This window comes from Psammomys obesus, unplaced genomic scaffold (assembly GCF_907164565.1).
Source record: "Psammomys obesus unplaced genomic scaffold, mPsaObe1.curated_primary_1811, whole genome shotgun sequence".
Taxonomy (NCBI): domain Eukaryota; kingdom Metazoa; phylum Chordata; class Mammalia; order Rodentia; family Muridae; genus Psammomys; species Psammomys obesus.
This window is the reverse complement of record NW_026590628.1, coordinates 1-68,686: the sequence shown is the minus strand read 5'-3', so window position 1 is coordinate 68,686 and position 68,686 is coordinate 1. Positions and strand designations below refer to the sequence as shown.

At 41.7% G+C, this 68,686-nt stretch overlaps 1 protein-coding gene and 4 pseudogenes across 1 annotated transcript; 2 read left to right on the top strand and 3 right to left on the bottom strand.

Moving 5' to 3' along the window:
• Window positions 1–3,007: 3,007 nt before the first annotated feature.
• Window positions 3,008–3,919, bottom strand: LOC129677399 (putative vomeronasal receptor-like protein 4). Its single transcript, XM_055608045.1, has one exon. It carries the CDS (start codon window positions 3,917–3,919, stop codon window positions 3,008–3,010), a length of 912 nt encoding a protein of 303 aa, XP_055464020.1.
• Window positions 3,920–16,893: 12,974 nt separating this feature from the next.
• On the top strand, window positions 16,894–17,633 carry LOC129677391 (putative vomeronasal receptor-like protein 4; annotated as a pseudogene).
• A 5,992-nt stretch (window positions 17,634–23,625) lies between these two features.
• Window positions 23,626–31,924, top strand: LOC129677400 (mRNA turnover protein 4 homolog; annotated as a pseudogene).
• Window positions 31,925–31,940: 16 nt separating this feature from the next.
• LOC129677390 (vomeronasal type-1 receptor 51-like) lies at window positions 31,941–35,638 on the bottom strand (annotated as a pseudogene).
• Window positions 35,639–39,309: 3,671 nt separating this feature from the next.
• On the bottom strand, window positions 39,310–40,262 carry LOC129677382 (putative vomeronasal receptor-like protein 4; annotated as a pseudogene).
• Between the last annotated feature and the right edge of the window lie 28,424 nt (window positions 40,263–68,686).

The window sequence follows — 68,686 nt, the reverse complement described above, 5'->3', positions numbered from 1 at the left end:
TGTCTCAGAGACAGTTGTCTTGCTAGGCGCTTTAAGAAATTATAGTCTGGACAGATGACAATAGTGGAGAATTCCCCCTTTGAATAGACTAGGGAAAGAGGATAAAGGGAAGAGGGAGGGAGGGTGGTACTGGGGGAGTTGGGGGAGGGGGCTGCAATTAGAATATATAATGAATAAATTGTGAAGAAAATAATTATAGTCCATACTAAATCTGTGACCTTTCACAAACTGTAAACAACAATGAGAGTAGGATAATAAATACCCATAATGCATTGCCATACCAGATCTGACCATATGACAGCCTTCTGGATACATTGGAGAGATTTGTAGCTCATAAGGTTAAAGAGAAGTAAAGAGGCAAGGACTTGTCATGTAGTCTGTGATTGAAATGTCCTCCAAGGGATAGTTCTGGAACTGATGGTGACAGGCTGGACCACAGGGAAGTGAAAGAAGAGGTGGAAAATTCCAGAGACATGTTTTCTAGGTAAACCTGCTTTCACAAACAAGGCTAGGAATATATGAAAGAGCAGCAGCAACAACAACAAAAAAACTGTACTCATACCTCTGACCCACTGAGGGCACAGAAGTAAAAAGCAGATTTGTGCTTCTCTTGAACAGGAAGCTGATGGGCACAGGTGCCAGGCTGCACTCAGGTGGAGTAATTCTGCGGATCCAGTGCCCACATCGTAATGTGGGTATACTGCACTGTGCCCCGGGGATTCACTGAGATCTAGGGAGCCTTCACTTTACATCAAATGATAACAAAGGAGCAGGTGGATATGCTAATCTGGGTTATCTGAGATTTCAGATTCCTATACAAACTCTATCTAAAGAAGGCTAATTATCCACCACTTTGATTTTTAATAACACAAGAGAAATTACAAAGATTAAAATGTCTTTGGATAGAAGTGTCAGGTGAGGTACTGAAGTCTCATTCTCACCACATTGTCCACTCCGTAAGAAAGACTGTGCGCATGCTGTGTGAAAACAAACGAGGTCATTTGAGAGACAGCCCTCCTCCCCAGCCATGCATCTACCTCAGAACACTCTGGACAGGTGGCTGTTTTAGTCAGGGTTCTCTACAGGAACAGAATCAAGAGGATGAAAAATAGTCATATGTATTTATAATATAATATATGGTATATATACCCAAATAATGCTAGAATGTATTCAGTCAGCTTTAAATTAGTAACAAGAGGTAAATCACACAGGAGATGATGAGACCCAGTATTTTACTTGGTCCTTCTGGGTAGGTACCTCAACAGTCAGACTAGTTTCTCCACAGCTGTCACACCGTGGGAGCCATGACTGCTAATTACTCTACAGATCAGGTGCCTCAGTAGTCTCATTGTGGCTCCAGAAGCCTGGAAGTTTCCTAGAGAGCCACTGCTTGTGCTCTCAGCAAAGGAATCAGCCACAGCCACATCAACAGAGCAAACTAACCTAGAGATGTAAGGGAAGGCCAAGGAGCACAAGGCAGAATGACCTTCCCTCTGACACACACTTTTAACCTGGATTCTTACCTGCAGGGGCCACCCACAATTGGGGTGGGTCTCCTGACATCAGTCAAGATAGAACAATTCTTCAGGTGAGCCTCCCTACTCAGGCCATTGATATAGGATCTAACTATAATAATGGCCTTTAATGTATATTATAAAACATTAATATCTGACTTTATTTTAGGAGGATTTCAAAGATCCATAGCCTGGCTTATCTCTTGCAATCCTCTGGAGAGTCTCAGCTCTTGGCCCAGGGAAGGAACACAGGCAGCTTGGGTCCCTTCCATGCACAGTACTTAGCTGCAGAGAGAGCAGTTCAACCCCACTCCTTGCAAGAATCGTTTGGGATTTTCTGTTTATCTTGGGGAGGAACTGCAGGGAGCTGATGGACAGCTTTGATGAACATCCCCTCATGCTCCTGTGTCCCTTTAGGAGAGGCACTCCACAGCTCAGAGCAGCCAGGAGACCACTTCAATGCATAGTGTCTTGAGAACGACCAGTCAATGCAATTCCTGGACATTCTGGGTCCTCCTGCTTCGGGATGGTGGGGTTCTAGGCTCCAATGTCCTGCTGTTTGGCAAAGATGTGTCATCTTGGCTTATCAAGCATATCTCCATACACAGCCTAAGGGAAGATGGATTCTGGGATTCAGATTACAGAGTGACCTAGCAAATACCATGATATTCAGTACCAGCCATAGTAAGTGACTGGGACCCAGTGTAAACCATCTGTCAGCGATGTATTTATATTTAAGTGTGTCAGTGAGGTCTGGCGAGGGGCGTGGTCTCCAGACCTGACCTGACATCCTTTGAGAGAGTCTGTTTTCCAGTGTCCTATCGTGTCACTTTAGGGTCTGACCTGATTAGAATTGTCCCGCTGCATCAACACTAGCTTTCTTAGCAGTCTGGAGCCTAGCCAGCTCATATACTTGTTGACCCGAACTGCCTTGCTGGGGTGAGCTCACTTGTCTCACTGTCCTCTTCCCTCATCTGGACAAGCTCAGCTCAGATAATGGTCACTTCCTCACTTCTTCCTCCCCTCTTTTGCTCTCATTACTCTGGCTTTTGGAGAGAAGATAAAATACTAGTTGCTGACAGTAGTGTTACCTGAGGATTTTCCCGAGTAACAACGAGAAGAGAAAGGTCACATAACAGGAATGGCTGGATAGGAAAGTGGTAAGAATCTGCTGCCCACATTTCAAGAAACACTAAACTTAAGGCTGTGTGATGCCAGACTTCTTAAGAAAATGAAATATATTTTCGTAAAGTTTAATTTAATGATGTGATATATATTACGGCAAATGGCAGTTTGGTGAGGAATACCTGTAATTCCGGCATTTGATGTCCCAAGGCACTTCAAGATCAGCCTGTGCTACATACTGACCGCCAGGTCAGCCTATGTCACAAAGCAAACATTAGGACCCCACTTCTAAAAGTCATCATAACAAAAAAGTTTACAATGTACTTCTCTTTAGCTTGTATAGATATGGAATATAATATCAACACTTCTCAGTGAGCACGCAAGACATTAGGAACACGGATATCTCTGCTGATCAGAACATAGGGGCTGAAACTAGCATAACCAAGTTCTAACAATGTTTTAATACTTAGTACAAGAGAATCATGTGTCACCGTGAAACCTGTGTAGAAGGAGAGAATAAAATCTGTCCAATAGAAGAAAAGGAAGCAGGTCATAAGAATCAGAACACTCCAGGTAGCTCTGATTTCTGGAGGAGAGTTCTTTCTGGAGGAGAGTTGTCTGGAACTGTAGAGGTAGAGGACATGTTTGTGATGCTTATACAGATGGAAAGCCATGAACCCACTGCTCCAGCCCATTAGAGTCTGAAAGATGACATCACGAAGAGTCATGAGAGAGAGGAAAAGCCACTTAACTATGTTCCTGGAGGGCAGCATATAGCAATGTCCAGTGAATGTTTCAGCTTCAGACCTGTTCAAGCCATTGCCTGATTTGATGTAGCAGAGCAAGTTAGAGCTTATGAGAATATTAACAGTCCAAAAGAGGAGGAGACAGGGAAAAACTTGCCATGCTGTCTCCGGTTTGAGTTTTGTCCAAATGGTGGTCCTGGGACTGATGGTGACAGCCTGGATCACACTGAGGAGACAGGTGGTGCAGATGGAGAGGCCTCGAGACATCCTTGTCAGATAAACCACAGCTTTACAGCCAACATCTCCTAGGAAGTTTATAAAATAAAACACTGTGGCTATATCTCTGATCACTATGCTACAAATAATCATTATATTACAAAATGCCAAGTGGATGAGAATAAGGTCTATGGGCTTTTTTTCAGTCCCCAAAACATAAGTATACACATGTCTCACTAATACCAAGACATTTCCTACTATTCCAGGTCCAAAAAGAGAAAAGAAGACTATTGCGTGGGTAATGTTATTCAACTTCATCTTCTGACTTGATACACAGCACTAGAAAAACATCTTCTGAGAAATAAATGTAGTATTTTCTCTCCTTATTCATATAAGAATAGCCTCAACTATATAAACAGATATGGTTCTTTACTTTATGATGCCTGATCACTGTGTCTGATGTCCTTTTTAATTTTTGTTTTGTTTTTTGTTTTCTTCTTGTCCTTTCCTTCTTATAGAAATTATGAAACTTACCATCAGTGCTTAAACTTGATAGTTTCCTGCCTTTCATGACAGTACTTCATCCCTCAAGATCATATGACCATACTCTTCCCAGACAGAAGCTAAATGCATGGCATCACTCTGTCAGTTTTCAGGCCAACGCAGTCCTAAATATTAGCCTAACAGGCTCCTCAATTTTTCCTCATCTCCCCCAGTATGACATCATGCTACTGGGATGTGATTGTGCTTAATCCTGATCCTCTTCATTGCCCCATATGCAATCATCACCCAAATGGTTCTTAAAATAATAAAAAAACTTGCAGCTTCTCACAAAGGTGTACTTGGTCAAGTGGACAAGTTTCTCAATGGAGATGATATGGTATTCTCCTCTTCTCAAGCCCTTTGACCATAAATTATGTAGAGGTTAGAGACTTAGTCAGGGTATGAACTGCTAGAACACTGTTCTCTATATGGGACTAAGTCTGGTAAAAATTGTGTTCCCAAACTTTATGGGTAGAATCTCTATTTGTTTCACCTCTCACAAAACAAATAACAACCTTGATTTTCATCTGTCCTCCACAATTTGACACCTCATCCATATCAAAATCAGGTTTAAATTATTTTGAACATTTTACAAAAAAAAAAAACCTAAACAAACAAACAAAAGGTTAAAAGTTGTGCTTACCTTTCCACATGTATCTATGCTGTATACAATGTTGATTTTGCCCAACTACTGTGCCTTATGGCACCTGCTAAGAGTTTTATCACTTAAGTTTCTGACCTCAGGATGCTATGTTGCCTGTTTATCTTCTCCCTTCCTTCACTGGGCAGTGAGAAGGCCTCAGAGACCCTCATTTTTCTATACTTTGTATTAACATAGTACCTGCTCAAAAGGTTATAGGTAGCCTATGGTGTTTCAGTATCCAAGTAGCCTCCATGGTGATGGGGACAGGGGCTGTCTCTGACATGAAGTGATTGGCCTTCTCCCTGATCACCTCCCCCTGAGAGGGGAGCAGCCTTGCCAGGCCAGGGAAGAAGAGGAAGAAGACAGTGCAGCCACTCTTGATGAGACCTGATGGACCAGGATCAGAGAGAAGGGGAGGTAGACCTCCCTTATCAGTGCACTGGGATAGGGATTCATTTTGAGAAGAGAGAAAGTGCAATTGAGGGAGGGGAGGGAGGTGCAGGCGGGGATCCAAAGTGAATAAACTGTAAATAATAATAATAATAATAATAATAATAATAATAATAATAAAGATTATAGAGTGCTCAATGAAACTGTTGGTTTTAAAACTGCACTTTAATTCCAGAGACGAAGTGATAAAGCAATTTGAAGAGACATTTGATTGGGCTTTTTCTTGAAGATTGAAAAAGCTCAGTATCCTGGAGAAGTCAATTTACTTTGGATGGCTCATTTGATAAGAATTTAGCATGTCCTCACTTGTGCAATGATGTGAGCGTCTACCATTCAACCAATTTAGTGATGGACATGGGCTGTCCTTCAAGAAACTTACCAGCAATTCTTTATTTTCTCTTGAAATTTATCTATATTGATCTGCTTATAATTTGTTAGCTTTTCAGATGTACCTATGTCACCTCTGAGATGTCAATAGCAAAATTTATCGTGATAAAATTGTCTTTGATTTCCAACAGTATAATAACTTAGTTGAAAAACTACAATCACACACACACACACAGCCATGTGTGTATGTTATTGGGAAGAGTTACTTATACACATATTTAATAAGGGTCCTCAATCTCCTCCAGTATGTAAGAAATAAAAAAGAGCAATGTGTGTGAAACTAATCAAGTCAGGGTTTCATTTCAGAAATGGGTCATGGAACAAATGGACAGAATGCAAGGTCCAGCTCCAAGAGAAGGAGAAATCAGTAAACTAGAGAAGATACATTGTAAATTGACCAGCTCAAGCTTTGTAACCAGCTGTCCTGTCTGTCAAAACCTGCTGTTCTCAACTGCTATATGCTGGGCTTTGAAAATTTCACTTGGTCCCTTCAAGACTCACTAATGTATGGATAGTGCTTTGAAGCATTCAAGTGTATTGTGAAGATTCAGTGGAGGAAAGGCTTAGGATAATGCCTGCCCCGTGTTAAACATGCCCCAATAGCAATTGTTCTGTGATTTTGTCTCATGTCAGTTTCCCCATAATTATCTGTATTTGCACCCTGTGATATGAGTCTGAAGAGGGAAACTTCAGGAACTCTATACCATAACAAAGAAGGGCAATGTCCCACATTTTAAGAAGGATAAAGACATGAGATCCTGTTGAGCAGAACCTTTCACTCCTGTGAGGACAAACACACAACCTGGAGAAACTGCACAGAAGAAAAACTTCCCACACTCAAGCTGAAATTTCAGCCCATGTCTGCTGTATCTGCCTGGGCTGAATGAGCATCTCTGGCCCAGAGCATCACACACAGCTGCACTTGGCTCCTTCATGGACATAGAAAAAATTCTGGATGGCTGGTGTAAAAGAAGAGACTTCTTTCTCCCTGCATCTTGTCACCTTCCTCTTTCACAGTGGCAGAGGAACCCAGACCCTTCTCTTCAACTACCTCTCCTAACCCTTCCTACCTCACAGTATCCCTGTCAAGGTGAAAGGCAGCTTCAGTCCACTGTGACATGAAGGACACTCACCTGCGGAGTCCGTGCAGGGCTCAGAGTGGGCGTCCTCAAGCACAGCAGACACTCTTTATAATCCCGAGCCCTGTGTCCACACCAGCTGTCACTGCTGATAGGATGTCACCATGGGAGTTTGGCTTCTCCAGGGGAAAAGGGCTCCTTCTGCACATCTCCATCCTGGACACCAGCTCTGCCTTCTCCCTGGGGCCCTTTCATTTGTTGAGCCAGAAACTTTTTTGGTCCTAATTACAATGCCTGAGTTTCCAGGATCCTGGGAATTTTCCCTTCTTTTACCCCCAAGCCAGGAAATGAATTGGGAGAAACTTCTGAGAAACTGAAAAGTTTGTTTTCTGAACATTTCGAAGTTCAATAACACTATGTAGGGCTGGAGAGATGCCTCAGTGGTTCAGAGTAATTGCTGCTCCTGCTGAGATCCATGTTCGATTTCTGGCACCCACATGGTAGATTACAAAGACCTGTCACTCTAGTTCCAGGTCATCCAATGCCATTATGACCTCCACGGGCATCAAACACAGATGAAACACATATGAAAGATAATGCATATAACATAAAATGAATCAATCTAATAAATAAAAAGCTCAGTAATCCTAGAACAAAAGATGTTCAAGGGACAGAGTCAGTATCTGGTCTTACACTGTGGTGTTCAGGGCAGAGCAAGAGGAGGACATTTTTAGAGGTTTTGTCTGTTTCTTGTGCTGACTTTATGCAGAGGAACCAACTTGCCTCGTGTCTGAGTTCTTCGTTCCTCCTGTTGTTTGAATATAGCTCTTTTTGATGTTCACTGTCAAACAATGCTTCTGTCTCTTAAAGGTGAGAGTTCAGATGTTGACAAGATGAAGTGGAAAAGAATTATATATGGTTAACTCTAAGGACCGCACATCAGTTCTGGGTCTCTATCACCAGTGAGAAATGAAGTCTTTAGTTCTCATTTGCAACTACATAGCACAGGAGACCCAGAGAGAACCCACTGGGCTCAGCATCCACACAGCCAGCCTTGCAGAGCCCCTTAGCTCACACTTCCCTACCCCCACTGCTCCTGTCCCTTCTCAGAGCTCTATCCACTTCCTGGTGTGAAGGAATGCACTGGAATGGTTGTATCTGAGAACTAGTAACCAGTAGACACTTTTTCCCTTCTCCAAGAACTTCTGAGCTTCTGTCAGCCAAGGTGGATGAGTGACTGGGGAGGAAAAGAAGCGGGCTCCCGTCTTGCCCAGAGACAACCTGTGATGTCTTAGCCCTCGGTCTGTCTTTCATGGTCCTAACAAAGAGGCTCTGGTCTCTCTCCTTCATCAGCACGTGTATTACTGAAGACTTTCCCTCAGCCCTCTACTGCCTGGTGCTGCTGTACAGACACATTTTTTTTATTTTTCTTCAAACGTAGAAGTAACTGTGACTTAGGGGCACTCTGAGAAATCAGGTGTGTGTGTGTGTGTGTGTGTGTGTGTGTGTATAAGACACAATCACATTGTACAGTGTGTGCAGAACTCAAGTGTAGCTTCCCCCTTTTGTGTGTAGGATATGAATTTTTCTAACCAGCGGCTTCTTAAGTCCTCAGTCTTGATGGCAAAGAGTTCTTGACCTTTGTTTGTTTGTTTGTTTGCCTCTTGTGTTTGGTTCTATCCTGGGTCTCTTGGCTCTCTAGCTTCTGGTTCCTAGCCATCCAGGCAGTGTCAAGCATGGGCTGGCTCCCTCACAAGGCTCGGAGGTTCAAGTTGGACCAATCATTGGTTGGCCACTTGCACAAGTTTTGTGCTACCATCTTTGTATAAGGTGGTCCGTTGAGGCTACGTATACCCTATAACTAGGAGTCTTCTTTAGGGTCACCCTTGTCATTTCCACTGCACTAGGGTTCCCCACATTCCCCAGTTCCATTCACCTGTCTTAGTGCTTTCTCTACACCCTTGCCTGATCTTTCCTGTTTTACATCTCCACTTGCTCCCAGTCCAACTGTGCGCCTAGTCTTTTTCTAACTTGTAATGCCCTGTTGGGTTGACCTCCCTAGGAGGCCTGCTCTTTTCTGAAGACAAACAGAGGGGGAGGAGATCTGGATATAGGGGGAATGTGAGGGTGGACTTGGAGGTGTGGAGGGAGGAAAGTGCTTTCAGCATGGAATGGTCACTCATTTTTATATTGTGACTCATTGCGGTGTTTACTCAATCTTTAATTCAATCCCTGATAGTTTTCTTTTGCTTGATCTGTTGTTTTTTTTCCAAGAGCCTTTTGTTTGATTTATTGAGTTGTTTTTTTTTTTCCATTTCTAGATTTTCTGTTTGTTTCTTTTTTCTTCAGTATCTCAATTTTTTTTGCTGAAGGTCTAATCTGCACTGCTGACTTTCTGGTCTGCATCCTGAATTTCCCTCTTCCTTTCTTTTTTTCAATTTATTTTTATTCATTTATTTTTATTTATTATAATTTATTCACTTTGTATCCCAGCTGTAGCCCTCTCCCTTGTCCCCTCCTAACCCCAATCTCCCTCTTCTCCTCCCATACCTCTCCCCTAGTCCATTGATAGGGAGGTCCACCTCTCCTTCCATCTGACCCTAGACTATCAGGTCTCATAGGACTGAATGCATTGTCTTCCTCTGTGGACTGGTAAGGCTGTACCCCCATCAGGAAGAGTTGATCAAAGAGCCAGCCATTGAGTTCATGCCAGAGACAGCCCCTGTTCCCCTTACTAGGAAATTCCACTTGGAGACTGAGCTGCCATGGGCTACACTTGTACAAGGGTTCTAGGTCATCTGCATGTATGGTCCTTGGTTGGAGCATCAGTCTCAGAAAAGACTCCTGGGCCCAGATTCTTTGGTTCTGTGCTCTCCTTGTGGAACTCCTGTCCCCTCCAGGCCTTTACCTCTCTCTTTCATTCTGTTTTCTGAATCCTCTTGAGATAACCAATCATTTGAAAACATTTTTTTTTGTTCTGTATTTCCAGCATTTTATTATTTTCATACATTGTATAGCATGTATGAAGATATTGTTATTCTCAGGGTAGATTCAAAAAACAATCGTCTTTTAAATCCAATCCATATGAGATGAAGCAATACAACTAAAAAAAAAAAAAAAAAAAAAAAAAAAAAGCAGAAGCTGACCTATTGGAGCCCAGAAATTCAACAAAATCAGGTAAATTAACTTTTCTAAAATATATTGATGCTGCCAGAATCATAAAACAGGACAAAGCAGAAGCTGAAGAAAGTGAGTTTTCTAGGAATCCTTGACAAAGTCTCTAGATGTAGCACTCACTGAAGTGGCCTCCTGCAAAGGCCACCACAAAGCTCTGTGATGAGAGCAGATCCTGAACACAGGGACAAAGATGTTCAAAGCCCTAAGGCTCACCTACCAGAATCCAGCTCCTGTGGGTTCAAAGACCCTGAGGACAGAGATGTGGCCTCAGCAAAATGAAGGAGATGACCATCAAATTCCTGTTAAGAAGATGGTCCCTAATAGCTCAAGTCTCTCTGTATTTATTTCGGTTACAATCGCAAAGCATACATTTTCCGTTTTGTTTCCTCAGATATGTTCCAAAAAAACTAGACAAAGATTATCTGAGTGTTTTTTTTTCATAAGTTTCTTTCTCATATGCTTTATTTTACAATCTTGTTTTTTACAAGTAATATGTCTTAGAAAAAGAAGTGTTTCCCGAAGTGAAAAAACTTGCCTCAAGTTTACTTGTTGTGTACCTGGGTTCCGTGTGCTGTAAGGAAGGTGTGATAACAGGAAGGAGATAACATTTGTTCAAAGAAGTTGTTCAAACTGGGTCACACCTAAAACCCATGTCTGTTTGTTGTTTATTTAATTTGTGCTTTAGTCCAAGCTAATTTTCTTTGGCACTTGTAACTTGTTAGCTTGCTCCTACCTGCCCAGCAACAAAAACCATATAAGGGAATATGGAGTGCTTTGATGGGTGCACATCCTCTCCATAGACAAGAGCTGCCTGGCCATAATAAAGTTTTCAGCATCACCATCAGCAGGGTCTGGGTATTTTTCTTCTCAGTGTTGACTGACGATCTTATCTAAAGTCTTATAACACAAGACTTTCCAGCACAGAAAATTATCTTCTAGACACAATTTTCACCATTACAATATAGATTTTAGAGCCGATGGATAACAACAAAAATTTATTTGGGGGTGGGTGGTGTTGACACACTCCTTTAATCCCAGCCCTCAGGAAGCAGAGGTATTGGAGCTCTGTAAGTCTGAGGCCACCTGGGTCCTGTTCACAGGTCTCTCTCTCTCTCTGTCTCTGTCTCTCTTTCTCTCTCTCCTGAGTTCAATTTTGAGCAACCACATGGTGGCTCACAACCATCTATAATGAGTTCTGGTGCCCTCTTCTGGCCTGCAGGTATAAGCAGGTATACATGCAGGCAGAACACTGTATACATAATAAATACATAAATCTTAAAAAAGAGAGAGAGAGACAAAATCTAAAAAAGCAAACAAACAAAAAAGATTTGTTTTGAAAGGCAAGTAGATGCATTAGCATGGGGTTTATGTCTACAATATCACCATCATCACCCATGTCATTGAAAATAAAATGAAAAAGAATAAAAGCAAAGGATGCAATCAGGTGCCTGCTAGAACAATCATGTCTGCTTTCATCATTCCGAAACTTCTCGTTGAATACACAGACAGTCCATAGAGATGGTGTCAGCTTCGCTCATCTGTGTTTCTCAACATGCACTTCCCTAGTTCTCACCATGAAGTCAAAAGATGGTTTGGAGGGACCTCATCCACAGAATAATCTTCCTTTCTCTTATTGGACTTGGAATTTTTGGAAACTTCCTTATATTTGCAAGACATGTGCACACATTTATCATGGGTTCTGAGAAAAAAACCTATAGACCTTATTTTCACTCATCTGGCCCTTTCAAATGCAATCATTGTTTGTACCTCAGGGGTCAGGTATGTAGCCACAGAACTTCATTTCAAAAACCTTCTAGGTGATGTGGGTTGTAAAACCATGGTTTATCTGGCAAGAGTGGCCCAGGGCCTTTCCATCTGCACCACCTGTCTCCTTAGCATATTTCAATATGCCACCATCAGTCCCAGGACCTCCTTGTGGAGAAAGCACACACCACAGGCTGCATGGAAAGGTCTTCCCTGAACTCCACAGAAAGCCTCCGTCTTTGAGTTTCCTAGGGTCCCCCACATATTTCCTGACCTCTCAGGGATTCTGATCTCAACCAGCAATCTTTTCTCTGTGCAGAGGCTTCAATTTTTTCTCCTTTGCCCTGCTTCAGATTCTTTAACAGACCCATGAGTGTTCTCTGATCTACAGTGGTTTGTGAACACAGCTCTTTATTGTAGGCATGTTATTGTACTATGTAAAGATTCAAATGCTGATTTCTGTGCTCCCCATATCTGGTTGCAATTTTTGTTCTGAAAAAATCTCATGTCTAGACTTTTCTCCACAACTGTTCTCCGATATGTCAATAAAGAGGCTTGACAGCTGATGACTGAATAGGAAGAGAAAAGGCCAGACTTCCTGATAGCCAGGGGAGGAGGAGAGAAGAAGTGGGGATTCAGCCATGAGGAGAGGTCCAGGAGAGAGCTGCTGGAGCAGAGAAAGCCTTAAAAGTAAATATCTCAGGATTTCAGTTGGGAGGAAGCAAGATTATCTTAGAGGGTTAAAATAGATAAATACTGCTCAGTTCTTGTGCCATAAAGCTTGTCAAATAAATATAATAGTCCAGTCTCGATTATTTGGGTGCTTACAGGGTTAAGAGAGAAACTGCAACACAATTTGCAAACAACCACATGAACACCTCATGTACTGCTCCACCCCATCAGCCTGCAGAGGCGTTCACTTATTTCTTTTACACTCTTCAGTGTTGACTTCCAAAAATTAAATATGTGCTTACATAACCACAAGACAGTTGAAAAAGTCAGGAAATTAAGTGCTGATTTCCATACTGTTATTCACTAAGCAGAAAATACTCAGAACTCAGCAGTTGTCCCAGTGGTGGTCTTATGGGGAACATCGCCAATGCTGTTATTTCTCTGTGCTTCTGGGCATGTCCTGAGTTTCTGACAGGACAAGAGGCTCCAGGCTCACCTTGCTCCTCACCTTGCTCATTTAATCTACAGTAGGCCTTCTGGACTGTCAAGCAGTACCCTCCTCCTTCAAAACAATACTGAGGCATGTTTTGGATTCTTTGTCATTTCCCATAAGACATAATATAGCAAAAATCCAGAAGAGAAACTCAGCATCAAGTAAGGGGCACATCATTTTGTGAAGCACAGTTTATCCTAAATTCATTTGGAAATTTGGCTCTCTGTGTAAATTCACTGTCTCCACCAATAAATCAGTCAATAACTTTCTCAAATCAACAGAAAGTTGTTGTAGGACAGGATTAGTCTTTTACATGAGTTCCATTGAGCTTGGGGGTCCAGCTGCTGTTTAATGGACAAAAAAGGAAACAATCTCTTTGAGAGACCTTGAACCACCAATGTGCCTACAAGCAAGGAGAACTTCTCTCTCCTAACTGACTGAGACTTGCTCAGAATGTGGATCTCCAGAGATGGACGGTTTTGTCACCCTTAGTGGATAAAACAGGTCAAGGGAAAGAGCGAGACATTGTTTTTCTGTGACTACACTGCGGGTCTCCTTCTGATTCACAGCTTTGGAATTTAGTGACAGTGAAGAGAGGACTGGAGACAGACAACTGGATTCACAGAACCTCCCTGCTGTGCACACCCTAACTGCACATCCTTCTGTTAACTAATTAAACTCAAGACTGTGGCTCCAAGGATCATTTCTACAGTTTGTTACCTAAGTCATTAAATTCTAATTAAGTCTGAAACAGCTTCCAGAAGAAACTTATGTAGTAATTGTGGAGGGAAAGAGAGTTGTACCTTAAGGATTAAGATTCAACAGAGGACTTTTTTTTCTCCCTCACACACTGAGAACTGTTAAAACTGAAGCCCAGTGACAGATTATTGAAGACAAGAATTCTCCAAACCCAAAAGGTTTAAATACAACCCTGAAGGCTCACCTGGCCAGGGACTAAACCAGAGCTTCTCTTCACCGCAGCTACTGCCCTGAGCACACCTGACCACTCTTCCATGTTCCTCCGTGGGGCTGTGAAACTTCCCTCAGAAGCACCTTTGCTGGTGTTTGCTTGTGAGACTTAGGGCTTGCTGAGCCTGATCTCCAAAGGTATGTTCCACAGGCTGGAGAGATGGCTAAGCACCAGGCTTCCATGCTCAGGAGCCAGTGCCTTTAGGGAGCTCAGGAGGGTCTTTGCATGTGTTTTCTCTTTCCTTTTGGGGGAGAATAAGAATGATGAAAGAACTTTTATGGTTTCTAAGGGAAAACAAACCCCAAACCTCTCTTCTTCAAGCCTCTGCTTTCACGCGTGCCATGACTGACATCATTATCACTTTTCACAAAATCTTTATTGCATATTTTTCTCTTACATGTGGACAAACTTTGTCTTTACCCATTATGTTTTTAATTCCTCAAATCTCTCTGCCTGTCAGGTGTTCTGCCTGTCTGTCTCTCTTCCTCCTTGCCAAGCTGGACTAATGTCAAGCTGTGAGCCAGAATAAGCCCTTTCTCCCTCCACCTGCTTCATCTCAGTGGCCTAGTGCAAAAATGAGAAATAATTAAAAATGGACTCCAGTTTGACATATGTCCTACAGGTGAGAACTGAGAATGGAGAGGTTAGCTGTGAAAGTGTAAAATCCTATATATGCCTAAAAGTGTAAAAACCGTTTACCCAAAGGTAGAACCCCGAAAGCTGAAGGCTGGGGAACAGCTCTCCTGTAAATGTTGGGAAGCCAGCAAGTGCCCAAAGATAGTCTTAGAAAAGTAAGACCTAATGTCCTTCAGCACAGCACGCAACAGCCATTCATGGTAATAGGACACACTGGGTGAAGAGCTTGAAGAAGGAGCCCAGAGCCTTCTAAGAAGGTAAAATGGTGAGGACAGTGGTCCCTCTAGTTGTCCAGCCTCACCAAGACCAAGTAGCAGTAACTACTCTTATTTGATCAGTAAACAAGGTACATGTGTTAACATATCACACTGCATTCCACAAATGTGTCATCATTGCACGTTAATGGAAACTTTGGAAGCATTATCACTACTGATAACAAATACAAAAAGATAAGACAGAAAATCAAGTCAGCCTGATAGAAATCGAGCAGCCCTATTTTATTAACAGGCTGAGAGAACAGACATGGGTAAATGTAGCCGTCACAAGAAGGAATATGGCTACCTGGAGCTGCAATCCCATAACAACTGGTGTGAACATTTGACTTGGCCTTGGAGCCGCAAATCAGCTGTAGGCATTACTAGGGATTCTTAACTCACAAACTGCGTTCACCCCATAGCGTCACACATCAGTATGTCTTTTCTCTACACGATCAATAGCAGCTTAACCAGATCTAGTCCAGGTTCCCTCAGAGGGAAAGCAGCCCTCTCCTGAACCCTTCTGGGCAGCACCCCAAGGTTGCTCTTGGGCACAGTCTGATGGCATCCAGTCGATGAACTGCTTTTCCAGACCACAGGCTCTGCTCCCTCAGCATTATCAGTTGCACCAATGAAGGGCTGTGCTGCTGGATTTGGTGAGAAGGTATAAAATAAATCTTGGGAAATTTGTCCACAGTGAAAGTAACAGAAAACAAACAAACAAACAAACAAACAAACAAACAAACAAACCTTAGTTTTAAAAGACACCTGGAGTATAAAGATAAATGAATCATATATATAGTAACTAGAGACAGGACACAAAATGGGTCCTTGCTATATTTATTGTAAAATCAAAATCACATAGCAACAAAACAAAAGGCATCACAGAAGAAGAAAGGTTTCTTGTAAAAGAAACTTTTATTCTCCTAATTCAGCTGTATTCTCAGAGACTTACTGCCTCTGTCTGCTAACTTCCACCTTGTCTGGGAAGCTTCTATCTTCCATTCAAAGTAACCAAGGCCTAGAATATTTTCTGCCTCTGAAATTTACTGCTTAATAAGCTCACCCTTTCTTGTTCTGACTGGACTCTGAGTTGGCTAGTTCAACTTAGCTGTTCTGACTCAAACTCTTCTCCAAGCTGACATATTCAATCTCGCTTTTCTCCCAGCCCCTGAATTACTATGCTTGACAACTAATTAATTCTAGCGATCTTTTTTAATCTTCTGGCTCCTCTTTTTCTGGCTTCTTCCATTTTCACCTGTGTTCTTTCTCTGCAACCTGTCTCTCTATTGCTGTCCCAGTAAAACGGCCTCTCCTCTCTGACACTTCTTTCAGATATCCTTTCCTTCTGCAATGTTTGTGGGTTTCTTTTTCAATGAGGTTGGGTGTTCTGACCACATTGAGTGCCATGTGGAAAAAGTTTTTATTCGTCTAATTCAATTGTTATCTTGGAGGGTTAATAAGAGGCAAATAAAAGTTCCTCTTACACTCTTGTTCTGAAAGATGCTGATGTTGATGCAATAAGATAGGATAGTACCTTTTAGTATTGAATTTGTTTTCTTTTGGGAGTATTCGGGGTAGGTTCAGACAAGGTCTTGTTAAATGACCGTGGCTGACTTGAAACTCACTATGGATCCCAGGCTGTAGTGAATTTACAGTATTCCTCCTGCCTCACCCTTCTTTCAGTGCTGGTATGACAAATGTGAAGCACCATTCTTAATACAATTTATTAAAATAATTGTCTGCATACTAGGAATTCAAGTGGGGGAGAGGCGAAGGAAGGTGCAGGTTTGAGGACCTGACTGATAGGAATGTTAACAGAATCAAAAAGAAAATGCAAGGAAATATTTGAGTTAGTACACTTTTCAAATTATTTCAATACATACTGGCATATATACATACATACATACATATATGAATATGTAATTTAATTTTACTCATATTGTAGTCAAGGGATTTAATCTCTTTGGTAATTTTAAATATATTTTTGAATTTTCTTCCACAGTTATTACTTAAGGTACAAGATGTCCCATAAAGACAAGAAGAAAATGAGAATTCTTTAGATTAAAAAAGAATCTGTTCCATTCCACGTGTCAAAGTTGTCTTTTGTGTACCAGAAACACACTATGATGTGAAATGTTTTTTTTACAAGTACATATCAATTCTTTTACTTTATCCAAACTCTGCTTGCAAGATCCCAAATTTTCTGCCCAAGAAGATAGAAATGGTTTTGAATATTAGCAACATAACAATATTCCTTCTTCTAACTGGACTTGGCACTGTGGCAAATATTTCTATTTTTGTGAGGTATATATGCAATTTTGTTGGCTCTGGGAAGAAAGCTATACATCTTACCCTCATCCACTTGGCTTTGACAAATTCTATACTGCTTTTATCCAAGGGAATACCCATGACAATGGCAGCTTTAAGTCTGAGGCACTTCCTTGGTGATCTAGGCTGTCACATTACTGTTTATCTAGACAGGGTTTCCCGGGGCCTCTCCATCTGCACCAGCAGTCTCCTCACAGTGGTCCAGACAATCATCATGAGCCCCAGAGCCTCCTGTTGGGGGAGGCTCAGACTGAGGTCTACAGGACATGTGCTTCTCTCACTGCTCTTCTTTTGGATTCTCAATTCCATGATCAGCATGAACCTTCTCCTTTCCTTCAGAGACGAAGGTAGAAACACATTACCACCACATAAGAATAGTGAGTATTGTTATTTCAAAAAAGAAAATCAGAAAATAAACAATGTTTTTCTCACCCTTATGATCCTGAGAGATGCAGTGTTTCAGGGTGCCATGGGAGGGGCCAGTGGCTACATGGTATTTCGTCTCCACAAGCACCACCAGCATGTCCTCTACCTTCAGAACTCCAAGCTTCTTTACAGAACTCCCCCTGAGCTGAGAGCTGCTCAAAGTGTCCTCCTTCTCATGCTCTGTTTTGTTTTCTTCTATTGGACTGATTGTTTTGTTTCTTTATATTTATCTTCCTCTTTAAAGAATGACTCCTTAACAATTCACTTTCAAGAATTTCTGACTCTTGGTTATGCAGTTCTCATTCCATTTTTGTTGATTCACAGGGATGGACACCTGACTGAATGTTGTCATGTTTAATAATATTTGAAAAGCCATGTTGCTTTGATCTCTTCAGAAAAGGAGGTTTGAAATGGCTGTTAGTATTTTAGATGCCCTGTATCTATTTTTTAATCAAGTAAGAAAATCTTAAGCAGGTAAAGATAGGTTCTCACACAGCACAGCTGGTGACGAGCTGCCTACATCTGACACATGCTGGGAAGTGAGAGGCCCAGGTCTCTTCTCATTTTCTATCACATCATCCTTGAACATTTGATGTGAACTGGGTCCATAGTTGGTGGATTTTCTCCACTGAGCATCAGGAAGTGAAGATGAGCAGAGCAATGTGTCAACATCTGTACAAACTACTAAAGTGAATCCCTTTCACTCTGGGACCCCATTTCTAGGAACCAATCCTTCACTGAAGAAATACAATTAAAAGCAGTATACATCATTCCAAACACATTGCCTGAACACAAAACAAGGTGGAAATTTGTTAGCTACTTGAAAATATTCAAAGACTGGGATGTAACTCAGCATTAGAGTGACTTCCTCTATGGCTAAGAAGATGCAGGCTCCATCTTCAGAAGCATATTTTGCTTCTGAAAAGAGAAAAACAGAGAACAAAACTCATCCCCAAGTATGCGTATATGAAACAGAATTTTATGGCTTGTAGGACTGGTGAAGTGGCTCAAAAGAAAGACACTTAGCACCAGGCCTGACAACCTGAGCATTGGTCTCCACGACCCACATGGCAGAAGAAGAAAACTGACTCTTTTAAGCTGACCTCTGACCTCTGACCTCTACAAGCATGCCATGGTACATGCATGCCCCCTCCCATAAATAGATATAATTTTAAAATTTTTAAAGATTTTCATATGGTATTTATGAACAAGTGAGTGAGCTCAAAATGTATTGATATGGGCTAATATCCAAGGGTGATTTAATTTAATATAATAAAAATGTGAAAATAATGGAAGAATATAGTAATATTACCAATAATTTTTTTCTTCATCAATTTCAAAAATTAAAAATAAATTTAAGACCTGTGTTTGAAAGAATTTAGGTGAACACAAGTTCAACAATTACTCCCCTTTACCTCTCTTACTTCTTCTTCATCTTCTTTTTTTTTTTAAAGAAATATCGGGAAGCTGAACAGATAGCTCAGCAGTAAAGAGCAAATACAGCTCTTGGAAAGGACCCATGTTTGATTCCCTGTACATCAAGTGATTCACAAAGGCTTATAACTCCAGGTCCAAGGGGATCTGATTCCTTTGGTCTTCTGTAGTACCTACCCTCAATTGTATAAACACAAACAAATAATTAAAAATAAAAATAGACATTTTGGCTATTGAAGGTTTCTTTTTTCCTATTTGTTTTTGATACACAGTAGCGAGTAACTCATATTGGCCTCAAACTTGCTTTAAGGCAGAGGCTGGCCTGGGACTCCTGATCTTCCTGTTCCTACCTACCAACTGCTGTGACTAGCGCTATGTGCCATTCTGCCTGGCTCAAATTTATTTTCATGGCCGCGATGAAGTTCTGAGAGATGTGGAAATGGTTCTGGTCATTGCTCTTTTAGACAAAGATAGCAGGTCAAACAGGTAGAAGGTGGAGAAGAGCCAGGGCAGGGTCCTTCCAGAGAGGGAATTCCTCTGCTCTGTTGAGGAGGTAACTGGAGAGGCACATGGGAAGGGCTTCTGGCTTGCTGTAAGCATTTGGGTGTAGGTTTGTAGATATGTACTGTTTCTAAGAGTCACTGACTATATTAAGATTAAGTGTAGCTTTTTTCTTTATGGTCCAATTATTTAACTGGTATATACATCCAAAGGAAATGAAATCAGAATTTAGGGACATTGCAATTCCATTTTTAATCACAGAAGCATTCACTAGTCATGTGGATTCAACCTAAGTGTCTGCCAATAGATCAATTAACAAAATGTCAAGGTTTCAAAGTCAAGATGGAGGTCTGAGCTTGAGCTCATAAACTTGAACTTCTTTGATGATAAAAAGATGTAAGGGAAAGATAAGTTCAATGGTTGAGTGTAAGAATGAGAGGGAGACAAGGGAAAATAGAGATAAAGACAAAGATACAGCAAAAAAGCAATTAATTAGTGAGACAAGAGTAATGCATTCAAGACACCAGTTAAGCAACAAGGCAGCTGTGATTACTACTATTGGTGATAACGGTATGTACTATATGTTTTTTTTTATTATGTACTATATTTTATTCTGTGCGATGGACTATATATCTTTATGTGTATGATCATTTTAGAGCAAGTATGATGTTCTTCATATGTATGTCTGTTGTCCACAGAGATCAGAAGAGGGCACTGGATCCAGGGAAGTGGAGTTAGAGATGGTTGAGAGCTGCCACATGGATGGTTATTATTGTTTAAAGACTATTCTATTTAAACCTGGGGGTTCACATGTGTCTGGTAGCTCATTGCTCTATCAGCATGATACCAGGTTCAAATCCAAGATGAATCCAGTCTGAGGTAATAAAAAAAAACATTTTGCCAAATGTCTACAATTCCCAGACTCCTTCCCTTGCCTTCTGAAAGAGCAAGGCTTCCCGGAGCAGAGCACACACATGCACCACTGGGTTTTCCTGGGTGTGTATGTGCGTGCTGGCAGTGAGTTGAGAGTGGTGTCCTCTCAGATAAAAGACGTCTCTTCATCTCTACCTCCTTATTTTGCTTTCGAAAAAGTAAACCTGGCATGGTGACACATACTTTTAATCCCAGCACTCGGGAGACAGAGGCAGGCAAGAAATGACCCATCTATCATGTTGCAAAGGCACCCACCCTCTTTTTCTCTGCTGCTTTGTTGTCGATGTTGCTGTGTGAAACAATGAGTAGAATTACGACAGTTTCTTCGGTCTGTCACTGTATATTCATATATTTTTACCTACTGCCCTCTCTTCTCCTTTCCCCTCCCACTGGTCCTCCCTACAAAATCTATTTTTAAAACTACTTATGTGATACTTTTGCCATGAGGTCAATGCAGAAATCCAGGACAAAGCAGAGTTTGGGGAGCCCCTGAAAGAGGAGGAGGAGGAGGGAGTGTAGGAGACAGAGGGGTCAAGGACACCAGGAGAACACGGCTCCCAGAATCTATTGAGCAGGGCTCATAGGGGCTCACAGAATTCTGAAGCACCAGTGACAGAGCCTGCAAGGGTCTGTGCTAGGTCCTCTGCATACATTCTGTGGTTGTTTAGGTTGCGGTTTTGTGGGACTCCCAACAATGGGAGGCGGAGTATCTCTGACTCTTGTGCCTGGGCTTGGGATCCTCTTTCTTCTACTAGTTTGTCTCATCTAGCCTTGATATGAGGATTTGTGCCTAGTCTTATTGTAACCTGTTATGCTGTAGTCAGTTGATATCTTTGGGAGGCCTGCTCTACAGAGGGAGGGAAAGAGAGGAAGGTGGATCTCAGGGAGAGGATAGTTGGGGTGGTCCTGGAAGGAGCTGAGGGAGAGGGGAGCTTGTGGTCAGCATGTATTGTAATGAGAGAAGAAGGAGAAAAAAATAAGAAAAATAGGAAAAAACCTTACTTTCCTAATGGACTTTTAAGAATCTATAATATGCCTTTCTCCTCTGACAATATTAATTTCAGTCAGAAAAAAGAGACATCACTTATTAATTGTCCCAAAATTGATCATTGAAGTTTGTGAAAAGGAACAGAGGGCTGAAAAGAGCTAGGCAGTTCAGACCCAGACAGACAAGTAGACAGAAAAGCTTTGGATAGAATTGACAAGGCAATCTGTACATTGAGATGTATCTTTAGTATGTTCTAATCCCTGACTTGATAACTTTTTTATTCTAAGTTTGTTCATTTACACTGTGAATGATTTTGCTGTGATTGCCATAAAAGCTGCCTCCTGTTTCATTATGTGCTAATAATTTACAGCAGTGTTCTCCTCTCTAAAATATAATGGAAGTTTTTTTTTTAACTCAGTTATTTTATGTAAATACATTTTTGTTTTAATCCCAAGTGTGGGATTTTAATTGGGCTTTGTTTGTCCAAAGCTGATACTTGTCACAGGCAGGGCTTGGCCTTTGACAGCTGGTAAAGGCTTGCCTAGTGCAGCCCAGAGAGGGGCGTGGTCTAGGGCTCTGAGGATACAACTAGGAGAGCCCAGAAAGAGAAAGCGTGATGTGCAGTGGTGACATGTGGTGAAGAGACCAGAGACTGATGCTGTGGCAGTTTGGATCAGACAGACGGAGAGGGATGCTTCGGGGCGCAGTGGCGTGGAGGAGACTGCTAGCTGCGTTTGTTGTTGACAGAGGTCGGGATAGCCCTGAAAGAACACAGTGACCATGTACCATAAACGGGTCTGTGCCCCCACTTCTCACTAAGCTTCTCTCTTGTACTTAGGGTTGGGACGTTGGAAGGGAAAGGCTCTAAGAAACCCCACCAAAAATAGAGTTTAAAAATGAGTCCTGTAATTCGATGGCTCACGTGTAAATCGCCCTCCTCCCATCTTGGGGGTGGGGATGGAAGGCAAAACTGATATTCCTAGAGCATTGAGGCTGCCTGCTGACTACCTGGGTACAAGTCTAGTTTAAGCAGTTCATATTGTCAGAGAACTCCAGGACAAAAGTCTACAGCAACCTTTAATTTTTTTAACTTATTTTATTTTTAAAAATACCTATGTATGTATGTATGCATTTGTGGGTTTTGGTTTTTGGAGACAGAGTTTCTCTGCGTAGCTGTCCTGGCTGTCTTGGAACTAGCTCTGTGAACCAGGCTGTCCTCAAACTCAGCAAGATCCCCCAGCTTCTGCCTCCTGGATTCAACTGGCACTACCATTGCCATTTTGTGTCACCACTGCCCGTCTTGCAAGCTTTAATATTCAGTGTGAATGAAAGGCAGGCTTGTGGAATTGCATTTTGAGAATATAAAACATGGCAGCTCAGTATCCAAGTGGGTTCCCTAGTAAGGAGAACAAGGACTGTCTCTATCATGAACTTAATGGCTGGCTCTTGACATCCCCCCCCACTACTGAGGGAGGAGCAGCCTTGCCAGGCCACAGAGGAGGACAGTGCAGCCAGTCCTGAAGAGACCTGATAAGCTAGGGTCAGATGGAAGGGGAGGAGGACCTCCTTTATCAGTGGACTTTGAGAGGGGAGTGGGAGGAGATGAAGGAGGGAGGGTGGGATTGGGAGGGAATGAAGGAGGAGGCTACAGCTGGGATTAAAAGCAAATAAAATGTAATCTATGTAAAAAATAAAAATTTAATTAAAAAAATATAAAACATGTACGGATCACAACGTTTGAACAAGCATCCTGATCTTTTTTGCTCTGTAGATAGGGCACATAGTATGGCACGAATTCCTAGTTAAGGAGACTGAAGCTCCTAGAGTTAGAGAATAACATCCTATCCCAGCCTGAACTGAAATGTGACATGCTCACAGCCTGGCCACTCTAATGTTGCCTGTTCTGGGGAAAGGCAGGGATGAAACAGCTACAAAGTCATCTGAAAACACTGTTGTTCTGGAGGACATGATGTCACATAGAAGCTGAAAAGAGCCCCTCTCCCCTCCCTGTGAATGATCAATTCATAGGAGGGATGTGTCAACCAATTATTTTTAAACTATTTATTTTATTTAAAAAAAATCTCTGTGTTCTTTGCCTGCCAAGTAAATGCCCAGCTGGGTGTTAATAGAGGGCAGCTGTACATAAGCCTCGGTCTGCTTCAGTCATCTCAGTGATTCATCCACGAATCCACATTTTTTTTAATCAACATAGAACTATAGGCAAATATAAAATGAAATTTTATTTTATATTTGTTATCTAGTTTATCCTATACATCCAAGAGAACCGCTAAGAATTTAACGCTAGGGTCTGCCGGGTCTTCCACCCCACGTGTCTTTACCACAATGCCCAAATCTACGCAAGACAAGAAAGTCTCTTTTGGAGGCGGGGCAAGATGGCAGCACCGGGAGGACTCTCATTCTGAGGAGCAGCACAGCAGGATTGGCACAGTGACCAGCAATCAGAACTCGAGGCCATAAAACACAAGTGATTGTGTTTCACAGGTGAGAGGATACCCCACGGTGGGGGATTCAATCAGCTTTAACTCACCCGGCTAAACGGTGGAAGAGATCCCAGTTCTGCCAGGTGCTTGGTCGCCAGCCCAGAACTACCCGCCAGCGCGATCTGGTCATGGTCCCAGACTGAACTGTGGGCCCACAACACCGTAGACTGGATTTCCCCGTCAAGAGATAACCCCACGGAGCAAGAAACAATTGGGACCAACCTCAGGTTACCCAGACATCCCCTGGAAAAGACTCGGGTTCCGCGGGTGCCCCAAGAGCCAGCCCGGACCCAGAGCCGGGACCCAGGCACCTGCATGGAGCCCTGCCTGCGCGCCTGATTCGCCACCTTAGATAGAACTGTGGGCACCAGGGCACCAGGCACCAGAGACTGCATTTCACTGGCAGGTGCAAACCCACAGGGAGGGAAACGGCTGGTCTGATCTCAGAGCACTCAGCCGACACCCCCACCCCGAAAAGGACTAGGGAAAATTACCCAGTTTAGGCAGCAGCCAAGGCTCCGAACGGCTAGAAAGGCGGAGCCACAAGCGGGCATCTGTGCCTGTGGGTTCTACTCGCCACCCCAGACAGAACAGTGGTCCCCAAAGCAAAGACTGGGTGTCTCTGGCAGGAGGAAACCCCCAGCGGAGGGGATCATCAGCTCTAATGCTTAGGACACCCAGCACCAAAACACTTCCTGGATTCACACAGACTCTAGGCTCTAATGCAGCAGGAGCGCTGTGCTCAGCCGCCATTATTGAGTTCCCCTAGGGCACTGGGACACACAGCTGCATCCTCAGACCTACAAAAGCCAGAGAGCCATTACAGCAGCCCTCAGATACTGTGCCAAGAATCAACCAGTTATTCCTAGCTAAACTGTCAAAACTGTGGGAATCCCTGGTCATTCAAGAGGGCTGCACCCACAGCATCTGGACCAGAGCAGTGCCTGCAGCTGCCATCCCAGACAGGGACACGCAGCTTCTGGTCCAGAGTGAAGCACCCAGCCTCCAGACCAGAGCAGCGCCCCCAGGTGCCAACTCAACCTAGGTGCACATTCTCCAGGTCCAGAGCAGAGCACTCAGCCTCTGGCCCAGAGACTTGCTGAGTGCACCTCTCACTTTTCCAGACAGAACTGTGTGCCCCAGGATAACAGACTGAGTTTCCCTGTTGGGAGAAAACCCCACAGCTAGGGAATCAGCAGGTCCTTCAAGAGGACTGTACCTGGAAATTTAGTGAGCAGCAGCAAACTAAATTTATAACAAGAAACCCAGCAGTGGGGCAGCTGTCTTGAGAACTTCTATGGGTAAGAGGAGATCCCCCCCTGCCTAACATAGACCATAGCTACTACTCAGGGCTACAAACCTGAGGTGAGCAGTGGCAACTCCTGAGAAACACTGGCCATACAGTGACCATAACCAAAAAGCAGAGAAGGACTCCTTCAGGAAAAATCATCTTCCAGCCAAGGGGATTCTCCCTACCTCAGGACTCCAGGAAGCACAGAAACTAACAGCCAACACCTAAATCATCCCAATGGGTAGAGGTCAGCCTAAAAGCTCAACCAACAAAAGACAGAGCAATATGGCATCTCCAGAACCCAGCCATCCAGGGGCGAGCAGCCCTGGACAACCCAGCATAATAGAAAATCAAGAAGATGACCTTACATCTATGCTGATGAAGAGGTTAATAGAGGAAACAAAATACGTAAAGAATTAGAGGAAGATAAAACCAAACAGATCATGGCTATCCGTAAGAAATGGAGGAAGATAAAGACAAGCAGATTATGGCCATCCGTGAAAAAATACAGGAAGATGCAGCCAAATAGCTTGTGGCCTTCAGAGAAGAAATATTTAAATCACTCTAAGAAATAAAAGAGACAGAGTTGAAGGAACTAAAAGAAAAAGAGGAAAATAAAAGCAGACAGGTGAAGGAAGTAAACAAAACAACTCAAGACCTGAAGATAGAACTAGAAAAATTAAAGAAAACACAAATGGAGGAAACAATGGAGAGGAAGAATTTAGGGAAGAAAACAGGAACTACAGAGTTAAGCATAACCAACAGAATACAAGAAATGGAAGAAAGAATCTCAGGTGTAGAAGATACAATGGAAGAAATCGATGTATCTGTCAAAGAAAATGTTAAATCCAAAAAATTCCTGACAGAGACTGTCCAAGAAATCCAAGACAATATGAAAAGACAAAACCTAAGAATAATAGGAATAGAGGAAAAAGAAGACTCCCTTATCCAAGGGCCAGAAAATATTTTCAACAAAATCATTGAAGAAAATTTCCCAAGTTAAAGGAGAGGCCAATAAGAATACATGATGCCTACAGAACACCCAACAAATTTGACCAGAAAAGAAAATCCTACCGCCACATAATAATCAAAACAGTAAGCATACAGAACAAAGAAAAAATACTAAAAGCTGCAAGGGAAAAAGGCCAAGTAACATTTAATGGCAAACCCTTTAGAATCACACATGACTTTTCAACAGAGACTATGATAGCCAGAAGGGCCTGGACAGATATCATGCAGACCCTAAGAGAACACAGATGTCAGCCCAGGCTACTATACCCTGCAAAACTCTCAGTCCTCATAGACAGAGAAAATAAGATATTCAATGACAAAAACAAATTTCAACAATACCTACACACAAACCCAGCATTACAGAAGACACTGGAAGGGAAAATACAACCCCCAAAAAATTAGCTTCTGTCAAGAAGCTACACAGGAAATAACCTTACTACAGTAAAACAAAAAGCAACCAAGCACACAACCTTATGAACACAGCCAATATCAAAATCAAAGGATCTAACAGCCACTGGTCATTAATCTCTCTCAACATCAATGGACTCAACTCTCCAGTAAAAAGACACAGATTAACAGAATGGATACGTAAACAAAACCCAGCAATCAGTTGCATACAAGAAACACACCTAAGGCACAAAGATAGACATTACCTGAGGGTAAAAGGTTGGAAGACGACTTTCCAAACAAATGGGCCCAAGAAGCAAGCAGGAGTAGCCATTCTAATATCTGATAAAATAGACTTTCAACCAAAATTAATAAAAAGAGATGAGGAAGGACACTTCATACTCATCAAGGGAAAATTCCACCAGGAAGACATCACAATCCTGAACATCTATGCCCCAAATACAAGAGCACCCACATTTGTAAAAGAAACATTGATAAAATTTAAACCACATATAGATCCCCACACATTAATAGTGGGAGACTTCAACACCCCACTCTCAACAAAGGACAGGTCAAGAAAACAGAAATTAAACAAAGAAACAATATCTCTGACAGAGGCCATGAATCAAATGGACCTCACAGACATTTACAGAACTTTACACCCAAACACAAAAGAATTTACCTTCTTCTCAGCACCTCATGGAACCTTCTCCAAAATAGACCATATAGTTGGTCACAAAGCAAGACTCAACAGATACACGAAGACTGAAATAATCCCTTGTATCCTGTCTGATCACCATGGAATAAAGCTGGACTTCAACAACAACAGAAATAGCAAAATGCCTACACACACATGGAAACTAAACACCTTGTTACTAAATGACAGCTGGGTCAGGGATGGAATAAAGAAAGATATTAAAGCCTTTCTAGAACTCAATGAAAATGAAGACACAACATACCTAAACTTGTGGGACACAATGAAAGCAGTGCTAAGAGGAAAGTTCATAGCACTAAGTGCCTTCAAGAAGAAATTCGAGACAGCTCATTCAAGCAACTTAATGGCCCACTTTAAAACCCTAGAAAAAGAAGAAGCAGACACACCAAAAAGGAGTAGACGGCTGGAAATAATCAAACTCAGGGCTGAAATCAATCAATTAAAAATAAATAAAACAATTCAAAGAATCAATGAAACCAAGAGCTGGTTTTTGGAGAGAATCAACAAGATCGACAAACCCTTAGCCAAGCTAACTCAAAGGCAGAGAGACACCACCCAAATCAACAAAATCAGAAATGAAAAGGGGGACATAACTACAGACACTGAGGAAATCCAAACAATCATTAGGACTTACTTCAAAAGTCTATATGCCACAAAATTTGAAAATCTAAATGAAATGGGCAATTTTCTTGATCGATTTGACTTACCAAAGCTGAATCAGGACCAGGTAAATCAATTAAATAGTCCTATATCCCCTAAAGAAATAGAAGCAGTCATCAAAAGTCTCCCATCCAAAAAAATCCCAGGACCAGATGGCTTCAGCGCAGAATTCTAACAGACCTTCAAAGAAGAGCTAACTCCAATTCTCTTCAAACTATTCCACAAAATAGAAACAGAAGGAACATTACCAAACTCATTCTATGAAGCCACAGTCACCTTGGTACCTAAACCTCACAAAGACTCAACAAAGAAAGAGAATTTCAGGCCAATCTCCCTTATGAACATTGATGTAAAAATACTTAACAAAATACTTGCAAACCGAATCCAAGAACACATCAAAGATATTATCCACTATGACCAAGTAGGCTTCATCCCAGGTATGCAGGGGTGGTTCAATATATGGAAATCCATCAATGTGATCCACCATATTAATAAACTGAAAGAAAAAAACCACATGATAATCTCCCTTGATGCTGAAAAAGCATTTGAGAAAATAAAACATCCATTCATGTTTAAAGTACTGGATAGATCAGGGATACAAGGCACATATCTAAACATAGTAAAGGCGATATACAGCAAGCCTATATCCAACATCAAACTGAACGGAGAGAAACTTAAAGCAATCCCACTGAAATCAGGGACAAGACAAGGCTGCCCACTCTCTCCATATCTCTTCAACATAGTGCTGGAAGTCCTTGCTAGAATAATAAGACAGTTGAAGGAGATCAAGGGGATACAGATGGGAAAGGAAGAAGTCAAACTATCACTATTTGCAGCTGATATGATAGTATACATGAGTGACCCCAAAAACTCTACCAGGGAACTCCTACAGCTGATAAACACCTTCAGCAAAGTGGCCGGATACAAAATTAACTCAAAAAAAAAATCAGTAGCACTCCTGTATACAAAAGACAAAAGGGCTGAGAAAGAAATTAGAGAAACAACACCCTTCACAATAGCCACAAATGACATAAAGTACCTTGGTGTAACCCTAACCAAGCCAGTCAAAGACTTGTATGAAAAAAATTTCAAGTCTCTGAAGAAAGAATTAGAGGAAGATATGAGAAGATGGAAAGATCTCCCATGCTCATGGCTTGGCAGGATTAACATAGTAAAAATGGCCATCTTACCAAAAGCAATCTACAGATTTAATGAAATTCCCATCAAATTGCCAACACAATTCTTTACAGACCTGGAAAGAAAAATTCTCAACTTCGTATGGAATAACAAGAAACCAAGAATTGCTAAAACAATCGTCTACAATAAAAGATCTTCTGGAGGTATCTCCATCCTTGATCTCAAGCTGTACTATAGAGCAACAGTTATAAAAACTGCATGGTACTGGCATAGAAACAGAATGGTGGATCAATGGAATCGAACAGAAGACCCAGAAATAAACCCACACACTTACGGACACCTGATTTTTGACAAAGATGCCAAAACCATACAATGGAAAAAAGATAGCATCTTCAAGAAATGGTGCTGGTCCAACTGGATGTCTACATGTAGAAAAATGAAAATAGATCCATACTTATCACCCTGCACAAAACTGAAGTCCAAGTGGATCAAAGACCTCAACATAAAACCAGACACATTAAATCGGCTAGAAAAAAAAGTGGGGAATACCCTAGAACTCATTGGTACAGGAGAAAACTTCCTGAACAGAACACCAACAGCACAGGCTCTAAGAGCAACAATCAATAAATGGGATCTCATGAAACTGAAAAGCTTCTCTAAAGCAAAGGACACCATCATCAAAGCAAAGCGACTGCCTACAGATTGGGAAAGAATCATCACCAACCCTTTATCTGACAGAGGACTCATATCCAGTATATATAAAGAACTAAAGAAGCTGAAAAGCAACAAACCAAGTAATCCACTTAAAAAATGGGGAACAGAGCTAAAGAGAGAATTGTCTGTAGATGAATATCGAATGGCAGAGAAGCACTTAAAGAAATGCTCAACCTCATTAGCCATTAGGGTAATGCAAATCAAAACAACCCTGAGATTTCACCTTACACCCATCAGAATGGCCAAGATGAAAAACTCAAGGGACAACACATGCTGGAGAGGTTGTGGAGAAAGGGGAACCCTTCTCCACTGCTGGAGGGAATGTAACCTTGTACAACCACTCTGGAAATCAATCTGGCACTTTCCCAGACAACTAGGAATAGCGCTTCCTCAAGATCCAGCCATACCACTCCTAGGCATATACCCAAAAGAGGCACAAGTACACAAAAAGGACATTTGCTCAACCATGTTGGTAGCAGCTTTATTTGTAATAGCCAGAAGCTGGAAACAACCCAGATGCCCCTCAACTGAAGAATGGATGCAGAAACTGTGGTACATCTATACAACGGAGTATTACTCAGCAATGAAAAATAAGGAAATCATGAAATTTGCAGGTAAATGGTGGGACCTGGAAAGGATCATCCTGAGTGAGTTGTCCCAGAAGCAAAAAGACACACATGATATATACTCACTCATATAAACATACAACATAGAATAAACCCACTAAAATCTGTACATCTAAACAAACTAAGCAAAAGAGGGGACCCTAACTAAAATGTTCAATCCCCATCCTGAAAGGCAAAGAGGATGGACATCAGAAGAAAAAGAAAATAGGAAACAACCTAGGAACCTGCTACAGAGGGTCTCTGAAAGCCAGAAGAAAACAGGAAACAACCTTGAAACCTGCCACAGAGGGCCTCTGAAAGCCTCTGCAGTATAGACTGTCAAAGCAGATGCTGAGCCTGATGGCCAACTGATGGGCAGAGTGAATGGAATTTTATGTAAAAAGTGGGAACTAGTAAGAGCTGGAGGGGATGGGAACTCCACAAGGAGAGCAACAGAACAAGATAATTTGAACACAGGGAACTTCCCAGAGACTCATACTCCAACCAAGGACTATTCGTGGAGATAACCTAGAACTCCTGCACATATGTAGCCCATGTCAGTTTAGTGTCCAAGTGCGTTACATAGTAATGGGAAGAGGGACTGCCTCTGATATAATCTGATTGGCCTGCTCGTTGATCACCTCCCCCTGAGGGGGGAGCAGCCTTTCCAGGCCACGGTAGAGGACAATGCAGCCAATTTTGATGAGAACTGATAGACTAAGATCAGAAAGGAGAGGAAAACCTCCCCTATCTGTGGACTTGGGGAGTGGCATGCATGCAGAAAGGGGATGGAGGGTGGGGTTGGGAGGGGAAGAGGGAAGGGCTTATGGGGGGATACAAAATGAATAAAGTGTAATTAATAAAAAATTTAAAAAAATAAAAGCGATTTTAAGTAAAGTTTAACATAAAAAAAAAGAAAGTCTCTTTATTGTCTTTCTTTCCCTAACAAAAACTGCCAAGAAAGCCTTGGAACTGGAGCAGAACATGATAGAAGAGCTTTGGAAATGCGTGGATACCTACAAGTACCTCTTCATTCTCTCTGTGTCCAACAGGAGGAACAGCAAGCTGAAGGACATCAAAATGCCTGGACGCACAGCCAGATGTTCTTTGGCAAAAACAAGGTGATGATGGTGGCCTGGGGTAGAAGCCATCTGATGAATACGAAGACAACCTGCATCAGGTCAGCAAGAAGTTGGGAGGTGAAGTTGGCCTCCATTTTACCAACTGCATGAACGAGGAGGTAAATGAGTTCTTGACCAAGTAAGTACACAGAAATGGATTTTGCTCCAGCCAGAAATAAAGCAACTTAACTGTGAGCCTGGATCTAGGGCCCCTGAAGCAGTTCCCTCATTCCATAGAGCCACAGCAGAGGCAGCAGGGCCTGCCCACTGCCCTCAAGGAAGGTGTGATGACCCTGCTATCTGACTATGAAATATGCAAGGAGGGTGATGTGCCGACCCCAGAGCAGGCCTGTGTCCTGAAGCTTTTTGGGTATGAGATGGCTGAATTCAGAGTCACCATCAAATACATGTGGGATGCCCAGACCAGAAGATTGCAGCAAATGGACCTGCCTGAGAGTGCGCCTGAGTCTGAGGGAGAGTCGGAGGAGGATGGCAGCTGACTTTAGGACTTGGGCCTCAGGCCTTCTTCATGTCCACTGGACCACCAGGACTGCTGTTATCCCTCTGCAGAGAGCAGCTATTTATTGTGCTATGGATAAAGACAAGGGAGGATGCTAAGGAGTGACTTTGTTCCTATAAAGAATAAAATTTTGTGCACAGGATGTTCCCTGCAGACTTCGGGATTAAAAAAAAAAAAAGAACTTAACACTATATAAATGCACCGAAATGTTTCAGTTAATTTATCTCAGTCAATTAAGTTCTTTGACTGGTGCAGTAGAGACTGACTGAATGCACAGAACATGTCCTTCTTTCATAATCCTATAAAAGCTTTTCTACTGATGGACAGTTACAGACACTATGAAGTTGCCTAAAATAGTCCCATGGTACTAACAGCCAGCGCAGTGTCAGAAACAAGAAGAGGAATGGACAGACATGATTTAATCACTAAGAGTTTTGCTTCAATCTGACAAATTCACCTGCATGCTTGCAGTCATGATAAGAGTAAAACCAGTTTTCAAAATCCCAGCTACTTTCTCAGTGCTGGAGAGAGAACTCAGCAGCTAAGAGCAACTGCTGTTCTTCCAGAGAACCCAGGCTCAATTTCCACCAATCATATTTTGCCTTAGAGCCATCTGTTTAACTCCAGTCATTCACAGGACATTTAATGCTGCCTTAGCAGCTCCAGGCACCAGTTATGGATGTGCTACGAAGACATAATTTAGGTAAACTTTTCATACACAACAAATGAACACAAATACAGAAGAGTGGGGAAAAAAGCCAAAGTCCTTTCAAAAGTATGGCAAGAATGAGAGAAATGAAGAGTGAAATTTCTGCTTCACTGTAATTGGCTGAGATTACTTTCAGTGCAAGGCTTGAGTCATCAAGAAGAGTGTCTGAGAAAAAACACATGCTGAAAGTGCTTTGTGGGATTTTGTCTTGAACTGAGTGTTCTTTCACACTTATTGAACAAATACATGATGGAAACATTTTCTCACTGAGCATACCAACAATCAGGGAGAAGTTTAACCCTGTGAATCAACACGAGGGGACTAAAAGTTGCATAACTATGAGCCAGAAATTCTTAAATATTTACCATCAAAGAATTTTCTCCCAAAGAGAGACTTAAAATTAGAGAAAAGGCACAATCAGTCCAGTAAAAGAAAACAAAACAGAGCATCAAAACGAGGACACTTTGAGCAGCTCTCAGCTCAGGGGGAGTTCTGTAGAGAAGCTTGGAGTTCTGAAGGTAGAGGACATGCTGGTGGTGCTTGTGGAGAAGAAATACCATGTAGCCACTGGCCCCTCCCATGGCACCCTGAAACACTGCATCTCTCAGGACCATGAGAGGGAGAAAAATCCATTTCATTTTCTGACTTTCTGGCATAAAATAGCAATAATTGTAGCCATCCTTAATCTGTGACATATTCAGAGTTGTACTTCTAATAGAACTGATTATTTTCATACTTATTAAAGCATTGAGTATCCAAAAGCATGAGAAGAATGGAAGGATGTGCCACTCAGACTTTGGCCTGAGCCTCCTCCACCCAGTTGCTCTGGGACTGATGATGATGGCCTGGACCACAGTGAGGAGACTGCTGGTGCAGGTGGAGAGGCCACGGGCCACCCTCTCCAGGTAAATGAGGATCTAACAGCCTATGTCCTACAGCGGAGAGCTCTGACCCTGAGAACTAGATAATAAAATTTGTGCAACCATGGTAACCAGACAGCAAACTCTGTGTAACCTTGAGTGAATCCTTGTACACTCTGCCAAGTAAAGCTGCTGCAGTGAGAAACTGCTTATAATTTCCTGCTATTTAAGTGTTGACCTTGCGTTCAGTAAATGACACCTGGGTCAGAACCTAGACTTGATGTCCTCTTTGTGTCACCCTGCTCTCTTTTCCCCCAGCCCTCACTTAGGTACTATTCAGGTGTCACTGCAGATCGGTGACAAGATGGAACAGGATAAGAGCCTGTCATAGATGTTCCCTGAAAGACTCCACCCAGAAGATTCAGCTCATGTTTTAGGATTATTTCAAGTGATAGATACTGCTTTAATTTTGTCTTCACATCCTGTTATGCTTCCATTACTACAGGAACTACGACATCTGATGAAAACATGCACACATCCTGTGTTTATTACCCATGTTCATGCGCACTGTAGCCTCCCTGGTTTTCTTACACATGGAAAAAAGCAAGGCAATGCATTAACCTGCCCTATTTTTACTTCTCTGGAAAAGGAGCATCAACACAACACACGCGTGTTAATAAACTTCATCTCACTTAGAAAAGCAAGACAATGTCTGCAAGGATGCCCGATTTGTGTGTCATAGTCATATAGCTGCGGTTGATCATGAAGATTAAAAAACTAATAAGTTATAACAAATGGATGTAGCTCACTTTTCTCTTGTTCCTTGGAAGCTGTCCTTGAACATCCACATTAATACATATTTTGAATTTCTTTCAGCTGTACTTCAGTCCTCAGAGGATGCTTCTGCAATGTGTTCTTCTCATAAGCAAACTTTTGCTGTTTTGGGAGTACCTGCTTCACTAAAAACTGACATTGGAACAGCCTAGAATAGCAAAAACAAACAAACAAACAAACAAACAAACAAAACAAAATAAAGTTTGTAAAGAATGAAATATTAATCACATTACAGGTATTCCTTATAATCCTCAAGGCAAGAGCATAATTGAAAGAGCACCTAGAACACTAAAATAGTTATTAAGAGACAAAAAGTGGGAGCACCAAAAGATATTATTATACTTTCCCTACACACTGTTAATTTTTTACATTTGCCTCAAGGTGGTTTATGTTCAAGAGCTTGAAAATGTTTCTCTACAAAGCATTCTTAACTGCCTTTAGCTAGGCTTCTGTGGATTAAATACTTAGAGACTTGGAAGCTCCAATGGCTGAAGAAAATTAAGAAAGGATTGTATAAATAACTTTTATTCACCTAAGAAATTGTCCTGTCAGAGACTTACTGCTTCTGTCTGCTAACCTAGGTCTAGTCCTGAAGGCTTCTAGCCTCCCTATAATCCAATCCAGCCCTAGAATGTTTATAACCTCTGAGACTTATGGCTGGATAAGCTCATCCTTTCTAGTTCTTTCTGAACTCTGTCTGCCTGGTTTAACTCAGCTGTGTGGTTCAAAACTCCTCTTGAATATCACTGATTCAAATTGGCTCCTCCCACTTCTGTCTGAATTGCTCTGCTTGGCCTTATCCTAACTTTGGCAAGATGTTCTAATCTTCTGAGTCCTTCTCATTCTCTGGCTTGTTCTGTCTTCACTATGTCTAGCTAGTTCTCTCTTCAACCTGTCTCTGTAAAACTCTTTCAGTAAAAACTGTCTCTGAATTTCACAAACTGAACTGCCACAAACTCATCTCCTCTGCATTGCCTCCAACTCAGTGACTCAATAGAACTGCCTGAACAGAACTGACTAGAAGTCAGAGATTTGTATGGATCTTTCTCTTTACTGCTGTGATTAAAGGCTTATACTACCCTGCCTGGACCTAAGCTTTTCTTTACTTGAAAATTGTTCTATATCAGGCTAGCCTTGAACTCAGAGATCTGCTTGCCTCTGTCTCCTGGGATTAAAGGCCTGTCTGTATTCTGGCCTAATCACCTATGCCTTGAATGTTTTTGGATGTGAGCTCTTGGCAGAGTAACAATGGTCCAAATTAAGATTTCTTTACAATGGTCCTATTTGCCATATTCCCACCTTAGCAGACCTTTTTCGTTCCCGGTGAAAAGGACTGTAAGTAATTGTGGGCACAGAGCTAAGAGTAGAGATGAAAGGAGCACCCTAGTCAAGAAGCGAGAGCAGTGTTGGGCTGGCTTGAGAAGTGGCTTTGGTTACTGGTCCTGTCCTGTCCTGTCCTGGTCCCTATTCTGGGCCTAGAATACTGTTTACTGTCACAGTTTACTCCTGTGTTTCCTCTGAAAATCAACCATATTACTGGGGAAGGAGAGCCAAAAACTGTTGTGCCATAAACAAAAGGATTAAGAACTCTGATGATCTTCAGTTTTGTACGTGACAAGTGAATGTGAATTCGCCTTGGGATTCAACATCCAAAGATATTAAAAAAAAAAAAAACATTTTGAAAAGAGTGATGAGAATGTATGAACCAGAGGAGTAATGTAGTTTTGTAGTTGATCTGTTTCCTTTAGGAGTGACATTGTCTATGTAGGTTAGGGTTTCTATTGCTGCCATGAAACACCATGACCATAGCATCTTTGAAGGAAAGTGTTTTATTTGGCTTACACTTCCACATGAAAGGAAATTAGGACAGTAACTGAAGCATATAAGGAACCTGGAGGTAGGAGTTTTTGCAGAGGCCACAGATGGGATCTGCTTTTTGGCTTGCTCATCATAGTTGCTCACTCTGCTTTCTTATAGAACCCAGGACCATTTACCCAAGGATGGTGCCAGCCACAGTGGGCTGGATCTTCCTCTCTCAGTCACTAATTAAGAGAGTTCCTTGTGGCCAGATCTTATGAAAGCACTTTGTCAAGTCAGGTTCCTTTCTTTCAGATAACTCTAGCTTGTATCAAAAAACAGAAACTAGCTAGCACGTGGCCATTGGTCACCATGTCATACAATGACATACAGTGACTGTCTGTCCCATAGAATGCCTTTGGCTACAGTCACAGCAGTGAAGTAAGTGGATCAGTAGATTGGTAGCTTACCCTATGGTACTGGTGATGAGACAGTTACAGTCTCATGGTGGAAGGCAGGGGTGGGGGGGGAAACTTGTGTTTACAGCTTCACCTGAGATGCCAAGTGTCTCCTTCTCCTTCTTCCTGCCATTGCTGTATATTACTTTAGAGAGTACATAGGAGGTAGAATCACAACTGAGGGTTTTACCCTAGCTGGAGTGAACAGGTGTTTTTAATGTCTTCTATGAAAAGTCAGGGAAATTTTGAAGTTGAAGGCTAACAAACTGAGTAGCCACAGCTACCTTTAATGCTTATGTGGAGGAACCAGCAACAGGCAGGGTTCAAAAATAGAGGAAGTTACAGAAGATGGGAATAAAAAAAAAAAAACCCACAGCCAGACATAATACACAGAATGATAGGCCCTGGAGCAGTCAGCCCTAAATGGGATTTCTCTATCAAATTCATGCCCTCAGAGCTCATGGAAAGCCAAAGAATAGGAGACAAAAAGAATGTCAGAGCCCAAGGAAACAAGGAACAAGAATACAAGATTTCTACATCCACATGAGCAAAGCTCACATGAACTAAGAGAGACTGAAGCAGCATGCTCAGGCCTACATAGTTCTGAACCAGGTCTTCTGCCTTTATATTATAGCTTCTCGTTCAGAGTTTTTATGGAATTCTTGAGTGTGAACAAGTGAGTCTCTGACTCTTGTGCTTTCACTTGGGCTTTTTTCTTTCTGTTGGTTTGTCTTGTCCAAATTTGATGTGAGGTTTTTTATTTTATATTTATCTTATATTTTATTTTATTATATTTTAAAATGAATGAATGAATGAATGAATGAATGAATGAATGAATGAGGGTCTGGTCAGAAGGGTGAGTGTTGCCAGCCAAACTCTGTTTCTCTCTGTTGAGAGAGGGAGGATTGGTTTTCTTCAGTGCGATGACATAGGGTATGTCAGCCATTCCAAACAGCTCTCATGTTAAGAGTGGTTGACCAAAGGGTGGTGGACTCCACAGTTGTGTGTGTGTGTGTGCTTTTACTTAGTTATAGTTTGTTTCTTTATTAATTGGGATGTTGTGTTTTGGTTTCTTGGTTTGGGGGATTGGTTGTTATACTGGGTTTTTGTTTTGTTTTTTTGAGGAAGAACTTAAAGTTGGGTGGGTAGGTGGGAAACCAGTGGAACTCCTTTTTGTTCCTGGGAATCATTTTAACTCTGTAGCTAAGTTCAGTCTCTGTTGACTGTGGAACGTGAGTTTCTTTTTCTCATAGTTGGACTGGACTCCACCCCATAACCATGAAATGTTCTGTAACAAAAGTTCCAGGAAGATTTCCTTAACTGCTTTGTAAAATTCTAACTGCCTGGTTTCACATCTGCAACCACACTTGTCCTAAAAGATCTCCCTCCCAACTTGTGGGTTTGACACATAAGGTATGGAAAATTGGCTCACAGCTGGTCTAATGAATCCCACCTCAGGGTAATACAGCTGCCAATTCTGCTCTGATGTATACACAACTAAAGCTTGTTTTAATTTGGGTATAATTTGGGTCAAAGGATCCACCTTATAAAATTAAGCAGCGAATCCTATATTCAAATGAACGATGAATCAGATCTTTCTGCTGGTCTTTGGTGATAAAGAGATGGATGTTGCTGTGGAGAGCATTTGTGTCAAAGGGCAAAACAAACCTCAGTGTGCTTTAATTACACTCATTGATTTATCTTGGAAAAGACATATACATATTTTAAAATCAACATAGACACTATAGACATATAAAACCAAACATTACTGTATATTTCTTATCTAGTTTGCCTAGTTTATTTTTAAGTAGTTATCCCTTGTCTCCAGCATTTATTCCTGTAGAGAAGCTTCAAGAATATAACACTGTTGAAATATTTCAGTGGGTTTAAGGTCTGTAAGTGATGCATTGGGCTCTTATTGAATGCATGCACAGTACATGCTGTTCCTTCACAAATACATAAAATATTTTTTATAGATGGATACTTACAAGTGCTTTGAAGTTGCCTCAAATAGCCTCACTGTACTAACATTTAACAAGTACAATGTCAGGCAAAATATAAGGAATAAAAAAACATGATTTAATCACTATGAATTTTGAAAAAAATCTACAAAATCCACATGCATGATTCCATCAATGGCAGGAGTAAAATAGGTTTTTAAAATCCTAATTAAAGCTTCTCTCTAAGTGCTGAAGAGATAACTCAGCAGTTCAGAGCTATATTTGTGTCCAGGCGCCTCATGAGTTTAGAACACAGGCTCAATTTCTAGTAATTATATTTTGGTCCAGAGCCATCTGTTTAACTCCAGTCAGTCAACTCCCGTCAGTCACAGGACACTGGATGGTCTCTTCCAGCAGCTTCAGGCTCCAGGTATGCGCACGCTACACAGACATAATTTGGGCAAATTATTCATACCAAACAACTGAACACAAATACAGAAAAGTTAAAAAAAATAAAGACCCTTCAAAATGTGACAATAAGAAGAAAAAAAACCTTCTATATCATTGCGATTGGCTAAAGTTACTTTCAGTGCAAGTCTCCAGTCACCAGGAAGATGGTATGAGAATAAATACCTGTTTAAATTGCTTTGTGGAATTTTGTCTTACAATATTACAGAAATGAGAGTTCTTTCACTTATTAAACAGATGGATGGGAGGGATTTTTTCTCAGTTTCTCTCACTGACCATGCCAACATTTAGCCTGAAGTCTATCTCTGTGAATCAGTACAAGGGGGCTGAAAATTGCATAACCAAGGATCAGAAATTCTTGAATATTTATCATCAAAGAATAGTCCCCTAAAGAAAGACTTAAAAATAGAGAAAAGGCACAATCGGTCCAGTAAAAGAAAACAAAACAGAGCATGAGAAGGAGGACACTTTGAGCAGCTCTCAGCTCAGGGGGAGTTCTGTAGAGAAGCTTGGAGTTCTGAAGGTAGAGGACATGCTGGTGGTGCTTGTGGAGAAGAAATACCATGTAGCCACTGGCCCCTCCCATGGCACCCTGGAACACTGCATCTCTGAGGACCATGAGAGGGAGAACAATCCTTTTTATTTTCTGACTTTCTGGCATAAAATAGCAATAATTGTAGCCATCCTTAATCTGTGACATATTCAGAGTTGTGCTTCTAATAGAACTGATTAGGTTCATACCTATTAAAGCATTGAGTATCCAGAAGACTGAGAAGAATGGAAGGATGTGCCATGCAGACTTTGGCCTGAGCTTCCTCCACCATGATGCTCTGGGACTGATGATGATGGCCTGGACCACAGTGAGGAGACTGCTGGTGCAGATGGAGAGGCCACGGGCCACCCTCTCCAGGTAAACAAGGATCTTACAGCCTATGTCATCTAGGAAGTTTCTCAAGCCAAAAGCTGTTATTGTCTTTAGGAATCCTTTTACAAGAAGGATTATGATGTTGGTAAAAGCCAAGTGGATGAGAATCAGGTGTAGGGGCTTCTTCTCAGGCCCTCCCCTCCACCTGAACATATAATTCATGGAAAGAGACACATTCCCAAGGGTGCCAAACATAGTCATAAAGAGAAAAATTATTTCCTTATTAAACTTCAAAACCATGTTTACTTCCTAGGTAGTAATATTGTTTCCAGGATGCAAGGATACAAACACTGTTTCAAGAAAGCGTTAACAACGATTGACACGTATCTGAAAAACACATTACACATAAGAGCATTTTCTGGTGTGCAAGAAGCAGTGGTGGACACATGTAATGATACAGATTAGGTTTCTGAATCTGCTGCCTTTACTGTGTGCTCTCAGATAGTGTATGTGCCCTGACAGGTCAGTTTGGTAACTGCTATTCAAATCTAAAGTTTTAAAGAAGGCTCTTTATTTTTTTCATTTTACGCTAGCAAAATTGATTTGTTCAAATATGTATCTATGTGTGTGTGTTGGGGGGGCTCTCTTTTGTGTGTGTTTGCATTGTCCTTGTTAACCATAAGCATAGTTTAATTGAAATCCAAGTTTCACCAGCCAAAAGTTTTCCTCCCCTTCTCATTCTATTTCATTGTATTTCCCCACACAGCTCCTAAAGCCTGAGGCTGCTGCTTAACCCCTGTGCCTTTCTTACAAAATGTCAGAAGGTAGGAAATCCTGCTGCATCAACACCTCTAACGTCTCTTAGATTTAGCAATATCTTCCACACTGCCTCCTCTTTTGTTCAATATTCTTACTTGCATCTTGATTAGTATAACAATTTCTAACTTTCATTTGGCCTCAAAATTTTATAATTTCAATTTCTATATCTTAATAATTTAAAGATTCTATATTGACCATTCTGTGATTTCACTTTATATAATTATTTAACAGTTATTTTTTAAGGCAGTCCTCAATGTCAAGTCAAGGTGTTTAACCTTTGCAGATAGGGCCTTACAGTTAAAGCTAAATCCTCAAAAGTTATGCTGAAACATTTATGTAACCTCCAGGTTGCAGGCCGGGAGGGTGTCTCTAGGAACCCTGTGGTGCTTCCTAGGAGAGAGGTTAGCAGAGAGCTGTGATCCCAGTGGATGATTCAGGGCATCTGTGACCCCAGTGAGTGACCTCTGGACATCTAAGGGAGCATGAAGCAGCTCTGGACAAGATGCTACTGATGGGGTGTTTGGAGAAAGGGGACTAATGAGGTGTGAGGTGCTGCCATGAGATGAATGCAGTTTCTGAGTTACAGGTTCTCTATATGGTTGTGTCTAGCACAGTAGTTTGGGGTACAGCATTGTGAGCAGGGATTTCCCCATCGAAGAGGCTATGGGGGCATTTGCTTCTGTGGGGCCTTGTGAGTGCAATTGTGTCACTTTGCTTGCAGCCTGCTTCTCCTCCTCTTACCTGTTTACCGGGCAAGCTGCTTTGTTTACATCAGTTTGAGCTGACTTTAGAACTTAGACCTGGGCAGGTATAATTCATGTTTGAGAGCTCCTTTCTCCTTTCTCAGGGATTTACGGTAAGCTTTGGACACCTTTTCTAGAATAATAGAAATCTGTGTATTTCAGTGGCTCCATGGGTTTTTGTGTATTCTGAGTAGTTGGAAAGTCTCTGTTACCTTTGATCCCCCCTGTTAAACTTACGGGGTTGCTTTTAATCTCTATGTCCTGATGATCTAATGCATGACTCTCATGAACCCAGGGTGATGCTGTGCTTGTGTCCAGGTGCCTCATGAGTTTAGAATTATCATATACTGCCTTTCAACTGCTCCTCTGATAAAGAAGTAATTATCACTCATATCAGTGCATCCTAGAAAGCACAATATCATCCTAAATATCTTCATATAATTAAATATGATCCAGACATCAACAGCAAGCACACAAAAATTCTTTAACATACTTAGTGAAAATATTAAGTGTTTAGTCAGAGATTAGAATCTCTCAGAATCCCTGTAACAATTCATCCTTAATCCTGATAAAAAAATATTAACATTTTTCTCTTGGTTTAATGTTTGATTTCCTTGCAGTTCCCCCTTTTTTAGTTCTCTCTTCCATTTTCCAAACTTGAAATATTTGAAAGCAGATTCTGATTTTCTAATACATGATTCCTCAGTCCTGAAGTGGACAGTCAGAGGAAGAAAATGCAACTCACCCTCCCCCACCACACACACACATACACTGTCTTGGGAAATGGTATAGAAAATTAATTTAAAAGATAAGACGGACTTGTATGAACATAGATGAATGATCCCGTGTTTGCATCTAATCTGAAAGAGCCTTAGGGCAGGTACATCCATTCATCACGGTTTTCTAAGAAGAAGGAAGCAAGCAAACAAACAATCAAGCTCAAAAGAGATTTTTGGTCTTTCCTAATTTGTGTTGGATTAGAGTTAGGATGAGCAGTTTCAGCATGTGCTAGTTCACAGCCTGGATCCTTTAAAACAAGAGAATTCTCAAGATGGTAACTGTTTATACACTATATTCACCAGGCATGCAATGACTATAGTTGATGTAAGTATGTATAATATTATATGGTGTTCCTGAGAGACTTTAAGGGTGGATCTGAAAGGAAAACCTTCAAGTTGTGAGTCATAACATTATTGTAAAAGAAAACATGTGCCAATATTTGAAATTGGAAATGCATCAAAAGTAAAAAATGACAAACTTTACAAACACTAGTTGCACGGTTCAAGTCATAATGCTGGTAAACATGGAGGCTGAAACAAGGGCTTTTGTTTTCTTTCATCTTGTTATTTTTGAGAAGGATTTTTCCTATGAAAACTGGTGTAACTTTGAACTGCAATTATTTTGCCTCAGTCTCTCTATTACTGATGTTACAGGAGTGTGTCATAGTTGTCTCCAGTGTTTCATAGACATCTGAAAATCTTGTATATCTTATTCCTTTAAGAAAGCAAGGGCATAACTTTAAGCAAACACCTACCCAGAGCTTTCGTGATATTCAGTGATGCCTCAGCATTTCTGGTCCATTTCTGTATCTCCAGGAACTCATCTCCTTTGATCTTTCTGGAGCTAGGAAATAGCTTTGTCAGAAGTAAGGCAAAGACCCAAGGCTTACAGCCTCTCAGCTACTCCCTGGCTTAGTCCGAGAGAGACTTTAATGACATGGCACTACTGATGGGATTGAAGATCTTACCTTCATGGACTCACCTGGACCTCTGAGGTTCAGACATCTTCTGGAGCAGCTTTGGAAAGGTGACACTTGCTGGGTCATATTTGTACTATCTGCACCTCTGGAGCTCTTGGCTGACAACAAGTATTCAAATTTTGTGTTGTCACGGTGTCAAGAAAAAGAAAGGCCTCTGCAGGGCACCAGTCCCTCAAGTACAGCTTTCCTCTCTTCCCAGGTATTACATCTGTTTTGTTCAGGAGTTATTTCAAGGTTAATTAGGCTTTAATTATTCTGAGAAGAAGGGTATGGGGTGAGAGAATAAACAGCTAACCAAGTTTCTGTGTACTGAGCTTCCTGCATCTCCAGACTTTTATCATCTCCAAGTTTCAGCCTGTGACCTGTCAAGGAACTGACTTCTGATACAATGACTCAGTCTCTTCCTTCCCCATTTAAAATCTGCTGTTAGACAGGAGTAGAAAAAAATGATGCTCCGAATGGGATTTGGCTTCTTGAGCAAGTTACGAGGGCCCAAGAAAGGTTCTTCCAGACACTTTTCATTCTTGTGCCTAGGAGGCCATTCCTATCCTGGATGTTACTTACTTACAAAATGGTGAAAATAAACGTATGCAGAGTTAAAGTTAGACGTGATGATAACACTGTTTCGTTCTTGAAGAGAAGGCACCACTGATTTTTTTTTTGGGGGGGTTGGGTTTTTTTGGCATTGGAGAGGGGAGAGTGTGAAGTCCCTGGTCACCTTCTGTGTACTCCATATTGGTGTCTCCATACATGTATGTCCAGCCAACACATGGTAGAATCTAAAAATTCTTCTTCTGTAAGTGAAATGACAGCTTTTGTGGAGAGCATAATTTCTATACTCTCTATTGATTGAGAAATTCAAGCGCAGAGAAACTAACATATGGAACATTACATATGTCAGAGTAGATAGCAACTGAAAAACTAAAATGATTTTCTCTGGTCCAATAAGGACTACTACCCTCTGAAGTCTTTTTTTTTTTTTTTTTAAACAAGTTTTCTCTGGGTAGCCCTTGCTGTCCTGGAACTCACTATGTAGATCAGGTTGGTCTCCAACTCAGAGATCTGCATGCTTCAGTCTCTTGTGTGGGATTAGAAGCCATATTACCACCACCTAGGTCTCTGATGTCTTTGCGATTTTGTATAGAAAACTTCAAAGCTTATTCTTTGTCTTTTAAGTAATAGGTTAAAGCTTGTAGAGCCCCGACTAGTTTATTCAATCAAAGATAAAACATCAGAAAGAGAATACTTCAGGTATCTTTCATCTTGGAAGAGTTCTGTAGAGAAAACTGGTCACCTACAGACAGAGGACATGCTGCGGGCCACTGGTGACCTCCATTATCCTCTGTAAGCTGATTTGCTATAAAGGATACTCCTACCAGGGGTCAACCCTGGCAGCTGACAGAGATGTCAAGAGGAGATAAGAAGTTGGCAAGGGAGGACTGACTCAGGTGAGGTGACCAGGGAATCTTGAAGCTCTGACTGAGTGGCAGTCAGGGTGCTTCTTCATTTATACAGACCTTACAGGACAAATTTGAACTAACAGTTATCCAAGAAGTACAGGTTATATCATTTTGTCATCACACATGTGTTTGATTTTTTTTTTTATTCCATGTCCTGGGTCACAATTTGAGTCGCAATTGGAAAGTACAAATAGAACAAATTTTATTTTTATTATTAGCCCTGTAACTCCAATTCAAAAAAATTTGGGAATGCTTCTGCCAAAGCTAACACATTTATTACATGACAGCTGTTTTTAGGCTGCTAGTATTTGCAGTTTTAAAGCACCCAAGACAAAGACAATGTGTCTGAACCAGTCCTTTTATAAATAGCAAATACTGATAGTTAATTTCTTTAATTTATATCCTTTAAGAATCTATACTATTAAGTAGAAAACAATTATTTTAGTCAATCTGTCTTATTTACTGAGTTCTGTTTCTATAGGGGTGTGTGATCACATGTGTTTAAACTGAATTGTCAGAGGGATCTAGGTATATTGTAAAAGAGGCCTTGAACCTGTTACCAATTCTTCTTGCCAGAGTTTGTCAAATATCTCTAAGTTTACCCTGTTCCAATTATACTGCTTGAGTTTGCTTAGAGGTGGATACCTTAGGAATATTCTTGGAGTCATGGCATCATAAAGAAATTTCTAGCATCTTAGTACTTGTCTATGTTTATCCCAATCTCCAAAGCATAAGTAAGATTTCCAAATAGGGCCAGATAAAGTTTTTGCCCTAAAAGCAGAAGAGACGGTATGTTTGGGACTTTCCTAAAGACACTCAGATACAATTTTGTAAGGAGAGACATAAAATGAAGTATAATGCAGAAAGTTCCCAAGAATGCAACACACAGAGACCAAAACCTAAAAATGAGAGACAGAATGACAGCAATTGCAGCATTTTGCTCAGCTTTGCTGAAACTGTCTCAAACAGCTGTGCTGGCTTCATGACTTTCACTGTTTCCAGTGAAACATGGCTGTACCATATTCCCTGTAACAAGGTGGCACTTAAGATGAATAGATCCTGGCTGAGGAGAGGGCTCAGTGGTTAAAATAACTTCCTTCCGGTTGTGACTGCCACCTCACTTCACTGCCTGGTGGGGTGACAGCTTACCTATAATTCCAGTCTCAAAAGGCAGGGACAGGCTCTTCCTAGAGGAACTGGAAAGTGGGATGAGCCTTTTGCTGTGCTCTGTGTATGACTGAAAGATCCTGACTCAGTAAAGTGGAAGGTGGGGATGAGGTCTGATGTCAACCTCAATCTCATGCACGTAGATGAGCACAAATGTGTATTTGTGCCACCTCTCACACATGTGTGCCCACCTACTCACAAAAATGTAACACATTTTTGTATTTTGTATTTTGAACACATGTTCAAAATACACATATAATTCACATAGACAAAATAGAAATTGCAAAATTTCATGAAGCCACTGCTTCCTTAAGAAAATTAGGAAATAAACATCTAAAGGAAATGGATTTATTTATGGTTTGGAAAAACAAGGGAGAGAAAGAATCTTCCTTTCTTTCCCCCTTTTCTATATCAATGATACAGAAGGGACCTGCCTACTTTGGAGTCTCTAGTTTGGACCCCAATTAAGCAGACTCCACTCAAACACCATTTTTCAAACACAAAAACATTCTTTACTAAGCAAGGCAAGGCAAGGTTGTGAACTATGAATTTGGTAAAAAGAGCGAGAAATATCTTGGCAAGTGTTAATTTTAAGAGGGAATAGGAAAGGTCTGTGTTAGAATGAGCTAGGATGGATTGGTAAATTCTGATTAGGTTTTTAATTAGGTTACTCAAAATAATGAATTTTCACTGTTGGACCTTGATGTTTTGATACTCACGACTTGGTGATGAGTTTGAGGAATAAGTCAGTGGCCAAACAAAGTAATAGATCTAGATGGCTAACTTCAGGAATATAATCTAACAGTTCAGCAAGGGAGAGGGAAAGAGAAAAACGAGAATGTACCATTGCCATGTTTGCCAGACTAGCACTTGTTAGAGCCTTCAGTTAGAATTATGTAACAGAAAGAAAACCCAGGAAATGTACATGTGTCATGAGAACTGTGGGAAGCCTATTTGGGAAGGCAAATTTTCTCTTCTGATAGTTCCAGGGCTTCAGCCTTTCCTCTCCACAAAGGAGACTGACTCCTGTTTAAATGTCAATTCTTTGGGTTTATTGCATCAATATCATGATGCCATATTATATTCATTTGTCAGTGGGACCCTTATCATTTAGCAACACCAGCTTCCCTGCTGATCAGAACAAAGGGGTTGAGAACAGCAAAGCTATGTTTTAAAAATATTCTAACATTTAGTGTTGTAGAAGAATGTATGGGACAGGGAGTGGTTTCAGGTTTAAGGTTCAAGGGTGACACTGAGTTGTATTATCTTTTGAGTGTATGAAGTTCATTAAAAGCACTATTAACACTAGGACACACCTCAGCAGGAGCTCTGAAGAGTGCTTTAGGCCACAGGTCACAGTGCGGTCCATTTTGGATTTTTCACAGGAAATGGGGGGGAAATGCAGACTGAAAGATTTTTTTGTGGTGCAATTGGCTGTTGTTAGGCTGAAACAGGTTTAGTCATTACTGGGGGTTCACAGAGAGGGGACTCGAGAACCTAGAAAAACGAAGTACTTTATTTTTAGAAATTCCCTCATGGGAATTGTCACAGTTTGACCAAAATGGAAGTGCTTTCCAAAATGGCACAACTATGGCCAACAGTTAGAACCCATACAAAAGGACAAATTGAAACTTAAATGGTAAAAAGTTAGGAAACAGGTCATGAGAATGCGAAGACTGTGCAGCTCTGATTTCTGAACTAGAACTGTTTTCTAATCTACAGCTCTGTAGGTAGAGGACACATCTGTGGTATCTACACATGTAGAGTACCATTTGTAATGGCTTAAACTCATGAAACTCTGAAAGATTACATCTCAAAGAGAACAGAGAGAAAGAGAGAAACAGAAGACAGAGGGCAAAGGCTGGGGGGAGGAGGAAAGGGAGGAAGGAAAGAGAGAGTGAAAGAAAGAGAAAAGGAAAAACCTGACCTCACTATCTGTTGGTATGGTACTGAAGACAAGAGGTTCGGGGAGAAGATGAGGAGCCACAAGCAGATAATAAAATGGCAACCACCAGGCACAGAGACAAATGCCTAAAGTTATGGCAGGTTTTTTTTCTCCTGCCAGGAGGACCCCTGCCTGTGTACTGACCTCACAAGTTCAAGGCTGGATCAGGATATGTTTACACAACAGTTGCATGACTATAGACCCCCTTCTTTGTTAAAACTGACCAAACTTAAAGAAGGAGGATCCCTCAAAGACCCTTAGCGCACCCCACCCTCCAGTGGAAACTGGGCTTCTGCTTCCAAAGTCTCCAATTTGCTTTACAGTGGGGCCTCCTCTGTGTGAATCACTGTGTGTGTGTGTGTGTGTGTGTCCTCATTCCTAATAAAAGCCTTTTTTCATTCTGTGTGCTCATTCTTTCTTCTGTGTCTGTTCTCTGCCTCACTGCCTTTTAATTTTTTAAATGGGAGAGAAATAAACTCAATTCAGACCCCTAGACAGTAATTTGAAGATAAAAAAATAAAACAACTCCATTTTATGCTGGGCATCCATCTTGGTAAACATCAGCAGTTTGTCTCTGACTTCAGCACCTTAAAGTTCCCAGTAAGCCTGACTCAGAGACCCCACCCAGAAATGTACAGCCACAGTTATCTACTTGGTATGACTAACTGCTTTTGGTTTCTGCAACCTGCTGTGCAGACATTCAAGGACTATTTTGAGGTCATTGTGACTAAATAATCTCAGAAAAGCAAATCATCTCCTGACTTGTTTGTGCAGAAGCTCATGATCTTTTTATGGTTTTACCCTTAAATATTTTCCCTCACCTTTTTTCATATGGCAGTTTCAAATTTGGCTTAAAGATTGTTGTCCTGGTGACAGCTTTAATAAATTATAGTCTGTACTGAGTCTGTATAGACTGTCGGGGTTTAGACAAAAGTTTTGGGACCTTCTACCAATGCCAAGGAGTATCCTTGGCCAAAAATCGTCAGCTGTTTTTGCAATGTTCCTGAAGCCAACGTGACAATGATAACAGAAAAACAAAGAAGAAAAAGATCAACTGACAACCCTCAGCCTGGGGAGGCTTGGGGCCTTTGGAGGCCAGGGTCCCTCACCTGTCCCATGTTCACTTAAGATTCTGTTATATCCACGTTTAGGACCATTGCCGCCCTGGCTACTCATAGATGTGTAAAAAATTCTAGATGGCAGGTGGAAATGAGAGAGTCTCTTCCTGCATCTTGTCACCTTCGTCTTTCACAGAGACAGAGGATCCAGATCCATCTCTTCAACCACCTCTCTTACCCATTCCTACCTCACAGCATCTCTGTCAAGGTGAAAGGCAGCTTCAGTCCACTGTGACATGCAGGAACACTCACCTGCAGAGTCCATGCGGAGCTCAGGGTGGGCGGCCTCACAGCACAGCAGACACTCTTTATCATCCCCGAGCCCTGTGCCCACAGCAGCTGTCACTGCTGACAGGATGTCACCATCAGGAGTTTGGCTTCTCCAGGGGAAAAGGTCTCCTTCTGCACATCTCCATCCTGGACACCCGCTCTGTGCTCTCCCTGGGGCCCTGTCATTTGCTGAGCCAGAAACTTTCTGCTCCTAATTACAGTGCCTGAGTTTCCTGGATCCTGGGAATTTTCTCTCCTTTTACACCCAAGCCAGGAAATGAATTGGGAAAACCTTCTGAGAAACTGAAGTTTGCTCTCTGTACATTTCAAAGTTCAATAACACTTTGGGTAGAGAGATGGCTCAGTGGTTAAGAGTAATTGTAGCTCCTGCTGAGATCCTTGTTCAATTCCTGGCACCTACATGGTGGTTCACAAATATCTGTAGGTCTAGTTCCAGGGTATTGATGCCTTATTATGATCTCTATGGGCATCAAGAACCCATGGTATACATACATACATGTAAACACACATAAAATAAAATGAATCAATCTAATAAAAATAAAGGTTTAAAGAAAAAATGCAGTGACACCAAAACAGAAGATTTCCAAGGGACAGAGACAGTGTCTGGTCTTATGCTGTGGTGTCCAGGGCACAGCAGCAGGGGGACTTTTTGGAGGTTTTGTCTGTTTCTTGCTCTGACAGCCGACTTTATGCAGAGGAGTCAACTTCCCTCCTGGCTCAGTTCTTCATTTCTCCTCTTGTTTGTTCTCTTCTCTCTCTTAAGGATGAGATTGTTCAGTTATTGTCCAGATCAAGTGGAGAAGTTAACTCTAAGGACCACACATCAGTTCTGGGTCTCTGTCACCAGTTTGAGCAATGAAGTCTTTAGTTCTCATTTTCCATTAGACAGCAGAGGAGACCCAAGAAGAACCCACTGGGCTCAGCATCCACACAGCCAGCCATGCAGAGGTACTTAGCTTACACTTCCCTACCCCCACTGCTCCTGTCCCTTCCCAGGGCCCTATCCACTTCCTGGTGTGAAGGAATGCACTGGAATGGTTGAATCTGAGAACTAGTATTCAGTAGACACTTTTTCTCAGATTTAAAACAACTGTGCTTCTGTCAGCTCAGGTGGATGAGTTATGGGGAGGAAGAGAAGAGGGCTCCCAGTCTTGCCCAGAGACCCTGTGATGTCTCAGCCCTTTGTCCCTCTTTCACTCTGCTAGAAGGGAGGCTCTGTCCTCTCTCTGCATCAGCATGTGTCTGATTTTCCCTCAGCCCTGGACTGCTTGGGGCTGCCATACAGACACATTTTCTTACTTAATTTTTCTTCAACCTTATGGATAAATGTGAACATTAGAGCTCTCTCTAAAGTCGTGTGTGTGTGTGTTTAAGACACAATCACATTGTACAGTGTGTGCAGAGCTCATGTGAAGCTCCCACTTTAGTATGTGGGATATAAACTCTCCTAACCAGTGGCTTTCCTCGGTCTTCAATCTTGATCATAAAGATTTCTTGAATTTTTTTCCACTTGTGTTTGGTTGTAACCTAGGTTCCCCGGCTATCCAGCCTCTGGTTCTTGGCCATCCACACAGCATCAGGCATGAGCTCACTCTCAAGGTGTGGGCCTCAGTTGGGCCAGTCACTGGTTGGCCAAATCCAGTGACTATGCCACCATTACCCAAGCACATCTTGCAGGCAGCACAAATTGTAATTTGGAGGTTTTCTGGCTGGGTTGAGGTCTCAGACACATTGCTGGGAGACTTGCCTGGTTAAGAAGTTGGCAGGCCAAAGCTTCATGTACCTCATTACTAGAAGTCCTTGGTGGATTCCACAGTTTCCACTGCAATAGGATTCTACACCCTCCCTCAAGAGCCCCACAATTGCAGTCATCCCTCTTAGTACTTTCTCTCTCAACACCTGATCCCCTGGCTTGATCCTTTCTGTTTCACATCTCCTCTTGCCCCCTGTCCACCTGTGTGCCCAAGTTACTTATTGTAACTTGTTGTGCCATATTGGGTTGATATCCCTGAGAGGCCTGTTATTTTATGAAGAGAAACAGAGGAAGAGTACATCTCGGGGATAGGGGGAACATTGTGGTGGGACTGGGGGTGTGGAGGGAGGAAACTTTTCCGTGTGCAACGTGTGCTTGTTTTTATATTGCTAACTCAGTGTAGTGTTTCCTCAATCTTTAACTCAATATTTGACATTTTTCTTCTGCTTTATCTACTCTTTCATAATATCTCTCACAGCTTTTTATTTGATTTATTGATTTTTTCCATTTCTAATATTTCTGTTTGTTTTTCTTCAAAATCTCAATTTTTTTGCTGAATGTGTATTCTGCACCACTGACTTTCTGGTCTGCATCATGAATTTAACCTTTTTCTTCCATCCTGTTTTCTGAATTCTCTTTGAGATCACTGATTATTTGAAAAACATATTTTTCATTCTTCATTGCAAGCATTTCATTATTTTCATGTATCAAATAATATGTAGAAGATATGGATATTATCATGGTGGATTCAGAAAAAGAATATTGTCAATTAAATCCAATCCACATGGTAAGAAACAAAAAATGAATGTGACTTATTGGATCCCAGAAATTCACTGAAATCAGACAAGTAGATTTTCCTAAACTATAATAATGCAGCCAGAATCATAAAGCAGAACATAGTGGAAGCTGAAGAAAGTTTATTCTTTAAGAAACCTTGATAATGTTTCTTGATGAAGCACTGAGATAGCCTAATGGAAAGGCTACCTTGGAGCTCTGTGATCAGAGCAGATCCTGAAGACAGAGACAGAGATCCTCATGGTCCTTGAACTCGCCATTCCCAGTTCCCTGATCATTCAAAGAGAGATCAATATTTGTGCTTCTGAGGGAAACTGACATATGCGAGTAAATCAATGGTCTACCAGATCCACTCACCACAATGGCTGTGGAGCAGACAAGCTCTGGCTGAGGTCTCCTAGTAGGTTTTCTCTGCTTGGTTATCTTTATATCTCTAGGGTTTGCAGAGTTTTCAGCTACCATAAATTATCAGGAAAACTTCAGTCTCCAACACTGTCACCATGTCAGAGAGAAACAAGCCCTCTGTGTAACTGCAGTCCCTTATATGCAACTTTCATCCACACCAATCCATAATTACTTCATTTGACTCACAAGTTAATCTAGGCTTAATTAATTTTTACTGTATTACCTTTATGCAAGTTTGACCTTTCTTTACATATATTTTTATATTTCATTTTTAGCTAGATATTGGGAAAAAGACATATAAATATGAGCTACTTTCCTTATGATTTGTTACAGGAGTGTTCTGTGCAGAACACATTTGCCTAGGTCTACATATTGAAGTATTTTCTCTATGTTTCTATTCTGTAATCTCAGATTTTAGGCTTCATATGAAGGTCCGTGATTCATTTTGAATTGCCTTTTACACAAGACAAGAAATCAGGTTCAATTCATTCTTTACATGATGATTTCTAATTCTCCTAACAGTATTTGTTGAATGGGATCATTTTCTCAAAGAATTTTTGGCTTCTTTTGTAGAGAATCAGATGGCTGAGAGTTTGTGGATTTGCATGTTGGTCCTCTACTTCACCTCATTGGTCTGCATCTTTTTGACTTTGACACAGTTTAGAGCAGATAATAAAGACAGACAAAATAACTCAGACATGCTAACCCTCAAGCTTGTCAGAGATCTGATGAATATGGCATTTTAACATGTGTAAGCTTATTATGACAGAAAGTCCCAAAGTCCTGGTAGTAGCTCCCCAAGGTCTCCGAGAAGATTTGGGCACAACGACAGATGACTTCGACTCTGGATTGTGGTATGCTAACCACTGGGTAATACTGCCTCAACTGGCCCACTGCTAGGGCCCAGCCTAAACTGTGGACACCTGGAGAGTCAATGTTTCATGTTGCTAAGGGCGAGGTGAGGCCATTCTCTCGTTACTTTCTCCACAGAAACAGTCTCATCTTCTGTGTCTAGCTGGACCACCTCTGCCCATGACGTTATGAGACCACAGGAGCCAGGGACGCTGCCTAGGTGATGGACTAACTAGTCATCTCTGTCATTTTGATTGACACATGGATTGGCATATTTATTTAGTTCAAAACTTATCCTTCTCAGGTCTCTGATCACCTTGACGGCTATGCTAAGCTAATGGTAGCTTTGCATCTAAAGAGCAGACAATTAGGTCCACTGTTAGCTCACTAATCAGCTTAAGATATATCGCTAGATAAAATATATATATATATAGCTTATGTAGGGTCTAAGGATAAAAGGAGTTTAGGTTATAAAAATACAAGTTACACATATTTGAGAGTCTTAAAAAGTGCCTTAAGGTTGATAAACGTAAGTTATACATGTATGAGAGTCTAAAAATGTGTCTTAAAGTTGTTAATACAATTTATAAATACTTGAGGGTTCTAAAAATGTTTTAAGGTTGGTAAATGCAAATTATAAAGGTTACAAGGTCTAAGATGATTTAAGGTATCTTAAATAGGCAAAAAGGCTTTTACCTTTTCAGAGTTCACCTTAAAAAATACTTATGCCGTTAACACATATGTATGTCTACTGCCTTTTTCTCAATGCACAGTACAATTGTGATACTAACATGTCTAAAGTTTTATCTTCTTCTTAAAACTTAAAAGTAATTCTTGTTAGCTGCAGAAAGTCCACCTAAATCTACCTCTCAGGACAACTAGACTCCAGATAAGTACTACAATTATTGCCTATCTCAAAAGGTGGGACTCCTCCCCTTTCCCTGGTTTCACTTCCTTTCCTGGCTACCAGACTACTGTTTACTGCATACAACCACTGGCTAGATTGGTAAGTTCACTCCATTTTCTCAGCACACACACCTCTCTTGGTAGGGGAAGCTTGACCACAGAGCTCTGGCAACTTCCCACTATCTTTTGAGACAGAGGGACCCCCCCCCCCTCAGCCGTAGCCTTAATTGTCTAGGTTTGACCCTCTATGCTGACTTTCATTTTCGGCCACACTCTCCCTTGGACAGTACACCCCCTCTACGGGTTTCTTTCCCCCTTCGCTCGCTCATGGGAAGGTCCCCCCTCGCATACGGTTCCTCTACTTCTCTGCCCCCAATGGGAGATGTCCAGATGCCCGTCCCTCCAGACAGGCTGGAGAATTTCAGGTTTCTACACTTAGTGCTAGCTGGCACTAGGGCCTCTAAGTTTACATGCTTCTGTAACCAAACCTCACCTCAATGACAGATCAAAAACAAAGCCTTCTTTAAATATTGCCAGTGATTGGGTAAATAAAGGTCCCTCCAGGTAGACAGAGGTTCCCATGTACAAACCTCATCGATCCAAACCTTTCAATGTATACCTACAGGATTTTCTCCATACTCAACTTTATCTTTTGCCTATATATGTGTTTCAGTGTCCTGCCAGACACAGATGTTTCCTATAGCCACAATAGTGCCAAAGCAGCTACAGGTGTTCAACTCTGACCTCACGGACCTCCAACAAGCTGGACCTGCACCTTCCCTCCCAGCCATGGATGTTCTCACAGACCTGGGAAAACATCAAAGCAGCCTATTCTTCCTGGACTTGGCCAACATTTCAGCCTTTTGACCTCGCTACAGCGCCCCCAGTGCCAGCAGGAAGTATCCAGAAGAGAATCTACACCTGTTATTCACTTGTTGTTAACAAAAGGCTGAAGTGGTGTGCTTCAGGACCAGGACAAGCAGCTCCAGGTTCTCCCAGCATTCCCCCGTCCCTACCTGCTGCTGCCTTGCGTGGCTAGCAACTCTCTCTGTTGACGACCCTCTACCCTAAATTTTCCAGGGCAGAGACTTCTCTTATTCTTAAGCGACTTGACCATTTGTTGCTATAACCCTTCTCTCTCTCTCAACCTCTTGCATGACAACCAAGAGCTGCTTCCAATGAGCCTAAATTTATATACTTTAACTTACCTTATAAAAGGCAGCCCAAGCTCCCTATTTTTAATTATAGAAAAAGGGAGGAATGTTGGGATCAGTAAGCAGGCACTTCTACAGGCAGCCCCAAGGGACCTGACAGACCAGTTATCAGGCATTTGTGAAGACACCCAGACCACCTGCTGACCACCTGGCACTACATGCGCATGCCCTGAGTCACCCTATAAGAACTCCCGGAGCCCCCCTTCTCTCTTCCTTACTCTCTTACTCTTTCTCTCTCTCTCTCTTTCTCTCTTTCTCTCTCTCCCCCCTTCCCCTAATAAACCTCCCTTGTGGAACCGATCTCGTGGTGTGATTTGTGAACCCGCGTGTAACCTCCACAGGCACACAGGCGCACATTTCTCTACAGGCCTACGTTTTCTAACAGATATTCTTCTAGTGAGAATTCTCTGTTTAGTTCTGTTCCCCATTTTTTAATATACTCACTTATAAGCGGATATTAGCCATATAATACAGGATAACCATACTACAATCCACAGACCTAGAGAAGCTAAATGACAAGGAGACTCCTAAGGAGGATTCTTACTTCTCATTCAGAAAGGCAAATAGAACAGACACCAGAAGCAGTTGAAGAGAGGGAACAGGATGGGAGCTACAATAAATGTCCTCGAAAAGACTCCACATAGCAGGGGAATGAAGCAGATGCTAAGAATCACAGCCAAACTTTGGGCAGAGGACAAAGTGGGAAAGAGTGGGGGAATAGAAGGACCCAGAACAGAAAAGAGCCCCACAAGAAGACCAACAGAGCCAACAAATCTAGGCCCCCATGGGGGCCTGCAGAGACTGATGCACCAATGAAGGACCATCATGCATCAGGAGCACCTTGACCCCTGCTCAGGTATAGCCAATAGGCAGCTCAGTCTCCATGTAGGTTTTCTGGTAAGGGGAGCAGAAACAGTGTCTGATATGGACACTGTTGCTCTTTCTTTGATCACTTCCCCCTGGTCGGGGAGCGGGGCATTGCTAGGCCACAGAGAAAGAGGATGCAGGCAGTCCTAATGAAACTTGGTAGGCTGGGGTTAGATGGTAGAAAGGGGGAGGAGGGCTCCCCTTTTCTGAGCGATAGGGGAGGATACTGGGGAGGAAAGAGAGAGGCAGGGGGCTACAATTGGGATTTAAAGTGAATAAATTATAAAAATACATTTATATTAAGAAAAGGAAGGAAGGAAGGAAGGAAAGAAAGAAAGAAAGAAAGAAAGAAAGAAAGAAAGAAAGAAAGAAAGAAAGACAAAGAAGGAAATGCCACACTGATTTGCTTATAGGCCAATCTGATAGGGGCCTTTTCTCAACTGAGGTTCCTTTTCCCAAATGATCCTAATGTGTGTCAGCTTGACCTGAAATGAAATAACACACTGACTTGGTCTGCCCAATTTGCCAACAGCTGTTCCATGAAAGGGGAAGAGTGTCACCCCAGCAAATGCTTATTGATACCTCCCCAGGAAGAGGGTCTTTTGAGAGTTTTAAGTTTGAGGAGCTTTCCAGGCTCTGAGTCTCCTTGCCATGTCCAGTGGGGAATGATTCAGTCTGAAGGAAACTGTGCAGCAACGCCCCATGATGCAATCTGTTGCTGTAGGGTACTTATAGCAGTATGTGCAACGGTGATGGCTAGATTGTGAGTTTGAGTCTCATCTGTAGTATCAAACTCACCCAACACCCTTTGAAAGAGAATATTATTCCTTGTACTTTCTTGTGTATTTATTGTGCCCATAATTCATGGTCTTTTTTTTTAATATAACATTATATTCATTTTATTTTAGTTGAAATTCAGGAGCCTGACACAGAGAACCTCTGAAAGGCTCTGCCCTGCAGACTATCAATGTAGATGCTGAGACTTATGGGCAACCTTTGGGCAGAGTGCAGGGAATCTTAGGAAAGAAATGGGAAACAGTAATATCTGAAGAGGACAGGAACTCCACAAGGAGAGCAACAGAACCAAATTCTGAGCACAGGGGTCTTTCCTGAGACTGATATTCCAACCAAGGACTATGCATGGAGATAACCTAAGACCCCTGCCCAGATGTAGCCCATGGCAGTTCAGTATCCAAGTGGGATCCATTGTAATAGGAACAGGGACTGTCTCTGACATGAACTGATTGGCCTGCTCTTTAATTACCTCCCTCTGAGGGGGAAGCAGTGTTACCAGGCCACAGAAGAAGATAACACAGCCACTCCTGATGAAACCTAATTTACTAGGATCAGAAGGAAGGAAAAAATTTCATGGTCTTTAATGTGTGAAATTGTATTATTAACTTATTTATCCTTATAAGCTTCCTTAGCACTTTTGGAAACAGCACTATGTAATGACCAGAGCTGACCACTCTGTTGCTGGGAGTTAGCTACTCTCACTGGTCACCTCCACTCTGTCCTGTAAACTGACTTCATACAAAAGAAATCTGGTACCCTCCTTCCTCATTTTTCTCTTATGCATGTTGTTTCTGGAGGAGACTGAGAACAAACTGTACAACCATTCTTTGCAGATTCAATGAGATACATACTCTTTATGTAAACCAGAAGCAGGTACTTGAGAACCATTCCATAAAAGTAATAGTATTACTGTGTGTTGCCTTTGGCAACTTGGGTGTCAACACAAACCCCAGCTGCAACAGGACCTTGGACCCAGAAATGACCCTCAGCATCAGCCTGGGCCACGATAGCCATCTCAGTACCATGGCCTGAGATGGCAGCACAGTCCATCCAGATCAGTTTAGCCCCCTGTGTCTGTATAGCCTCCAGCCATCAACATGGTCTCAGGCAGCAGCCAGACTGCTTACATCCAGATGGCTTTCAGTGGCTACATGGGCCAGAGACATCAGTACCATGGTAGAGCCATACACCCCCGTGGCAGTCCAGGCCCACATATCACCATGCCCCAGGTGGTTGCACATGACTGTTCTTCCCCATTGTTGCGTCTGCAGATCCACCTCTCTTCACAGTGCCTGAAACACTCGGCTTTGCTTTCTCTCCCATTTCTACACCAAGTACTCCATCTTTCCCTTCTCTCCATCATACATTTGCTTATCATAGTGGCACCTGCTTAGAGGATGAAGCTGGCACTTAGGTGTCTTTCCACAACCTCGGGCCTCGAGGTGGAAGTTTGGGTGTCTCTCTTCCAGCCACGCTGAAGCTGCCCCATCAAGACAGTCTAAATTAACAACTGCTGTTATAGTTTATCTCATTTTACTGATAGAATGAACACTGATAACAAAAACACTGCCATATTTTTTTCTGTTGTAATTCTCAAAAAACAAATATGTCTGTAGGATCATGTTTTAGTAGTGGAAATCCAGGCCAAAGACCAACAAATGCTTATCTTGATAAAATTTGCCAAGTGATTCCCAGTCTTATACTAGTAAAAACCCAGTCTCTGAGATTTAGAATTAAATCACTTCATGAAAGATAGAATGGAGAATTATCTCTCCATGTCCTTCTGACTGTTCAGAGCTTCTGTTTATGTTGACTGGTGTCTGAGAAAATCACCTGCTTAAGCTACTGTGATAAGATTTTGTGTCAGTCAGAGCTCAGAGTTCTTTCAAACTAATTTGTTGAAGAGAGATTTTTCTCTGTGTCTGTGTCTCCCAGTATGCATGACAAAATTAAAATTAGTACCCACCTCTGTGAAATCAGCACAAGACAGATGAGAATTGTATAATTAAGGCTCACAAACTCATGAATACATCATTAAGGAATTATTCTCTAAATAGAAACTCAAAAGGTAGGGAAAACCCACATTCTGTTTAATAAAAGAAGAGAAAACACAACTCTTTGAGTATCTCTCAGCTCAAGGGGAGTTTTGTTGGGAGTCTTGGAGTTCTGAAGGTAGAGGACATGCTGGTGGTGCTTGTGGAAAAGAAATATCATGAATCTATTGACCCCAACCATACCTCTCTGAAACAGTGTATTTGAGAGTGAGGAAAGTCCATTTTACTTTCTGACACTTGTACAAAGGAGAGGTACAGGACACTCTTCTCAGTTGTGATGTATTTATGTTGATTTTTATCTAATGAAATGGAGGAGATTCATGCTGATCAAGGAACTGGGAATCTACAGCAAGGGAAGCACATGCTGTGCAGACCTCAGTCCTAGGCTCCCCTACCTGGAGGCTCTGGAGCTTATGATCCTGTTCATGTCAACGAGACCTTTTCAGACTAACCATCTAAGAAGATTCTCAAACCAACAGCTACTTGTCTGGAGTAATGCTTTTGAAAGAAGCTTTATAATGTTGGTAAAAAAACAAATGATGAAGAATAATACAGAATGATTTCTTTTCAGTACCTCCTGCCAAACATGTACATGTTATAGAACAGACATGTACCAAATCCAGTCAGAAAAATGTAGATAATTTTCTGGACAAGATTCAGATCCATTTCTTAACTGACAGAGAAACTCAGATGACTATAACACCCCTTTAAAGAAAACATCAGTAACACTAAAGCATATCTGTAAAAATACAACCAACCAAAACAAAAGCAACCAACCAACCACCACCACCACAACCAACAGCAATAACAACAAAACAAAAATGTTTCCTTCGTTTAAAGGACAGTTGTACTTTTGAGGTTGCAGTTCACCCATCCATCCAAGAACTGTGCACCTTTCTTTTTTTATGTTTGATTAATATATTTACTTTGCATCCCAGTCATAGCCCCTTCCTCCTCTCCTCCTGATTCCTGATCCCACCCTCATCCACCTATCTCTCCTCCCCTTTTCCTTAGAAAATGTGAGTCACCCCCACCAACCGGCTCCAGCACATCAAGTTGCATCAGGACTGAGCTCATCCTCTTCCTCTAAGGCCAGGCAAGGCAGACTCTAGGAGGGGAAAGTGACTGAAAGCAGGCAAGAGAGGCCATGACATTCTCAACAAAATCATAGAAGAAAATTTTCCAAGCCCAAAGAAAGAGATGCCTATTGTTATGCCCAGTTTGTGAGAACCCCAAAGACTATCAGGAATCAACTCTGCTGTAAATAAATGAGGGTTTCTTGTATATGTGTTCAAACACAGGACCCAACTCTCACTGACACAGCAGTAGAGAAGTGGGACCCAAGCCTTGGGCAAACAGGGTTTTTAAAGGGAAAGACCACAAGCTGGGGGGGGGTTCCATTACAGGATTATTAAAGTCATAGGATCCTGAGTGAGGTATCCCCAAAGCAGAAAGACACACATGGTATATACTCACTTATATAGACCTATAAGATAGGATAAATATACTGAAATCTATCCACCTAAAGAAGATAAACAAGAAAGAGGACCCAGGGTAAGATGATCAATCCTCACTTAGAAAGACAAATGGGATGGACATTGGATGTAGGAGCAAACAAGTAACAGGACAGGAGCCTACCACAGAGGCTCTACCTAGCAGTGTATCAAAACAGATATTAAGACTCATAACCAAACCTCCGACAGAATGCAGGGAACCAAAAAAAGTGGGGGGGGGGAGTTAATACGACCTGGAGAGGACAGGAGTTCCACAAGTACCAAATATATCTGGGCACAGGGGTCTTTTATGAGACTGTTTCTCCAAACAAGGACCATGTATGCATGCAACCTAGAGCCCCTGCTCAGATATAGCCCTTGGTAGTCAGTATCCAAGTGGGTTCCCTAATAAGGGGAACAGGGACTGTTTCTCACATGAACTCAATGGCTGGCTCTTTGACCCCCCCCACCCTCAGGAGAAGCAGCCTTGTTAGGCCACAGAGGAGGACTTTGCAGCCAGTCCCGGAAGACGCCTGACAAACCAGTATCAGATGGAAAGGGAGGAGGTTCTCCCTTATCAGTGGACTTGGAAAGGAGCAGGGAGGAGATGAGGGTGGGATTGGGAGGGAAAGAGGGAGTGGGATACAGCAGGGATACAAAGTTAACAAACTGTAACTAATATATAAAAAAAAAAAAGGCAAAGGGGTGAGGTGACCTTTTAGCTGAAGCTTAAAGTACAATGGCTATTCTTCTAAACTACATCTGGATCATTGGAGAAAAATTTTCCACCCAATTCTGATTGGTTGTTGCCAGGGGAATTATCTCTATTTTCTACCAAGCATTTATTCTGTGATATTTCCTGGAAGCTGTTGCTAGGAGAGTTAACTCTGTTTTTTGCCGAGTACACATTCTGTGATATTTCCTGGTACCTGAGTTCAGCCTCCAGTCACAGGTGTGCACAAGATGGCTTCTTATCTCAAAATAGAGTCACCCAAGCTAACTTAACCTCCTCACTATAAACATACAAAAAGCTTACAGAACATCAAATAGATTAGGTCAAAATAAGAAAATCCTTCTGACACATAATAATCGAAACAGTAAACGTACAAAGCAAAGAAAAAAAAATTATTAAAAGTTGCAAGGGGAAAAGGCCAAGTAACATAGAAAGGCAAACCTATCAGAATCACACCTGATTTCTCAACAGACTCTAAAAGCCAGAAGGGCCTGGGTAGAAATTTAGCAGACCCTAAGAGCCCACAGATGTCAACACAGACTACTATACCACTGAAACTTTCAATCACCATAGGTGGAGGAAGCAAGGCATTCCATGACAAAATCAAATGGCCTTTGTGTACCTTGATCTGTGGACTCAGTAGCTGAGGCAGATGGCATTACTGCAGTGTAAAACACTCTTTGGTTAAACCACACATGCAGCCAACTGTCGGTGTCTAACCAGGTTACAGCTGGAATTCAGGTTCTGGGGCTGATTCCAGCTTAGGGAGCTTGGGGCTTCAAGAGGTCCAGCTGACTTAGACAAATAGGGCAGCTGCTTTGCCTGTGGAGTTCCGGGGTTGGCCACAACAGTTCTGCAGCAGCTGCATGGCCAGAAGTCAAATATGGGGATCCAGCAATTAAGAGCACTTCTTTCCCCCAGAATAAACAATGAGTCTCAGATGATGTTTGATGAAATAGATAGTGTGATTTATTTTTTGAACAGGGACATTATAAACCTTTGGCAGTGGGGGGGGGGTTGAGGATGAATGCATTCGATTGGCTGGGGCTAGAATGCCAGTGATGCTCAATTTGCATGGGAACAGCTTACATGACTGACCACCTGCAGCCATGGGGAGTGGGGGTGGGGATGCTGTGTCACATGCTACTGAGACAGGCACAGAAACAAGGAAACAGCTTTGTCCCACAACTTCCTTTCTCAGGATGAGACTTTAAATCTCAAGTTTAAGATTTCCAGGGTTTGAATATGTTCCAACTCCATCACATGCTAATTCTCCTGGAGGCACAGTCCTCAAGCCCTACAGAGGCAGTGTGACAGAGAGAAAGAGAGAAAGAGAGAGAGAGAGAGAAAAGAGACAAAGATAGACACATAGCCAGAGATGTAGAGAGAGACTAGACACTGAGAGACTAGACAGGTGTGGGCTTTTGAAACCCCCAATCTCTCCCTCAGTCATACTTCCTCTAATAAGGCCACAGCTTCTAATCCTCACTGTGCTACTCCCTCATAACTAAGCATTCAAATACATGAGCCTAAGGAAGCTCTTTTTATCCAAACCACCACATTACTACACAACAAATATCTAAGGCTTTTAGCTACCTTTATTGAGCCCCATAAAATCAAAACTCTTTGAATCCTTGTTTATCCTGCTCATGGTCAGTCTGAATTGAAACTAATTTTTTTTTTAACTAGTCTCTTTCTCATTTCATTCTGTCATATTCCCATCATGCGATTCAAAACATCAGGGGCTAAACTGATGCAACTCACCTATGCCCATGAACAGCCATTTGCAACCGCATGACTCTTATCTATGCCCCATGTACATACACTTGGGAAATCCTTTGCTTCAGATTCTTTAATCTCTAACTTTAAAGGTGTCTCAACTTCTTCTTTTTTTAGGGTTTTTAAGTGAGCCATTAAGTTGCTTGAATGAGCTGTCTTGAATTTCTTCTTGAAGGCACTTAGTGCTATGAACTTTCCTCTTAGCACTGCTTTCATTGTGTCCCACAAGTTTAGGTATGTTGTGTCTTCATTTTCATTGAGTTTTAGGAAGACTTTAATTTCTTTCTTTATTTCTTTCCTGACCCAGCTGTCATTTAGTAACAAGTTGTTCAGTTTTTATGTGTGTGTAGGCTTTTGGCTATTTCTGTTGTTGTTGAGGTCCAGCTTTATTCCATGGTGATCAGACAGGATACAAGGGATTATTTTAGTCTTCTTGTATCTGTTGAGGCTTGCTTTGTGACCAACTATATGGTCTATTTTGGAGAAGGTTCCATGAGGTGCTGAGAAGAAGGTAAATTCTTTTGTGTTTGGGTGTAAGGTTCTGTAAATGTCTGCTAGATCCATTTGATTCATGATCTCTGTTAGAGACATTGTTTCTTTGTTTAATTTCTGTTTTGTTGACCTGTCCTTTGTTGAGAGTGGGGTGTTGAAGTCTCCCACTATTAATGTGTGGGGATCTATATGTGGTTTAAGTTTTATCATTGTTTCTTTTACAAATGTGGGTGCTCTTGTATTTGGGGCATAGATGTTCAGGATTGTGATGTCTTCTTGGTGGAATTTTCCCTTGATGAGTATGAAGTGTCCTTCCTCATCTCTTTTTATTAATTTTGGTTGAAAGTCTATTTTATCAGATATTAGAATGGCTACTCCTGCTTGCTTCTTGTGTCCATTTTCTTGGAAAGTCGTCTTCTAACCCTTTACCCTCAGGTAATGTCTATCTTTGTGCCTTAGGTGTGTTTCTTGTATGCAACAGATTGCTGGGTTTTCTTTACGTATCCATTCTGTTAGTCTGTGTCTTTTTATTGGAGAGTTGAGTCCATTGATGTTGAGAGAGATTAATGACCAGTGGCTGTTAGATCCTTTGAATTTGATGTTGGCTGTGGTCATATGGTTGTGTGCTTGGTTGCTTTTTGTTTTACTGTAGTAAGGTTAATTATTTGCTGTGTTTTTTTGAAAGTAGCTAATTTTCTTAGGTTGTATTTTCTCTACCAGTATCTTCTGTAATGCTGGATTTGTGTGTAGGTATTGTTGAAATTTGTTTTAGTCATTGAATATCTTGTTTTCTCCGTCTATAAAGACTGAGAGTTTTTCAGGGTATAGTAGCCTGGGCTGACATCTGTGTTCTCTTAGGGTCTGCATGATATCTGTCCAGGCCCTTCTGGCTTTCATAGTCTCTATTGAGAAGTCAGGTGTGATTCTAATAGTTTTGCCATTATATGTTACTTGGCCTTTTTCCCTTGCAGCTTTTAGTATTTTTTCTTTGTTCTGTAAACTTACTGTTTTGATTTTTATATGGCGGGATGAATTTCTTTTCTGGTCAAATTTGTTGGGTGTTCTGTAGGCTTCTTGTATTCTTATTTGCCTCTCCTTGGGGAAATTATCTTCAATGATTTTCTTGAAAATATTTTCTGGGCCTTGGAGAAAGGAATCTTCTTTTTCCTTTATTCCTATTATTCTTAGGTTTTGTCTTTTCATATTGTCTTGGATTTCTTGGATGATCTGTGTCAGGAATTTTTTTGGATTTAACATTTTCTTTGACAGATACATCGATTTCTTCCATTGTATCTTCTACACCTGAGATTCTTTCTTCCATTTCTTGTATTCTGTTGGTTATGCTTACCTCTGTAGTTCCTGTTTTCTTCCCTAAATTCTTCTTCTACATTATTTCCTCCATTTGTGTTTTCTTTAATTTTTCCAGTTCTATCTTCAGAACTTGAGTTGTTTTGTTTACTTCCTTCACCTGTCTGATTGTATTTTCCTGTTTTTCCTTTAGTTCCTTCAACTCTCTTTCTTTTATTTCTTTCAGTGATTTAATTATTTCTTCTCTGAAGGCTGCAAACTGTTTGGCTGCATCTTCCCATATTTCTTCACAGATGGCCATAATCTGCTTGTCTTTAACTTCCTCCATGTCTTTATGGATAGCCATGATCTGTTTGGTTTTATCTTCCTCTAATTCTTTACTTATTTTATTTGTTTCCTCTATTATCCTCTTCATCAGCATAGATGTAAGGTCACCTTCTTGATTTTCTATTATGCTGGGTTGTCCAGGGCTGCTCGCCCCTGGATGGCTGGGTTCTGGAGATGCCATATTGCTCTGTCTTTTGTTGGTTGAGCTTTTACGCTGACCTCTACCCATTGGGCTGTTTTAGGTGCTGGCTGTTAGTTTCTGTGCTTCCTGGAGTCCTGAGGTAGGGAGAATCCCCTTTCCCGGAAGATGATTTTTCCTGAATGAGGACTCCTCTGCTTTTTGGGAATGGTCACTGTATGGCCAGTGTTTCTCAGGAATTGCCACTGCTCTACTCAGGTGTATAGACCTGCGTAGTAGCTGTGGTCTTTATTAGTCAGGGGGGCTCTCCTCTTGCCCGTAGAAGTCCTCAAGACATCTGCCCCGCTGCTGGGTTTCTCGTTCTGAATTTAGTGAGCTGTTGTTGTTGTTGTTGTTGTTACACTGTTTTCCAGGTACAGCCCTCTTGAAGATCCTGCTGATTCCCTAGCTGTGGGGTTTTCTCCTAACAGGGAAACTCAGTCTGTTATCCTGGGGCACACAGTTCTGTTTGGGAAGGTGAGAGGAGCACCCAGCGAGTCTCTGGGCCAGGGGCTGAGTGCTCAGCTCTGGGCCTGGAGAATGTGCGCCTAGGTTGAGTTGGCGCCTGGGGGTGCCGTTCTGGTCTGGAGGCTGGGCGCCTCAGTCTGGGCCGGAAGCTGTGTGTCCCTGTCTGGGATGGCGGCTGTGGGAGCCGCTTTGGCCCAGAGGCTCTACACTCTGATCTGGACTGGCAGTGTGTGTCCCTTTCTGGGCCAGAGGCTCTGCATGCCTGTCTGGGCTGGCAGCTAAGGGCTCTGTTCTGGGTCGGAGGCTTGGCGCCTCACTTTGGGCCAGAGGCTGTGTTTCCCTGTCCTGGATGGCGGCTGGGGGCACCACAGAAGGCTCTGTGCACAGATCTTGGGCAGAGTGCTCCCCCGTCGGTCCCCTGACATTTACTAGTTATTGAATGAGTGACCTGAGGTCTGTCCCAATTAATTTCCACACCGTAGGCTTTCCTCTCACCTGGCAATCATGAACGCTGGTGTTTTAGGTCCCTGGGTTCAGTCTCCTATTCACTGTGCCAACACTGCTGTCCCGTTCCTCAGACACAGTGTCTTCCTGGCGCCGCCATCTTCATTCTGCGGTGTCTCAACTTTTACTGTGTCTCCACATTTATAACTTTAAAACATGTAAGGTCATGTTTGTGTATATATCTGGGCTTACACATAAACCGTGGTGTGTGCATGGAAGTTAGAGGACAGTTCCTGGAATTGGTTCTGTATTTCAACTTTGTGGTTCTAGGGATGGAACCCAAGCTGTCAAGCTAGAAAGCAAGCACTTTTCTTTGTGGCGACCACTCACAGTTTCTTTTCTGTCTTCCCCTTTGAAAGCAAGATGACTTCTAGGATGGCCTTTTTACTTCCAATTTGTGTGCCTTTTTCCACAGGCTTAAAAATTCCTGGGGCTTATTTGAGCCCCAATCTAATTCTATGCTTTAACATTAAGTGCAATATTTTTTTAAATCAAGCTTTACAGTTTTTCCATTTACAATCCAATAATTAATGATGATCTACCCAAAATGTTCAAAAGAATCTCCTGTTGACACATGATCAAATAATCTACCAGGTGTAGGCGGTAGAGTGCCCTTGAGGAGCTGTGAGGTGGCACTTGACCTTGGGGTCTGAGTTTCTGTTTCTGGCCTCTGAGGGAAGCCTGGATTTGTTCTATATGTGTGGATGGAAAAGCAACTTTTATTTACCTGTTTCAAGTGTTGTCTTGTTGTCCTTCTGCTAACCTAGGCCTAATCCTGGAAGCTTCTGGGCTCTGTACAATCTAACCTAGGCCTAGAATATTTTCAGCCTCTGAAACTTACTGCTGAAAGAGCTCACCCTTTCCTGTTCTTCCTGAACTCTGAGCTGCCTGACTCAATTCAGCTGTTCTGGCTCAAACTCCTCTCTCAGCTGACTTATTCAAGCTGGCTCTCTCTCTTGGTCTTGGAATTGTTCTGTTTGGCCTCAAACTAACTCCAGCAATCTTTTCTAACCTGCTGGCTCCTTTTCATTCTTTGACTTGTTCTTTCTTCACTTTTGTCTAGCTTGTTCTCTCATTCAACCTTTCTCTGTTAAACTCTCCCAGTAAAACTGCCTCTGTTTCTCTGCATTGTCTCTTAAGTAGCTTCCCTTTTCTCTCCTTGTGAGAGTTGGGCATATCTAATTCTGTTAGGTCTTTCTCTGATTTGTCAATTAAGTGTTTCAGCCACTCAATTAACCATTACTTTCAAATATGGGTGCTTCCTTCTACAAACTAACTTTATCTTCATTGTTTTGGATTAAAGGTGTGTACCAACATGTTTGGACCTAAGCTTTTCTTTACCTGAAACTGGCTGTATACCAGGCTGGCCTTGAACTCAGATCTACTTGCCTCTGTTTCATGGATCAAAGGGGTGTTTTTTGTTGTTGTTGTTTTTGTTTTTTGTTTGTTTGTTTTTTCTAGCCAGATCAAACAGAGCTACAAGATTTTTGGATGTAATCTCTTGCCTGCTGGGCCATAGAGACCTTGAGGGTCTTTGGATATGATCTCTTGCCATAAAAGCCACATTCTGAATTAAAATTCCCTTTATACCTGGATACTTTCTAAGGTGCATTGCAGGAAGGAGAATAACTTGCTGCTGTGAATTGTCATGGGATCTGGGAAATCCGTGAACACAGAATGTGTTGTAACAGCTTCCTTCAGCCAAGCAAGTCAGTTATGGAATGAAATGAAATCACTCCCATCCTTGGTGTCATGGATACTGCTTCATTTCAGGAGTTCTGCAGTCAATTTTTAAGTTTCCTCTGGTTTACCCATTTCTTTTTCCTCAGTCTTGTTAATAACTGCGTCACAGTGATTTTGATTTTATTTCTAGATGTACATGAGTTTATTGTTTCTCATCCAAGAATTGTAAAAACATATCTCCCATATAGCTGTCTTCATATGAAACAGAATGTTAGGGTAAGGAACATTGCAATGTTTGATCCCTGAGATTTGCATATATTCTAAATAGTTAGAAAGCCAACCTTAGCTCTTTCTCTTCTACTTCCTAGTTATTAATATATGATTGCTTTAGAGTTTCCTTCTCTGCAGGTTTCTGGAGCCTAAACCATGAGAACACTGGCTTGCACCTGTAGTTGGTAACAAGTAGCACCTGACTTTAGTTATTGCCTTTAAACTTCTGTTTCATCTCATTTTATATGGGGGAGAGACTAGATTCCATCATTGCACTGAAGGAAGAAGTATTAAGTTGTAAGGTGTCTAATGTTTAATGAATTATGCTGAAATTTTCCATCACAAGCATAGTAGTGTTCATTAATAAAGGGAGAATACTGAATGCTTAATTATTGTGTCAGAGATCAGAAGCTTTTGAAAGTAATTACTCTTAAACCAGGCATGCTGGTGAACAACTTTAATCTTAGTCCTTGGGAATCAGAGGTTGGCAAGTATATGATATCGAATTTATTGGACTAATATGATTAAATCACTATGAATTTTGATAAGGTTTACAAATTTCATTTTCACATTCACAGTCACAGTAGTGGCAAAGCCAGTTTTACAAATCTTCATCAGATCCATTTTTTTTTT

Bases quoted from the DNA above. Each gene is read 5' to 3' on its own strand.
- LOC129677399 (XM_055608045.1), bottom strand. From the start codon at position 3,919: ATGAAGTTGAATAACATTACCCACGCAATAGTCTTCTTTTCTCTTTTT.